General features: G+C 36.3%; 1 protein-coding gene and 1 pseudogene across 1 annotated transcript; one reads left to right on the top strand and one right to left on the bottom strand.

The window, feature by feature from the left end:
• The first annotated feature begins 14,530 nt into the window (after positions 1 to 14,530).
• On the top strand, positions 14,531 to 15,886 carry LOC116129696 (annotated as a pseudogene).
• A 5,038-nt stretch (positions 15,887 to 20,924) lies between these two features.
• Positions 20,925 to 26,092, bottom strand: LOC116129695 (pentatricopeptide repeat-containing protein At1g62914, mitochondrial-like). The gene is made up of 6 exons (XM_031415422.1): positions 26,020 to 26,092; positions 24,898 to 25,043; positions 22,721 to 22,897; positions 22,311 to 22,570; positions 21,334 to 21,457; positions 20,925 to 21,011 (listed from the first exon to the last, which is right to left on the bottom strand). Exons 1-6 carry the CDS (start codon positions 26,090 to 26,092, stop codon positions 20,925 to 20,927), a joined length of 867 nt encoding a protein of 288 aa, XP_031271282.1.
• Positions 26,093 to 71,305: the final 45,213 nt, after the last annotated feature.

Below are 71,305 nucleotides of genomic sequence, written 5' to 3'. Positions count from 1 at the left end.
TTAAGCAATCCCTTGGTATCGCTTAAGCGATATTTTGCTTTTACTCTTGGTCGCTTAAGCAATCCATGGTCGATGTGGCCGTAAAAGGCAATATCAACACCCTACCCACTAGATTCGACCAATCTGCATTGTAATGCCCTATTCCGGCCAGATTCCGGTAACCATCGTCGGAATAGGGCGTTACAATGCAGACCGGTCGGATCTAGCGGGTAGGGTGTTGATATTGCCTTTTACGGCCACATCGACCATGGATCTAGCCGAAAAAGGCCAAATCTACGGCCATATCTGGCTGTCAACAACCGCAAAAGTCCAGATCGATGGCCAAATATTTGGCCATCGTTTTCGGTCAACGATGGCCAAGAAATGGCCATCGTTGACCGTCAATGGCGGCCATTTCTTTGGCAGTCCATGACGGCCACATCTGGCCTTTTCCGGCCAGATCCACTGTGGATGTGGCTGAAAAAGGCTACATCGGTGAATTACTGGCCTGTTCTGGTCGTTTGTAGGCCGTTTTGACAGATTCTGACGACCATCGACTGTGGTTGCTGGAATCTGGCAAGTATGGGTGGGTTGGGGTGTTTATGTTAATTTTTAAACTTTTTTTTGGGGGTATTTAATGAAATTAATAAACTTAAGGGATCTAAATAATTAAAAAACAATATACTGACATTTCCTAAATAATTAAACAAACAAACAACAGCTCGCTCCTCTTATCCCAATAAGTTTTTTAGCACAACTACTGTAACCTTCTTAAGTGACTAAAGCTAAATAGACGGGATCGCCTAAGTGATTACGGGTAATTTACTTCAATATTTATCTCCCAAGTTTATGGACATATGTTTAATATACACGTAAACATTCTACACCATATATGTTTAATATAGACGTAAAAGAACTATATGTTTAATTAAAATATAATAATGGTCATGTTCCACTGAACGAATCGTACACCCTATAAATTTAATATAGACGTAAACATTCTACACCATATATGTTTGATACAGACGTACAAGAACTATATGTTTAATAAAAATATAATAACGGTCATGGTCCACTAAACGAATCGTAAACCCTATATATTTAACATAGACGTAAACATTCTACACCATATATGTTTTATATAGATGTACAAGAACTATATGTGTAATAAAAATAAAATAACGGTCATGGTCCACTGAACGAATCGTAAACCCTATATGTTTAACATAGACGTAAACATTCTACACCATATATGTTTGATATAGATGTATAAGAGCTATATGTCTAATATAAATATAATAACGGTCATGGTCCACTGAACGAATCGTAAACCCTATATGTTTAACATAGACGTAAACATTCTACACCTTATATGTTTGATATAGACGTACAAGAACTATATGTTTAATAAAAATATAATAACGGTCAGGGTCCACTGAATGAATCGTAAATCCTATATGTTTAACATAGACGTAAACATTCTATACCTTATATGTTTGATATAGACGTAAAAGAACTATATGTTTAATATAAATATAATAACGGTCACGGTCCACTGAACGAATCGTAAACCCTATATGTTTAACATAGACGTAAACATTCTACGCCTTATATGTTTGTTATAGACGTAAAAGAACTATATGTTTAATATAAATATAATAACGGTCATGGTCCACTAAACGAATCGTAAACCCTATATGTTTAGCATAGACGTAAACATTATACACCTTAAATGTTTCATATAGACGTAAAAGAACTATATGTTTAATTAAAATATAATAACGGTCATGTTCTACTGAGAACGAATCATACACCTTATATGTTTAAGATAGTGTTAATCACTTAACCAATCTTATAGAGGCAGATGTTGATTTTGCCTCGGACAAGATCGCTTAACCTTATATGTCCGAGGCAGAATCATCTCCCCAGATCTATGATCGCTTAAGCGATTCCTGGATTTTACTCTTGGTCGCTTAAGCGATCTTGTTCGAGGCAGAATCAACATCTTCTTGGTCACTTAAGCAATCTTATCTGAGGCAGTATCAACATCTGCCCAGATCTATGATCGCTTAAGCGATGCTTCGCTTTTACTCTTGGTCGCTTAAGCGATCATTTCTGGAAAACTCTTGGTTGTTTAAGAGATATATGTGGTCGCTCATATATGCAAATATTTGGTACCATGCCTATCTTTACAGAGGTAATTTTGAAATTACTGTGATTGGGTTGCATTTGTACCTCACTCATTTCCCTCCCAAATCCGAAAAGAATTTGTATCGCAAAATTAAGTAATTTATATATATCTAATTCATCACAAATCAAAATATAAGAGACATCAATGTAATTGAAAGTTTAAACTTAAAATCATCCATAATAGTGCCAAAACAGAATAATTCCTAAGACATTTAACTCTAGTTTGGATTGTAATAAAATTTCCTTCACCCAGACAATTGCATAGATGAACCCAATTCCAAGTACCATTTTTCATCTCATTTCCCTTCCATACATTCTTATTTCCTTTAAGAAGTTTTCGAATTGTGTATGATCACTGTCTGAGATCATTGTTTGGTACCATGCCTTGCCAGCAGCCTTGATTGCAGATGCCTCCTCCTGCCAACCAGCCTTTGAGAAGTTTTCAAATTCTGTTTATGAGGAACCTTTCTGAGATCATTGTTTGGTACCATGCCTTGCCAGCAGCCTTGATTGCAAATGCCTCCTCCTGCCAACCAGCCTTTGAGAAGTTTCCTCTCATTGTTTGCCAGGAACCTGCAAAATTATCCGGCACACACCTACAGCCACGTCAGCTTTTGTAAATTAAAAAAAAAATATATATCAAAAAGTTATGGAGTGCAAGATTGAGAAGTTCACTGAGCTTGTCTCTTTCGGTAAAGCTCTGTATAAGCTTGACACTAGCAGCATCAGCACCACAACCCAAGTATCAACATCAACATCACATAAACTAAAAAATTCAAAGTCCAACTTCCATACCTTTTGATTGGGTTCTGGTCACTCAAAATGGATCTATATGCCCATGGAAGCACTCCACAGCCCTGCGCTCCCAACAGTTGCTCATTGTTTCATCATTCAAGCCATCCATCGGGGTGTTGGTCATGTCGAACTGAATAAATTTAATGGCATATGCCCCGCAATCAGCACTACAATAGGAAAAAGAAATTAGCCTTAGAATCGGCTTATAAAACAATTGTATTACGTAAGTTAGTTTTATACAAAATTTACCTTGAATCATTTGTTGGGATGGGACAGCACTGTAGTGGCCATTTTCTGGTCAATACTTGATCACCGAAGCGCTCAAACATCCCACTATCACACAACAGCCACGAGAACAACTTGGACAGTGGCTCCAACTCGGCTTCCAACTGCTTATCTCGACAAATAGTTGGGTTATAGTCAAAGATCTTCAGCAATCCCTCCTCTAGATGCGCGATGACTGCTATCCAGTGCATATCTCTGATGTTGATGATGCAGTAGACTCTTTTAACCTTTGCCCAACTGTGGCCATATTTGGGCTTTTCCCCCCTTACATACTGCATAACCCTGTCATCAAACTTAAAATCATCAGGGATGTAGTCCAAGTCTTCTGGGCCCAATCTTTTTTGCTTGGCTCCTTTTGCTGCACCTCTACCAACGGCATTTTTAATTAAATTACGAAATGTCGAAACAAGTGTTTGGCCAAATGCCACATCGTTGATGGCACAGTCGGGATACAATAGATCACCATTACTGGTCTATCGTAGCCTTATCAATGCCAATACCTCATCGATGTGCTGTATCAAATAAAAACAGCATGATAAGAATGGAAAACATAAGCGAAAATTAAGCAAAAATAACTCACCGAGTCCTCAAGCCACCTGCCCATCCTCAACAACTATTCAAACCATTCTCGATGATAATCCTCTGTCTTACACTCTCCATGGACATCACTTCCTGATTCATTGTAATAGGCATAGAAAAGTTTTTTCTTTTCCTCCTCTATTGGCCTATACAAATTGACATTTAAGTCCATTTTTGCTTGCCCACTTCCTCCATTTGTACATCCCCGCCTCCTTCGCCTCCCACCTCACCCTTCTCCATTATCACTGCCCCACTTCCTCCACCAACCTTCTTAACCTCCTCCATTTTTGCTTCTTCCTCTATTTGTTTCTTAATTTTCTTCTTCTTTCCATGTGTTACTACCGTGTAAGGCGATTTGAAAAACTTGTTCATTCAGCTCTCTCTTTTCAACCCAAGTTACACTTCAACCACCTTTAATACTCCACCAACTTCCTCCTCCACCGTACCAACTTTCTCTGCCACCTTATCCACTTTCTCCTCCACCCTTTTCATCTGCTCTTCCATCTTGCCAAACCTGTCATAAACGGCTGTTGTAAAACTCTCAAACAGGCCGTTTATAAGGTCAACCACCTCATTCTCCTGAAGTCAACGTCTTAGCAAAGCGGTACTTGTTGTACTGGTTTGCTGAGGCATACGAACCTCTTCCTCCCTCTTCTCCTCTTTCTCCTCCCTCCCGCCGATTGCAGCTTCATCATCCTCGGTGTCAACCACGTTCTCAAGCAATAGCCCTGTAACTGCCATCACATGCGTGACCCCTGCTAGGTCCCGCATCAGGCGATCTATCCATTCATCCCTTTCATCCTCCAGTGCTTCGAAAGATGTGACATACTCCTATTCTACTTCACCCCCGTAGTGGTGAGAAAGGGACGGACAACTCCCTGCAATAAGAAACAAAATCAATCAGATTGAAACAACATTTTAAAGCAACTGCATATTGAAAAGCTTAATCCTTTAATCTTACCCCAGTCACTTCAATTTCAATGTCTATTTGGTCGTAATCCCAATGGGTGCACTTCTCACATGCCACCGCAACATCCTAGGAAATTGCTGTCGCACATCCAAACTCTTCCCCTCCCCCCCGCCTTAGCGAAGACAGGGACGGCTTCATACATCTAAGCCTACATTGTAAAAAAACAGTTTATATCATAATTCAAACACATATATTACAAAAAATATAAAAAAAAGCTATTAATATTTACCTGCATTGCCCATGGGAAGCCAAACAAATTGTACATGCTCGGTTTATCCTTCCCGACCCATTGGGACTGCTTTACCACCATGTTTTTCCATTGCAGGGAAAAAATGGTTCGCTCAAATGATACCCGTCCCCACGGATAAGAATTAAAGAAGTCTAAGTTGCTTGCAAACCTCACCCAATCCATATCAACGGCTTTTGTTGAGTCACCAGCCATTAGGATCGAATGTAAGAACAATATCAAGCACAGTTTGAACTTCTCTGGATCGGTAAACCGAACTCTTCCTATCATCTACTCTAAATCAGGTCCTATAATAGACACTTTCCCCAGCAAAACCTTGTCAGCCAACCTTACAGCTGCCCCACTCTCTTTTATTGCCTTTGCCTCATCCTTATCTGGCATTTTCCCACATCCTAAGCCGGTCACCAAGGCATATTCCAACATTCCAAAACGTAGTGGCTTTCCATCCACCACAAACCACATTTCTTGCTTTTTTGCGCATTTTACTAAGTGCAGCAACATATAATGCACTCTCTGCCCCCAGAACTCCTTTTTCCTATTTGTTCCGATTTTCAAAAACTAACCAAAACAAGTCTCTTTGAATCGTCGTTCACCATTCCTCAATCCATCTAAAATCCCCTTTATTCTCTCAAAAACATCCAACTCGACCTGACCGTCACCCTTGCAGGGAAGTACGATACATTCTCGCTTACAATGTCCAACCCGTAGTCTTTACAGTTTACGATCCGCACAATCTGCACAATCGATATAAACAAAATATCAGCAACAAAAATAAACCAAAAAACTAATAAATAATATATCAGCAACAAAAAATTACCTCTGTGGTCACTTAAACGATTTCGGATCGCTTAAAAGATCTTGATTCTGCCTCGTGCAAGATCTCTTAAGCGATCTGAAATCGCTTAAGTGACCAAGAGTAAACTGATTGAATCTCTTCAGCGATACGAAAAATCGCTTAAGCAATCTTAGATATGCACAGATGATTCTGCCTCGGACAAGATCGCTTAAGCGATCTGGAATCGCTTAAGCGACCAACAGTCGCTTAAGCAATAAAAAAGATCGCTTAAGCGATCTTAGATCTGCGCAGATAATCTGCGTCAGACAAGATCGCTTAAGAGACCAAGAGTAAAGATGAATCGCTTCAACAATACAAAAGATCGCTTAAGCGATCTTAGATCTGGGCAGATGATTCTGCCTCAGACAAAATCGCTTAAGCGATCATGAGGAAAAGAGATGAATCATTTAAGCGATACAAATGATCGCTTAAGCTATCTTAGAACTGCGCAGATAATCTGCCTCAGACAAGATCGCTTAAGCGATCTGGAATCGCTTAAGAGACCAAGAGTAAAGATGAATCGCTTCAACGATACAAAAGATTGCTTAAGCGATCTTAGATCTGGGCAGATGATTCTGCCTCGGACAAAATCGCTTAAGCGATCATGAGGAAAAGAGATGAATCGCTTAAGCAATACAAATGATTGCTTAAGCGATCTTAGATCTTGACAGATGTTGATTCTACCTCGGACAAGATTGCTTAAGCGATCTGGAATTGCTTAAGCGACCATAAGCGACAGTACAGAGCAATACTCCCAAAACAAATACGTACCCTTTCTTCGCCGGCCTCCTCGTCGCCTACATTCTCACCGACCTCCTCCTCCTCGCCTAAATTCTCATTGGCCTCCTCCCCTTCAAAACCGTTTTGCGATTCTTCTTCTGTTTTTGTGTCGCCATCATCTCCTCTGCCTATGGACCACCTTCACTGATCGGATGATCCACCGAAGTAGCCATTGAACTGTTCGTGCCACCGGACTCTAGGATTCCAAGTGGCATTGGGTTTTCCTCCTCATTGTGAATGTCAGCCATGGTTTAGGATTGAATTTGGTGTGAAATTTTACAGTTTAAATTGTGAGTGTGGACTGTATCACCAAAAATCGTAGGGATTTCGTTTAGGGTTCAAGAAATCGATTTTAGGATTGAATTTGGTGTGAAAATTTACANATTACAAAGAGTCAATTCTACAATAATTGATTGGCTCTAGGGCATCTACTCTAACAATTATATCCCGCGCTATCTCCGGCTTCAACCCATGTACAAACTTATCTCTTCTCAATGCCGGAGTACTAACTATTCCGGGTGCAAATCTTGCAAGGGAGTTGAATTTCACTGAGTACTCCTTCACGGTACTGGACCCCTGCTGTAAACTGATAAATTCTTGGACCTTCTCATGAACTCGGTCCTTTGTCCTATACTCGGCCTCAAACTCTTGCCTGAACTCTTCCCAAGTCATCGTTGCCATATCATGGGTTTCTTCCATTAGTTCCTACCAAATTCGGGCATCACCTTAAAACAAGAAACTCGTATACCGGATCTTCTCCCTGTCCGTCATTGGGAATAAACATGTGGTTCGCTCTACGAACCTAAACCATTCTTCTGCTATTCCTAGGTCCGTAGTACCCCTAAACTCTAAGGGTTGTTGTTGACTAGGAAGACCATAAATTGATTCAACTCTATTCTGTATTGGGGGAGGTACCGGTTGTTCTCTTCCTACATTTGTAGCTGATGGTACCTGCACGGGGGTTACAACTCTCCCTTGGGTTTTTACCATAACTTGCTGTACAATTCCCCGAACTCTAGCTTTATCCAAGGGAGGGGGCGTAGCTTCTGGTGGGTTAGAAGATTCTCCCTCATTCATTACACCCTTACCACGTTTTCGATTACTACGCCTCATCTACAAAACAGTCACTTTTACTCAATTTGAGAAACACGTATAGTAAGGAAAAAATTAACTCACACAGCGGTTATCGAACGTCAGAGCGATGAGAATAGTACACTGTCAAATCCCAAAATCTTTGCTCTGATACCAAAAATGTAATGACTGCTTTATACTAGGGTACTCATAGAAGTATATCAAGTAGAATACATGTATATTAGCAAAAGTAAATGGGCCCAAAATTTTCTTTTATTACATATAAACATTCTTTATACAAAATAGAACATCATTTACAAAATGCCATTAAAACAGCGGACAGTGTAGCTATTGCTCCTCGCTTGCCGACACCCGTCCAACCGCGTTCTCACCTAGATCCTGCATTCATAAAGAAAAAAACGGGGTGAGCACAAAATAATGCTTAGTAAGTAAATCCTTTAAGACTGTCCTCGTAACTTCTTTCTTTTAATTCTTTCTTTACACTTTTCTCATCTCATTTATTTTCTCTTTCACACAGTTCTCTTATTTAATTTCTGCTATATGTCACGACCTCATCTTACCGGAGGCACGGTCTGGTGGAGTTCACATAGCACCAACCCACTTTTCGTGATGTTCGGGTGGAGATCACAAAGCACCAACCTGTTTTCGTAACTATTGGGTGGAGATCACAAAGCACCAACCCATTTCTCATCACTATCGGGTGGAGATCACAAAGCACCAACCCGTTTTTTCATATTTTCTCACTCTCTCTACTCTTAGAGTAGTTCATACACATAGTTCTCTACTCTTTCTCAAGCCACTTCTCAATGCACAATTAATCTTCTCCACTAATGCACTCATGAAATGCCAATATCCAATGTTGCAAGAATTAAGGTTACTACTCATCATTTGCTTAGGCATTTCATCAAACAACTAATGTGCATACATAAACTCTACTATATCTATGGTTCTATTCCTTCCTTGAACCATCCAAAATGGGAGAAAACTCCTTCACAAAATTATAATCATTGTCATAAAATATCACTTCCAAATAGATTTATCAATCCCCTCCAATTTCATCAATGAAGTGTAATCAACAACCATAAAACAAATACTCATCTCAACCCCAATTTCTCAATAGCATAACATACACATGCGTATATAAATCTCTACTTATCTCTACTCAAAAGATTTCTCAAATCTCAACTTGGGATGGATTTACTTACCTTGTAATGGAGAGATCTCACTAGCACTTTCCTTTCCTTTAAATGCTTGTCCCTTCTCTACAACTTTGCACAATCAAACCATAAGCCTTCAATGTACAAATATATGCAAAACTTCACATCTAAGCAAGAATCCTTACCTTAGGATGCCTTAGATTGATTTTCTACCAAGATCCAACTAAAAACCCTAAAAAATCCTTAAAAGATGGAGGGAAGAATTGAGAGGAAATGGTGAAAGAGTATGGTGGTGGAAGAAGATTGAATGAAGGGTTTACTAAGCTTCAACCCTTTTTAGCTCAAAATATATTCATTCCTTCCCATATTGCCCTTGCTCTTCCTTGGAAATTCTATCTTTGTCTTTTCAATCATTACAATCACACCCCCACTCTAACATATTCTCCATAAAATTCTCTTACATTTTACTCCCCACTTTTCTCGCTAACTAAGGGTAGAAAGGTCATCTTGCCCCTATGGAAGAATTCTCTAGAAACCTCAATACACATTTTATTCGGCTCTTTACCGTGGCGAAGACTCTTTCTTTGCCCCGGCGAAAAATTACAGAACCTACCTCTTTGGTTGCAGAACCTGGTCACCGCGGTGAAGATTATTCTTTGCCCCGGCGAAGTCTGTAACACTAAAATTTTGCTAAGTCTTTACAATTTTAGGGCAACCACTCAACCAAACACATACATCCATTCAACCAAGGGCCAACCAAATAATATGAAAAATAGACCCATGCAAATAAGAGCAAAACAATAAACATTAGCTACATACTTCAAGTGGGGTGTTACAATTGTATTATATGAGTTTTATACAAAATTTATCTCGAGTCATTTATCAGGACAATAAGGTGCTTGAGTGGCCACTTTCTTGTCAGTAGTTCATCACTTAAGTGCTGAAACATCCCGTTGTCGAGCAACAGCCGTGGGAACAATGTGCACAACTAATGTAACCTTGTCTCCAACTGCCTCTCTCAACAAATACTTGGGTTGCAATCAAGGATCTACAGCAAGCTCTCCTCTAGCATCCAAACGACGGTTATCCAATACATATCCTTGATGTTCACGATGCAGTATACTCTTTTAACATCTACGTTGCCATATTTGGGCCTTTCCCCCTGTGCATACTGCATCATCCTCTCATTAAACCAAAAATCATCAAGGACATTGTCGAAGTACTCTGTGGCCATTCTTTTCTGCTTGCCTCCCCTTGTTGCACCTCCACCATTGGCCTTTTTCATTAATGTGTATATGTAGTTACTAGGCTTTGGCCAAAGGCTACATCGGTGATGGCACAATGCGGATATAAAATATCACCATTACTGCTCTGTCGCAACCTTATAAGTGCCAATACCTCATCAATGTGCTGCATCAAATAAAAAAAACATGATAAGTGTCTATTCAAATACCTCATCAATTGTTTTTCCTTAGGCGATCTATTTTGTTTTAAGAGATCGCTTTAGGCAATCTATTTTGTTTTAAGTGATCGCTAAACAAAACATATCGCTTAAGTGACCTCCTCAAAAAAAAAAAAAAAAAAAAAAAAAAAAACAAAAAAAAAAAAAAAAAAAAAAACAAAAACAAAAACAAAAACAAAAACAGATTGCTTAAGCGATTCAGTATACAATACCTCATGAAAAACATAAGCAAAAATATGGGAAAATAACTCACCGAGTCATTGAGCCACCTACCTATTGTCAACATCTTTTCAAATCACTCCGGGGGATAATCCCCAATCTTGTACTTCACACGCCCATCACTTCCAGAATCGTTGTAATAGGCATAGAATAGTTTTTTCTTTTCCTCATCTATTGGCCTATACAAATTGACCTTTAACTCCTTCATTTTCACTTGCCCACTTCCTCTGCCTTCCTCCATTTTCACTTGCCCACTTCCTCTGCCTTCCTCCATTTTCACTTCCCCACTTCCTCTGCATCCTTCCTCACCGTCCTCCATTTTTGCTTCTCCATTTTCATAGACTTCCTCATTTTTTTCTTTGTTTTCCTCTTCTTTCCATATGTTACTACCGTGTAAGGAGATTTTACGTGCTTACTCTTTTGGCTCTCTCTTTTATACTCAGGTTGCACTTCAACCACTTTCAATACCCCACCAACTTCCTTCTCCACCCTATCCACTTTCTCCTCCACCCTATCAACTTTTTCCTCCACCCTTTTCATCCGCTCTTCCATATTCTCAAACCTCTCATAAACGGTTGTTGTAAAACTGTTAAAGAGACCGTTTATGAGGTCAACCACCTCATTCTCCCAACCCCGACACCTCGACAAATCGGTACTTGTTGTACCAGCTTGCCAATTAGGTAGAGGTGCATGAACCTCTTCCTCCCTCCCGTCGACTGGAGCTTCATCCTTCTTGACCTCAAACACATTCTCAGGTAGTGGCCCTGCAGCTGCAATCACATGCGTAACCCCTTCTAGGTCCTGCATTAGGTGGTCTATCCCTTCATTTGCTACATCGTCCAGTGCTGTGAATGATGTAACATATTCCTCTCCCACTTCACCCCTAGTAGGGGTGAGGAAGGGATGGACGACTCCCTACAATAAGAAGAAAAATCAATCAAATTTAAGCCATATTTAAAAGCAAGTGCATATTCAAAAGATTAATCCTTTAATCTTACCCGAGCCGCTTGAATTTCCATTTCTCTTTTGTTGTAGCCCCAATGGGCACACTTCTCGGTGTGCCACCACAACATCCTAGGGAATTACGATCACTCATCTAAAGTCTTCTTCCCCCCGCCCCCTGCCTTGGCTAAGATAGAGACGACCTCATACATCCAATCCTACATTGTAAAAAAACAGTCCATATCATAATTAAAACACATATAATACAAAAAAAATTTAACAAAAAACTATTAGTATTTACCTGCATTGCCCATGGGAAGTCAAATAAATTGTACGTGCTCGGTCTCTATAATTCTCAACAGCTTAGCGATGCTTTATTGCCATGTCTTTTCCACTCAATGACTCAATGGTTAGCTGAAATGATAACCATCCCCACAAATAAGTATTAAAGAACTCCATGTTGCTTGTAAACTTCACCCAATCCATATTAATGGCTTTTGTTGAGTCATAAGCCATTAGGATCGAATGCATGAACCATACTAGGCACATCTTGAACTTCTCCGAAGAGGTATACTCATCTTCTCCTAACCTCTCCTCTAAATCACATCCTGTAATAGATGCCTTCCCCCACAAAACCTTTTTAGCCAAGTTATCGGCTGCCCTACTCTTCGTTATTCTTTCTTGCTCTTCTACATCTGGAAATGCCCTACATCTTGAGCCTATCATTAGGACAAATTCCATCATCCCAAAACGTAGTGGCTTCCCATTCACCACGAACCACATTTCAATTTTTTTTTTTTTTTGGCATTTCATTGAGTGCAACAACATATAATGTACTCCCGGCCCCCAGAATGCCTTTGTCCAATTTTCTCTTATGTCTTCAAAATGACCAAAACAACTATCTTTGAATCGGTCCATACCTTTCCTTTGTTCCTCTAAAATATCCTTTATTCTCATAAAAACTTGCCAACTCGATCTAACTGTCATCCTTACAGGCAAGTATGGTATCTTATCACTTATAACCTCCAACTCATAGTCTTTATAATTTATGCTTCGGAAAATTTGCGCAATTGATATAAACTAAATATCAGCAACAAAAAACAAAAAAAAAAAAAGGAAACCACCAATAGTTTGCCAATTTGGGGATATAGGCTTTGAGGGCATCGGGGAGTGGTGGTGTTTTTTTGCTTCGAGAGATGTAGGAAGGGTGGAATTGGGGGGGAAGGAGGGGGGGGGGGGGGGGAGGGGGTGGCGCCTAGGGGCTGCCCTATATATTGTAGGGTTGGCCATGCATAGCTGCATGCGCACGACTCCAACCCCCCTATTCGCCCCTCCCACCATCCCCAGCCCTCCCCCTCCCTTTCGTTCCCCCATTCTCTGGAACCCAACAAAGCCACTCCCCCGATGCCTGCCAACTACTCAAAAAAATGCCACAACCATCGTAACAATCAAAACCAACTACATATCCATCAAATTCACAGAAACCAATCAATTTTTTCATCAAATTCAAAACCACTAGTAAAAAATGTACCTTTTCTTCACCAGCATCATCCTCCTCGCTTGAATCTCATCGGCATCCCCTCTTCAGAACCATTTCTGATTCTCCTCTTGTTCTTGTGTCATTTGTTGTCTCCTTTGCCACTGGACCACCTTCATTCATCGGATGATCCACTGGAGAATCTTTTTCGACAACCTTTGAACAACCGCCGCAGTTGGACTCTAGGATTTGGAGTGGGGTTGGGTTTTCCCCCTCTTTGTGAATATCATCCATGATTTTTGTGTAACAAAGCTTTAAGTCGAATATTGGTCAGAAATAGAGAACTTTTATCCCTGAAAATCGCAGAGAAATGAAGGTATTTCGTCGGTTGTTTTTTGGGTATACTGCTCGATTAAGCGATTTGAAGGGAGGGGTCATTTTTTAATTTTCAAAATTTAACAAATTTCCATTAATTAACTATTATCTTTTACCCATAACATTTCAATCTTTTCACTCCAGCCCCGTTTTGCATGTTTATTTCAATTAAGTGTGTCATGTCATATTTTTAAATTAAAAGTAAAAGCTTCCGGTTTTGAGAGTTTTTTTTTTTTTTTTTTTTTTTTTTTTTTTTTTTTTTTTTAAAATCCAAACTTTGGGATGTTTGAGGAGTTAAGGCTCCGTTTGTTACATATATTGGGAAAACTATTCTAGTTTTCCCAAAAAAGTTAGACAAAAATTTGTGTTTGTTTCACTTATTCTCAAATTATTATTCTAAATTATTCAATTTCTTTTAAACCCCCTAAATTTGTTAATTTAACTAAACAACCCCAATTTTTTTTTAAAAAATTGACAAAAACACCCCAGCAACCCACATTTACCAAATTTCGGCCACCACTGCCGGAAGTTGGCCGGAATCTGGTGTAATGGCACACTATCGGCTGAATCTGGCTGGTTGTGCATTGATCTAGCTTTTTCGGCCAGATCCACGGTGGATCTGGCCAAAAAAGGCCAGATCTACGGCCAGATCTTTCGCCGTAGACAGTTGTTAACGACAGCTGTAACTTTGGTCGTCGTTGATGACCAAATGCGGCCAGATCTAACTGTAGATCTGGCTTTTTTTGGCTAGATCCACCATGGATTTGGCTGAAAAAGGCCATATCGACGCATAACCGGCAAGATGCAGCTGGTCATATGCCGATACGGCGACTCTGACCACCCTCCGGCAGTGGTGGCCAGCTGTCCATATTTAATGAGTGGGTTGGGGGTGTTTTTGTTAACTTTGAATATTTTGTTATAGGGGTGTTTAATAAACAAATAAATATAACATGTATTTTTGTTAATTTTCAAAATTCTACATGGTGATACTCACCAAATTTAACCTTTTTCAAAATATTACCCTAAAAACTATCCAATAATGAACCAAACGGAGTTTCCTCCACTTTGAGGTCTGGTTTTGTTCTAAGTTTCAATTATAATCAACAAAAGGAAAAGAAAATCCCGGTTTTTTAATAGGGAAAGGCCATGAAAGCCATTTCAAAGATAAAATGCACAAGAACTTCACTTTCTAGATGTTATACTTCCACACCGAATGATTCTTCTAGTAAAATGCTCAACCCATCAGCTTTGATTGATGATTTCACTAGATTCTGCTACCAAAGAGACCTCTCAAGAGCCATCAAAGCTATGCACGCCATGCAAATCCACGGCCTTTATGCTGATTCCATCACATACTCTGAGCCCATCAAGTGTTGCTTGGCCCGTGGCGTTGTTCGAGAAGGCAAACTCGTTCACAACCATTTCTTCTCAAATGGTTATCAGCTCGAAACGTTTTTAATCAACATTTTGATTAATATGTACGTGAAGTTTAATCTCTTAGAGGAAGCTAAAACTTTGTTCAATAAAATGCCTGAGAGAACCATTGTTTCCTGGACAACCATGATACGGTCTTATTGTAATGCTAAGATGAATTACAAGGTGTTCGAGTTCTTTATTTTGATGCTCAGAGAAGGTGTTAGACCAAATATGTACACCTACTCTTCCATTTTGAGAGCTTGTGTTTGTTTATTCAATCTTAGGCAGCTTCATTGTGGAATAGTTAAAGTTGGTTTGGATTCTGATGAGTTTGGTAGGAGTGCTTTGATTGATGTTTATGCCAAATAGGGTGAGTTGAAGAATGCACTATGTGTTTTTAATGAGATGGTGACCGGAGATTTGGTTGTTTGGAACTCAATCATTGGAGGGTTTGCTCAGAATAGTGATGGTGATGAGGCTTTGAATCTTTTCAAGAGAATGAAGAGGGCTGGTTTTGTGGCGGATCAGGCCACACTAATGAGTGTTTTGAGGGCCTATACTGGATTAGAGCTGTTAGAATTGGGGACACAAGTCCATGTTCATGTATTGAAGTATGACCAAGATTTGATACTTAACAATGCAATTTTGGATATGTATTGCAAGTGTGGTAGCTTGGAAGATGCAAAGTCTGTTTTTGATAGGATGGTAGAGAGGGATGTGATTTCTTAGAGCACCATGATTGCAGGGTTGGCACAGAACGAATACAGTCGAAAGACGCTAAAATTGTTTGAGTTGATGAAAGCCTCAGGGTTATAACCAAATTATATTACAATTCTTGGTGTTCTATTTGCTTGTAGCCATACAAGGCTTGTAGAAAATGGGTTGTATTATTTCCAATCTATGAAGAAGCTTTATGGGATTGAACCAGAAAAAGAGCATTATGGCTGCGTAATTGATCTTCTTGGAAAGGTTGGGAAGCTCGATCAAGCTGTCAAGTTAATACATGAGATGGAATATGCACCAGATGCTGTGACATGGAGAGCTTTGCTGGGTGCATGCAGGCAAAACCTTATGTTATTTTTATAAGAAAGAGAAGTTTGTCAATTACTATGTTATTCTAGTTAACATGTAACATGGAACCTCAGGAACAAACCTCACTTCTTAAGGAACATTTCTCAGAACTCATTATTTGACTTCGGCTTCTCATCTTCCATTTCCCTAGTTTTGGATTGTTGAGGGGACACAAAGTGGTCTGACGTTCCTTGGCATTGTAAATATGTTCCTCTGCTTTAGCTGAATGCTATCACTACGTTTATTAGCAGCACAGTGTGGCGCTCTAGACCCCCTGAAAATCTGATTACTACTTTGCGTTGCCATTTAACCCAAAGGAGTAAAAAAATAAAAGGTAGAAGTGGGAAACACAAACATGCAAACGTCTATAGACTACACTACACACAAACAAACACACACAAGTAATAACAAAGATAAAACATAATTCCACTTAGCCTACCATGTTCTCCAGAGGCCCCATGACCAGTAGAATCCTTTCTCTTTTGCTTCGGATTTGATCTTGCATTGCTTATCTTCTTCCCAAGAAACATTTTTTGTTCTTTCCTCCAACTGCAGCAAGGTGTGCATCATTAGCAAAATCCACATATGCGAGGCCCTTCAAAAATCGATCAGAGGATATTATAAATTAGTATGCAATGGTCCCATACAGATGCTCTACAATTTAAAGGCAAGCTAGAATATGGGTAAGTCTGTATGGGACTATGGTTGAGTCTCCTAAGCATATCACTTGCTAGCAAAATGAAAAAATATGCTCTTAGACAATTAGACTCTTTATACTTAAAAAATTAAGCAATTTTACCATAATTATAGAATTCAACACTTCTGCAGGTTTATTTGAGACTGCATAATCGTCTCTGGAAAGGACATTCATCTTAAAACCAAAAGCGTAAGAACTAAATGATTTATTGACTGCATGAAAGGAAGAAATCAAATTGAAGTTTCAGTGAGCACCCTTGAGAAATTTGATCAAAGACAATGGATTGCAATTAGCAGTTTCTATCTCCCTGAAGCATCAACCATGCTGATTTCCCTTAAGCATTAAAATTAGTTTCTTAGGGCTAATTTTTGTACAGTCCACATTATGCATACATATGTTGAAGTTTAAAGGTCAGCCAATGTTAAATAAGGATTTGACTGTAAGACTGATGTGTACATGGAAGGTCTAGTGGATAGCTTCCCCCTTTTCACTTGAAGCATAAAGCACACAGAACATTGACAAATAACGAGTGAGAGAAAGAGAGTCATACCCTTGACTTTTTGGTGAACTTGTCCTATAGAATTCGAACAGATTCAACCCTACCAACATCGCAAAAGAATTTTTTCAGATCTTTAGAAGTTGCCTAGAAAAAATTTAAAACCATCAGAATTATCTCTCTGTATTTGCCTGTCCAACGTTAAAAAAGAATAAAAAGCAATCTCTGTAATGCCCACATGGAGGTACGTAATTTAATTTATGTTCTTATGCCTTTAGTTGATTTTTGCTAAGGTTATTTTAAGGAAAATGTGAAGAAAATGCCTTAAACTTGCATTAAGGGTAAAATGGTCTTTTCACTTAAAATTAGTTGAAATTGTGGAGATTGAAAAGAGATAGAATTTCATGGAGAATGCAATAAAAATGAGGGCATTATGGTAATTGACTAAGGGATATAGATGGAATTTTAAAGAAAGCACAAGGGAAAAATGGGAAACTATATATAATTTTTATGTTATATCGATTTGAAGAGTGAAACCCTAGCCACTCTTACCCATTTGCACGCCACTTTCACCTTCGTATTCTCTCAAATTCTTCAATTCTTCTTCAAAGGAAATTCAAAGGTTTTTGGTGTTTTTGAGTGGATTTTCAATCTTAAGCTTCTATAGGTAAGATCCCTGCACTAAGAAGTGAATTTTAGTTTTTAAAGTGTTGATTTTGATGGTTTATGCTCATAGGATTTAAAAGGAAGAGAGTTTGATCAAAGGAGATTCTTAAGGGGTTGAGTTTGCTCATATCAAAGGTAAGTAAATCCTACCCTAAGTATGATTTAAGTTATGTTCTGTAGAGAACTTTTTTTATGCATATATATGTGTTATATGTAGAATTGTTGATGGATTTGGTGTTGAATAATGATTAGAACCTATCCATGAGAAGTTGTGTTGGTGAAGTTATTATTTGACGAATGTTTGGATGAGATTTGGAGGAATTGAAGTGAAAATTTTGAAGTGTGTATTTTGGGCAGATTTGGTGTTAATTATGGAGGAGTTTATTCCAAATTTTTGGTGGCCTAAAATAGAGATAAAAGTGTAGCGAAATTAGTGTTGATTTGTGCACATAAATTGTTTGATGAAATGCCAAGGAGAAGTGCATGTATGAGTATGATTATTTGTTACCTTGGGATGTGTTTGTAGATGGTAGAGAAGGACATGTCTACATTCCATAATGCATAATCGCATTTAAATATGTTAATTTAGAAAGAATTATAAGCATGAAACCATCTACATGCATACATATTTATAAGAGCATGAAAATGCCCTAAAATATGTTAAAGAGAAAATAGAAAGAAAGAATAGAAAAGAAAGAAAGAAAGAATAGAAAGAAAGAATAGAAAAGAAAGAAAAAAAAAAAAATAGAAAGAAAGAATAGAAAAAATAGAAAGAAAGACTAGAAAAGAAAGAAAGAAATAAAGAAAAAGAAAATAGAAAACAGAACAAGAAAAATAGAAAAGAAAATGCATAATTTATGCATTTGTGCATTTGCATCATGAATATGCATAATACCATGCTCATTATCATGGGTAGTGAAAAATTTAGAAAACAGAGAGAAAAACAGAGAGCAAAACAAAGAAAGAATAGAGAAAGAACAGAGAGAAGAATAGAGAAAGAATAGAGAATAATTAGGAAATGTGACGTAAGGAAAGAAAATTTGGAATTTTAAGCAACGGAGAGAGAGAAGGGTAGCATAGTGGGTTTACTTACTGAGCCATTAGTGCTCACTCCGTTGTTTTTAATGTTTTGCAGGTAATAGGTGAGTTGCGGTCGCTCGGAATGTCACGCAGTGGAAGGGTTGGGCTACACTGTCAAGTTGCTATTTTTGAGAACATTTTGTAAATATTTGTATATAAAGAAAAATTAAATATGGGCCCATAATTTATTACTCGTATATATATGTGTATTTTCTTATATATATTTTTAATGAGTTTTAGTGATTATTTTACGAGTATACTAGCTAGAAAGAAAGCATTACAATCTCTCTCTGAAGTGCGAGAGAATCTCTACTTGTCCTGAAGTTAAGGTTTGATAAAAATGCAGTACACTCGTTAGTGTATACTTTGGCTTTTCCAGTGGTGGAGTCTTTGATGTGCTGGTCATTTGGATGCTCTTCAAACTTGGGTTTTGCTTCTTCTACTTCTTTTTCTTCAGCTAAGTTCTATGCTCGTCCCTTTTCTTTCCCATGCACTTTGTTTGGGTTTTGGGCAGCATTTTTCTGCTGCTTAGCTAGAGACTGGTCGTCAGTCATGTTTGAATCTGTTTTACTCTTTCCACTAACACTTTTCTGATGCGACTTCTCTTCTGATCTATTAGCTTAGGAACAGATTTGGCTTCCTGCTATAACCTAAATATTTTCAACTCTTCCAAGCGGGGTGTAATCTGAGAAAGGGAACAAAGACAAGCATCTTTACGCATTGAGTTAAAATAGCAAGGATTGCATACATTCAATAAATACCAAGCAAATGTATCATAATTCAGTAACATCTTTAACAATGTTACGTGACAACTTGACTTAAAAGCTTAAATTGATAGTTAAGCGTTCAACAACCATACTTAAAATTTAACACAATCTCGTGAGTTGACTAGCCACAATCACAACCATAAATATAACATAAATACATATAAAAGTTTATAATCTAAATATGAGCCTATTTGTTATAAATTTTAAATAGTGTTTTATTTTCGAAAACAAGGAATATAAGGAATTTTATGAAAATAGTTTTTATTAAAATAAGTTGAAATGTTTTAAAAAACAATGTTTTTGCATATAATCCTAAAAATTAGTGTAAAATTAGAAAACAAGAAAGATATAATTTCTCAGTCTTTATATAGTTTTTAATTTCAAAAACAATTTTTAATACCAGATATATTTTCAAATATTTAAAATATTGAGATAAAGCTTTTAAAATTTTTAATTGTAACTTAGTTTTTTAAAATTATTTTTGAATCACAAACCAAACTGGCCCAAATCTCATAAAGAGACTTAAAATACAAAATATATTTTCAAATATTTAAAATTTAGAGATTAAATTTTTTAATGGTAACTTAGTTTTTCAAAATTATTTTTGAATTACAAACCAAACTGGCCCAAATCTCATATAAAGAGATTTAAACATGAAATCAGGAGAAAACAAATCCTGATAATCTTTTTATTTCAATCTCTTAAACTAGATAAGACTTAGATAACGCTTAAATTGATCATATTCTAATCTAGAAATCCTACCACTCCCCCTCAAGTCGGTGAATAGATATTTATCATTCCGAGCTTGGAAACTAAATTAACAAACAATTGTCTAGGCAGTCCTTTGAACAATTGACCTGCTTCAAACTTGTTTTTCATCAAGTATACCCAACATATTCTAGTGTGACCATCAATAAACGTAATGAACCACTTAGACCCTACAATATTTGTAACTCTAGATTACCCCCAAATATCACTATGAATTATTAAAAAAGCCTAGAACTCTTATATTTATGAGCTAGATAAATAGACTTGGTGTATTTTGCAAGTTGACAAGTTTCACACTTAAAAGAAAATAAACTTTTATTTCTGAATAACAATGGGTACAATTTTCGTAAATAAGGAAAGCTAGGGTGTCCTAGTCTACCCTTATATCAGGCTATTGGGTTTCACAAAATACTCCACTACTTATGGTTTAAATGTGATTGCTTCATATATGCCATAATTTCATTAGAGTATCAATAACTCCAAAGTTGAAAGTTAAAAAAATAAACGCCATGGATTTTCGATCAACATGACCCCTACAGATACTGTCATATATCATTTACGTATGATTTGGAAAATTATTCAAAATGACATATTAAACCATTGTGATTCTGGTGCCCGAGTAACAGGTTGACCTATTGCAAGGCTACTCTCTAAAAATATTCTCAGCTGCAGAGCATGATTCTATATTAAGAGTTCAAAAGATCTCCACAAATTGCCCTACTTGATAAACAACATTTAACAACCTTGACTTAAGCCATTTGTCTGGTTTCAACTTCCATAAGAAACAAAAAGAGAATAAAGAAAGAAATGTTTGCATTGCAGATGACAAATATCAATTGATTAAATAAAGCTGCATCGTATACTACTAAAAGCAACAATTTTCAAAAAGAAAAATTAGGAAAAAACCAGTTTAGAAACTTTCAAATTCAAATTATGTCCATAAATCAATCTAGTATAATAGAAAGCAAGTAGTGTAAAAGAATTATACCTCTGAAGTTGTCCCACTAAATCTTTTACTGTAGCATCTCTTATAGATGGACCTAGCTTCATTTAAATGTCTCAATTCAATTTCCATAGCTATATAACCTTGCCAGACTTCCAACATTGACCTGCTGCATAGACAAAAAGCAAGTTATACGGAAAAAATACAAAGATGAATCATAAATCAGTCATATTGAACTGTACAAGATAAGAAAGAGAAAAGGATGAATAGGCCAAACCAGATCTTAACTAGGCTTTCCCAAACACCCAGAGCTGTAACCAAATTTAGCTCCAAACGAGCCCAATAAGCATACAAATGCAGCTAACCATTAGTATTCTTCATCTGCTGAGACAAGTAATCTGATGTGCGCTGAAAGGAAGAAACTACACAGTTAAGTATTCAAGTATATATAATACCTCCAATCATACAGAGCCTGCAATTTCGATGGTACACTAAAGAGACATCAAGCTAATTGTTTATAAACACAAATATTGAAGACAGCCATTACACAACAACGATATACCAGTTGAAAATGACATGCCTATTTTATAAATTCACAGATCCATAAAGATATCTTCCATGCATGCAACTCCAATGCTGACTAAGAAATTTTTTTAGCAAAGGACAATATTCCATGAGAAAACAATTAACAAAGGTAACAATCTAGCAATTAGCAAAAGCCATCTTGGAGTACCGAGAGTTATGTACTGTAATTTCTACATAAAGTGGTCATAATTGTACTATAACAACACACTAAATGAAGTAAATTAATAGACTTTTCTTCAGAGTCTAAGGGTAGAAGCACTTGATACACATTCGTAAGAGATCTATGCCTGGACCCCGAAAGAGTAGACTAGCTACAAGGCCCACATTTTCTTCATCCAAAATTCACCATGAATAGAGCATCTACAAATGTCTTAAGAAGCTTCAAGTTCTTGACAGCGAGTAAAAACAATTTTAACAAGAAAAAATGAACAGTATACATATGCGAACCTTTAAGGTTTCCTTTATCAATGGAAAATTCAGTTCCTAATCTCTCTGTTTTACATAATCCATTAATGAGGGAATTCAAACCTTCAATGCTAACTGCAATCTCATTATTTACTAGAGCATTAAACATTTCTAATGCTTCCAAAACACGTCCATTCTTGCAAAGCCCATCAATGAAAATGTTATATGTCCAAGAATTAGGAAAAGCATCATTAAGTCGCATCTCACCAACTAAGTTCCGTGCATCTTTCACCTTAGCTATAAGAAAAAAACTAGTTAACAAGGTCTTATATGTAATCACATTAGGCCTAATTCCTTCTGAAATCATCTCTCGATAAAGACTAAGAGCTTCATTGACTTCTTTATTCTTGCAATACGAGTTGATTAAAGTAGTGTAACAAACAACATTAGGCCTATACCCTTTTCGAGTTATAGAATCAAACAACTCCCTTGCATCACCAATTCTATCTGCCAAGCAATAACCGTTTATCAAAATGTTGTAAGTATAAATGTCAAGAACCATACCTCTCTTAATCATATGTTCCAACAATAGTTGTCTAGCCTTCTCAACCAATCCAGCCTTACAAAGACCATCAATTATAGTGTTATAAGTAACAATATTTGGCGTACAAATAACACCAAATTCTTTATTCCTTTTAACATCTCTTCATGAAACTTAATGGCAACACTTATTTTCTCTGTTTTACACAATCCACCAATCAAAGTGTTACAAGTGATCACATTAGGCCTACAACCTACAACAATCATTTTCTTAAACAATTCCATTGATTCCATAATCTTTCTATCTACACACAGACCATTAATCAAACAAGTAAATGTCATGGTATTTGGGCTAAAACCCAACTTCATAATCGCCCCAAAATCGCATAACCATCTGAAAACCTTTCAATATTACAGAAGCAATTCATCAAAATATTCAAAGATATAAAATCCAAAGACAACCCAGTTGAATTCAACAGCTTGTAAAGCGAATCACTTCATAATAGTGCTTCTTCTTAGCTAGTGCACTAAACAAAGTAGTGAATGATGAAATTGGAGAAATGGGTTTCATGTTAATCATGTAATAAAAAAATTACAATGCCTCATTCAGAGTAAAGCTACCTGATCGACAATTTTCTTTGAGGAATTTAGCAAGTGAGGATCGTTCAAGGGGTTTTTTGAAAGAATACAAAACTTCATTTTTGGAGCTTGAAGATGTGAGGTTGTGTAAGTGAGCTAACAAAAATAAAACATGTACTTTTAAAGATGGGTTTTGAGAGATTGACAACGAACGAAATAGGGATCTCAAAACCATGTATGAAGAGTGTTTTTTGAGGATCCGTTTTGAGGTTGTGTAACTGCATTTTTGTTGCAAAATGCAAATGCATTAAACTGATTAAAGAGAAATGTTTTGACAATGTTAGGGGTGAGAGGTTCAATCTAAACCAATGTCCTACATTTGAGATTGAAAAGGAACAAATGAAAACTATTCCTTATGCTTCAGTTGTTGGAAGCCTAATGTATGCTCAAGTCTATACTAGACTTGACATTGCTTTTGCAGTTGGCATGTTAGGAAGATATCAAAGTAATCTAGGTTTGGATCATTGGAGAGCTGCAAAGAAGGTCATGAGGTATCTTCAAGGAGCTAAAGGTTTCATGCTTACTTATAGACGGTCCAACATTTTAGAAGTCATCAGATATTCAGGCTTAGACTTCATTGGCTGTGTTGATTCCCGAAAATCAACATCCGGATATGTTTTTATGCTAGCCCGAGGTGTTATATCTTGGAGAAGTGCCAAACAATCTTTGGTTGCCACTTCTACCATGGGAGCTAAGTTTGTTTCCTGTTTTGAGGCCACTACACAGGGTATTTGGTTGAGAAGTTTCATTTCTCGGCTTGGAGTTGTTGAGTCTATCTCTAGGCCAATAAGGTTGTATTGTGACAATTCAACTACTATATTCTTTGCTAAGAATAATAAGTGTGGAAGTCAAAGTAAACACATCGACATTAAGTACTTAGCAATAAGGGAGCACATTAAAGCCAAAGAAGTGCTTATTGAACACATACGTACCAAGCAAATGATTGCTGATCTTCTAACAAAAGGCATGCCACCAAAGACGTTCAAGGATCATGTAGTTCAAATGGGACTACGTCTCGCTTTGTCACTATGAGAGGTAATACTTTCATTATTTGAAACTTTGTAATTTAGTTTGTTTTCTCTTTTAAGTTGTATACATTTTGGTTGGAGATAAACAAACATTCTGGAGGACCTGGATCAAACATTTGAGGTTTGTTCATAAAGTAAAATTCCACATTTAAGCATTTATTTAGAAAGAGAAAAATTGCATATTAATACATGGAAGGTAATACTTGTTTAAAAGGGACTTACCGCTATGATTCATGTAATTTTTATTTTTTTGATTAAACATACAGAATATACAACTCCTATGTTGTGGATTATATAATAAAAGTTTGGACCAAGTGGGAGAATGTTAGAATTTTAATTATATTAGAATTCTTTAATTGGATTGGTCTTACACTTTTAATATAAAGTAAATGGGTAATTGCTGAGCAGTTACATGTGGTTGTTTCTCCTGGGCAGTTGTCTTTGATGGAAAGACAACTGCATTTATAATGGGAGGGTTTACAGGTCCCCATTTTGATGCAATTAATTCATTTGATTCCCAAAAACCATCGCTCTGGAAAATTGCAGTAAGTGAAGACTCTGTATTATGAAGTGACAGAAGCAAGAAGACTAAAACAACAATTGCTATGGTTGGAGGTTTGTAAATTACTTCTGCAATATTTTATGAGTATTTAACATGTTTATAATTGATTATATTATGAACTTTTATATGAATGTTGGAATATGAATGTTGTACATTTGGTATTAGAGCGTTTATTTGAATCTCTACCTAGCATGAAATTGTTTGTTGCAAATTTGAAGAATATTGCATAAAATTGGGATTTTTCCAATTAAAACCGGCACTGTAAATCAAGCATAAATTTTATTATAAATAGAATCTGTTTTCGATTTTGGTGTCATTGGAATCCTTGTTGAAAAAGCTTTCCAAGGATATATTATTTGTCAAAAATGGAGTTACAGTTACAAAACTATGCCAGTTTAAATTTTCGGTTAAAATTATCGTTTAGGTGTTTTCAGTAGCCATTTACGACACCGATTTGGGACGAAAATGTCATATGGGGTGCCACTGACATAGGTCATACATCCACATTCAAGTTTCCCTTCTAAAAAATCGAAAAAATGGCTAGAATCAGGCTGTTCAAAACTATAGAAAACAGGTTTAAAAGTTGTAGAAACCGAGGAAAGAAGACCCGGTCAAACCGAATCGATAGGTCAAATCGACCCAATCAAGGATAAAACGCATCAAACTGACCCGATCAAAGTCATAGGTCAACATGGGTCATAATTGTGTTTACAAAAACATATTAAGGCAAAACCTTATGTTTTTTTTTATAAGAAAGAGAAGTTTGTCAATTACAGTGCTATTCTATTCAACATGTAACATGTAACCCCAAGAACAAACCTCACTTCTTAAGGAACATTTCTCTGAACTCATTATTTGACTTTAGCTTCGCATCTTCCACTCCCTCGGATTTTGGGTTTGTCGAGGGCACACCAAGTGGTATGACATTCCTTGGCATTGTAAATTTGTTCCTCCCCTTCAGCTAAATGTTACCACTACGTTTATTAGCAGCACAGCATGGCGCTCTAGACACCCTGAAAATCTGATTACTACTTTGCACTGCCATTTAACCCCAAGGAGTAAGAAAATAAAACGTAGAAGTGGGAAACACAAACATGCAAACGTCTATAGACTGCATTGCACACAAACACACACATGCACAAGTAATAACAAAGCTAAAACCTAATTCCACTAACCTAACATGTTCTCTAGAGGCCTCGTGACCAGCATAATCCTTTCTCTTTTGCTTCGGATTTGATCTTGCAATGCTTATCTTCTTCCCAAGAAACATTTGTTTGTTCTTTCTGACAGCTGCAGTAAGGTGTGCATCATCTACAAAATCCACATATGTCAGGCCCTTCAAAAATCGATCAGAGGATATTATAAATTAGCATGCAACGATTCCAGACATAGGGCAAGCTGGAATATGGGTAAATCTGTATGGGACTATGGTTGAGTCTGTAACGCCTAGTATGGAGGTACATGATTTAATTTATGTTTTTACAGCCCTTAGTTTACTTTAAGAGAATATGAAGAAAATGCCTTAAACTTGCATTAAGGGTAAAATGGTCTTTTCACTCAAAATTAGTTGAAAAAGTTGGGAGTTAAAAGAGACAGAATTTCATAGAGAATGCATTAAAAATGAGGGCATTATGGTAATTGACTAAGGGACATAGATGGAATTTCCAAGAAAGAGTAAGGGCAAAATGGGAAAGTGTGTTTATAAACTAAAGTGTTAAGGGTTTGAAACCCTTATTTTCTTCATTCCACCGCCACACTCCTCCCCCATTTTCTCTCAAATTTTCATTCAATCCTCCAAGGATTTTGAGGGCTTTTGAGTGGTTTTTCATAGGGTTTTGATTTTAGGCTTCAAGAGGTAAGGATTCTTGCTCTTTATCTATGTTTTATTTGTGTAAAAGTTGAGTTCTTATGGAGTTTATGCTTAGGGTTAAGAGAAGATTTGAATCCAACAAGAGTAGNCTCATTCCCATAATCATCCATTATTGCTATAACATTGTAAGCTAATGCAAACAACACATCAACACTTCTAATAGCAACCATTCAACACCATGTGGCCTCCAATACTACAATTTTTGCCACAATCAGTATCCACACTTCATTTTCTTCAATCAAACATCACAACTCATAAAACATAAATAGCAATAACTTCATGTATAATGAATTCAAGGCAATAAGTAGAATAAATGAGTTCAACTACACTTGCCATCAACTAATTCTATGCCTTAAAGCTTTAATTTAAGGTTTCATAAAAATCTACAAACCCTAGCATAAACCCTAAAGTCATGGGAGGTTCTTCCTTACCTTTTTAAAGACTTCCTCCAACAAATCCTTTGCCTTTGACTTCTTTTACACCTTAATCCTACATATATAACATTATACCTCAACATCTACTTCAAATCTTCAAATCACATCAAAACTAAAGTTTTTAATCCTTACCTTAAACCCTTCAAATTGAAGATCCAAGGCTCCTATCTTGTTCTCCTTGAAAAATTATGCAAAACTCCTTGAAAACCTAGAGAAAGAAAGCTTGTTTCATGGAAGATTTGAGAGAAAATGGAAGAAATGTTGAAGAAAGGCTCTCTCCTTTGGCTTGAACGAATTTCATCTCATTTATAGGAAAATATTTCATTTATTTTCCAAAATTATGCAATTGGCCCAATTATTTTAATTGTATAACTCATAAGTCCTTAATTCTTCATATAAGGGCATTTTGGTCATTTCACACTAGACATAATTATTACTTAATTAATGCCATTAAATGCAATGAAGCCTACTCATCCTTGACTTTTTCAATGCTTATCCATAGGCAAAATAACCATTTTGCCCCTAAGCCTCTCTATGGATAATTGATTCATACCGTTCCACATGAATTGACTATTTTGCCCTTAGTTAGATTTTATGCTTTTTAACATAAAATTAACATCTAAAGGACTATTTTGAGTTAGGAACATACCTTTGATATCTTGGGTATTACAAAAGCAATACAAATGCATCATAGACATTAGACTAAAAAAAGAAATACGTGATTAGTTGGCACCTAAAACAAATCAATTAAAACTGCAGCAGGAACGTGAACCTTCTGTCCAGCATGGTCAAAATCTTCCAGTGTCTCGTATTCCCTCTCAAAACGAAACCAGTTGTGGCATATGCCTTGAATAACTCTGTTTTTTAGGAAAAGAATATCTCAACAAATCCAAAAGGCAGTACATAACAATTGAAGAAAGTCACCCAAATCAATATTTTCAATATCATAAAATCAAGAAGCAAGAATTGTCAGTAGCTTTAGATGATGTAGTGAGATCATCAATGCGATCATATAATATGAATGGGAGTGGGAGTGGGAGTGGGAGTGGGAGCAAGAGCATAGAGTTGGGAAACAATCCGATTAACTATAATAAGGCCAATCAAGATAAGATGAAAATAACAAGGTTAACTTTATCAAACTAAACCCTAAACTGATCATAGAAAAGAGACAACTTAGATGACGTTATGATAGGTCATATAAATTATTTACATCAACAAGTTTTATTTAACCTATAGCATATTTTGACATGAAACTCAGAAAGTAAAGCTTGAACTAAGAAGCTTTTCTTCAAGCATATTGGAAAAAATAAGCCAAGTGGAAAAAGATATAAGCCTATTGTGTTTCAAAAACTACTCTGCTACCTATGGTTTAAATGTGATTGCTTCATATATGCCACAATTTCATCAGAGTATCAGTAACTCTAAAATTTGAAGTTAAAAAAATAAACGTCATGGATTTTCAACTAGCATGATCCCCAGAGATACCGTCATATATCATTTACGTATGATTTGGAAAAATTATTCAAAATGACATATTAAACCATTGTGATTCTAATGCCCGAGTAACAGGTTGACCTATTACAAGGCAACTCTCAAAAAAAATTCTCAGCAGCAGAGCATGATTCTATGTTAAGAGTTCAAAAGATCTCCATAAATTGCCCTCCTTGATAAACAACATTTTAACAACCTTGACTTAAGCCATTTGTCTGGTTTCAACTTCCATCAGCAACAAAACGAGAATAAAGAAAGAAATGTTTGCATTACAGAAGACAAATATCAATTGATTAAATAAAGTTGCATCATATACTACTAAAAGCGACAATTTTCCAAAAAAAACAAAAAAATGAGAAGGAAGGAGGAAAAAACCAGTTTAAAAACTTTCAAATTCAAATCCTATCCATAAATAAATCTAGAATAATTGAAAGCAAGTAATGTAAAAGAATTATACCTCTGAACCTACCCCACTAAATCTTTTACTGTTTGGACCTAGCTTCATTTAAATGTCCCAATTCAATTTCGATAGCTATATAACCTTGCCAAGTTTCCAACATTGAACCGCCACAGACAAAAAGCAAGTTATATGGAAAAAAAATACAAAGATGAATCATAAATCAATCATATTGAACTATACAGGATAAGAAAGAGAAAAAGATGAATGGGCGAAAACCATATCTTAACCAGGCTCTTCCAAAAGCCCCGAGTTGTAGCTTGATCTTTTCCCAAATTTAGCTCCAAATGAGCCCAATAAGCGTACAATGCAACAAACCATCTGTATTCTTCATCTGTTGAGATAAGTAATCAGACGCCCGCTGAAAGGAAGAAACTTCATAGTTAAGTATTCCAATATATATAATACATCCAATCATACAGGGCTTGCAATTTCGATGGTATACTAAAGAGACACCAGGCTAATTTTTTATAAACACAAATATTGAAAACAACCATTATATAACAACAATTTGGGAAAATGAAAACACACATTTGTAAGAGATCTATGCCTGGACCCTGAAAGAAAGGACTAGCTACAAGGTCCACATTTTCTTCATCTAAAATTCACCATGAACAGAGCATCTACAAATGTCTTTGAGAAGCTTCAAGTTCTTGACATCAAGTAAAAACAATTTTAACAAGGAAAAATGAACAGTACACATATGCGAACTTGAAACGTTTCCCTTATCAATGAAAAATTCAATGCATCCTCTTCTGCTCTAGGCAAAAGGATTCTTTGTTTCAAACCATCCACTCGAGTGAGGAATAAGTTTAGGTATTAAAGCAAAGAGGATGCAATTAACAAAGATCTTTAATGCATAAAACATAGATGAAACAATAACAAGTTACAAAGAGTTCGACAAAATGCTTGAACCAAATCCCTCACTCCCAAATAACAGCATACCGCATCCAAACCAAGCCAACACTTTAAATACTACCTCCACCACCTCCCAGTAGCTGCAAACTTCTAGAAATTTGGGGAAATCCTCATGGATTGGAGATTTGGAGCCATGGATGGATGACAAGTATTTGCTATCCACTTTCTCAAATGTGGCAATTCAAGGAGCCAAGGTTTTTTATCACAAAAACTCTTCCTTTGGTTTTCTTGAGTTTGAATCTAATGATAATGTAGGTGCGTCATTGCTATCTTTTAATGGCTTAAAAATGGCGAAGTCTAAGAAGCTTTTCAAGCTCAATTGGTCGTCTTCAAAGCCCTGGGAAAAAAAGTCAGTTTCAAAGCCAATTTTAGAAAAGAAAAGTGTGGGTAAGAGCACATCAGAAGTTTCCTCCTCTTGGGCGGATAAGGTTAGAGTGACAGAGGTCGGGTCCCTTTTCACCCTTGAAGTTATGGACCTTGATATTAAGGATGACATCTTACATATCCCAGATGATGTTATTGATGATAATGATGTTGAGTGGCTTCACTGTATTGTGGGTTATTTCCCGGGGTATTCTATGCCATTTCATGCTACCCGCTCAATTGTTTTCCGTGCATGGGAAGTTACGGGTTTGGAGGATGTTATGTCCACTAGTACTAGTTTCTTTATCTTCAGATTTAGGGATGAGGATGCGGTGCATTTAATCCTAGAGAAAGGGCCGTGGATATTTGGGGGCAAGTCGATTGTTTTGCAACAATGGCATGCTCAGTTTTCCTTTGATAAAAGTCGCATCTCTAAGGTTCTAGTATGGGCTCGTTTGCATGGGTTGCCTTATCCTTTATGGTCTCACAAAGGACTTTGCATGGTTTCTTCTATGTTGGGTCAGTCGTTGTCGAGTGATAAGACTACTTCTGAACGGACCCATTTAGATTATGCATGGGTATGTGTTAAGATAGATGCAGCCAAGCCTCTCAAGTGTCAATTTGAATTTCAATGCCGGTTATCTATTGAACCCATTCAGATTACAGTGGAATATGAGTGGCCTCTAAGAGATGCCCCAAATGCTGTGTTTTTTGCCATTTTTGTCACAAACCAGAGGTACCTACTGCACCTATGGCTCAGGATAAGGGTAAGACAGTTATTAGCTTCTAAAAGGCATCGAGGAGTGGTATTACAGTGCGATCTAAGGACCAAGAGCCTTTGAGACAGTCAACTACTACTGATCCCATTAGGGAGAGCGAGCGGCAGAGGGATGTTTTAGCACCAGCTGGGGTTTAGGTTTCGAATGGGGCTGCTACCATGCATTCTAGTGCAGCTACAATTGGGGATTTTTCTTTTGATCCCATATCAGCAGACTGTTCATGCCAGTAGAGGTGAATTCTCCAACTCTAATTCTGGGTCGGATCGTGATACGCCTTTTCCTATCGAAGTTGAGCAAGACCGCATTATAGGCTTCACAAACTGCACAAAAAACACAAACACTCAGGCTTCCTTTATGAGTTTTGGGAGCAGGCAATCTACTTCCTCTAACAGGTTTGCCTCACTTGTTCTGCATAGTGATGATCTCCAGACGCTAGATGCCACCTTATTTGGATCAGTTTCCCTACCACCCTTGAAAAAGGGGAAGGGCTGGGGAAAGCGGGAGCCTAGGCCCAAGTGATTGTATAGCTTGTTTCTATCCCAGTTCCAATGATAGGGAGTTGGAATATTAGAGGCCTTAACAGCTTCTCGAAACAACGTGCGATAAGGAATTGGATTTCTGATTCGTCTTTGGGTTTGATTGGTTTGTTGGAGACTAAGGTTCAACAGTCTCATCTACAGTCGATGGTCTCAGCAATTTGTCCTTCGTCGGAGTTTTTGTCAAATATGATGGACTCTATTGCCTGCCGAATTTTGGTATGTTGGGATCCTTCTCTTTACTCTATAGATAACCTTCATTCCTCTCTTTAGAAGGCCACTTGTAGGGTTACTCATGTTTCAAGGGGGTTCTCCTTTGGGATTACCTTTGTGTATGGTTCTAATGACCTTGGGAATCACCGCAACCTGTGGGATTTCCTTAGGGATCAGGCGGCGGAGTTTGTTTCGAAGGGGTTACCATAGCTTGTGTTAGGTGATTTTAATGCCATTTTGGGAGCCTCTAATAGAGTGGGTGGTGATCCTTTGTGGTATGGTTATATGGATGATTTTGGCTACTGTAATCATGATGCTGAGTTGATTGGAGTTATTTCACTAGGATTTGGTATACTTGGCATAACAGTCAGCAGGGTGATGGGATTATTCTACGGAAGCTTGATTGGGTCTTTGCATCTCTTTCTTAGTTCATTGATCGGCCAGCCACAGTTTCAGAGTTTCGACCTCAGGATGCTTAGATCATAGCTTTATGGTTGTCCGGTTTGGCTCTCGTCGTGGCAAGGTACCATCCCCTTTTAAATTTCTGAATTTTTGGGCTGATCGTACAGATTTTATGGATATTGTTTAGATAGTTTGGGACGAGCCTACTGTAGGCAATCCTATGTTCCGTCTTACAAAGAAATTAGGGCTATTGAAACAGAAGCTCAAATCTCTACATGTTAGGGATTCCAGCCATATCTCTAGTAGGGTGATTGAGGCTCGTGCTTAGTGGGTGACAGCCCAAGCAAATTCAGACCGAGACCCTTTTTCTACTGAGTGTATCTCTCAGGAGAGGAACCTTGCCAATCGGCATTTCAATCTTTGTCAAGATGAGGAGGTTTTTTTTTAAGCAACGATCTCATGTTTAGTGGCTGAATTTAAGGGATTAGAATACTAAGTTCTTTCATAAGTTGTTGATCCATAGGCAGGTTTAGAAACGCATCCATGGTTTGACTAATGGGAATGGTACTCATATTGCTGACAGTCAGGGTTTAGGGCGCCTGGCAGTGGGTTTTTTTCAGGATCTTCTTGCTGCCCCTACTCAACCTTGGATCGTAGAGGCTTCCAGGTATTTTTCTGGGTGCATTTCTTCTGATATGATTTCTCCCTTGACTTCTCCTATAACTGATAATGAGATTATGACTGTTTTATTCTCTATCCTGGATGATAAAGCTCCTGGTCCAGATGGATACACTTCTTTTTTTTTTAAGCAAGCATGGGAGATTATTAGTACAGATTTCAGAGACGCAGTGAGATATTTCTTTGTTACTAATGAAATGCCAAGATGTGTTAATGCTACCAGGATTGCTCTAGTCCCTAAGGTGGAAAACCCGAGTCGTATGACTGACTTTAGACCGATATCTTGTTGTAATGTATTGTACAAGTGCATTACAAAGGTGATACTGAATTAGTTTAAAGTAGTACTTCCAGATGTTATTGGGAGTTCTCAGTCGGCTTTTGTCCCAGATTGAAGGATTTCTGAAAATATTCTGTTGACTCAAGAGCTTTTGTGGAATTATCATCTTGGGGGTACTTCACCTCGATGTGCCCTTAAAGTTGATATTTGGAAAGCTTTTGATACTATGAGTTGGGATTTCATCCTCTTGGGGCTGCGTACTGTTGGGATTCCTAAGCGTATGGTGAGGTGGATCATGACGTGCATCTCTACACTGTATTTCTCTATTGCCTTGAACGGAGAGCTTCATGGTTTTTTTAGGTCCTCCCGGGGTGTTCGGTAGGGGGACCATCTTTCTCCTTACTTATTTGTGTTGGCTATGGAGGGATTAGCTAGTATCCTTCGGGAAACCTCTCAAAGCCTTGGGTTTCAATATCATTGGAGGTGTAGGCAGGCAACTATGACTCATTTATGTTTTGCGGATGATCTAATGGTGTTTTGTCGAGCGAATGCTTCCTCTGTTATCCTGATAAAATCGGCTTTGGATTCTTTTGCCAAGGTTTTTGGGTTGGTGACTAACATAGAGAAGAGCCAGTTGTTTCTTTCTAGAGTTACAGATGAGGAGCAAGTTGGTTTGTAGTCTATTTTGGGTTTCCAGTTGGGGGTGTTACCGATTAGATATCTAGAGGTTCCTCTGATCTTTACCCGGCTTTTGCATTCTGATTGTAGACCTCTATTAGAGCGAATTCTGTCTTAGATTAGGCTATGGATATCGGCATCTTTGACCTATTCAAGCTTACTTTAGCTGATTAAGTCAGTACTTTTCTCCATACAGGTCTATTGGTCATCCATGTTTCTTTTGCCAACAGCTACAGTTAGATGGACTGAGAGTCTTTTGGCCTCATTTCTCTAGAAGGGTACTTCTCTGTCCCCTTCAGGTACCAAGGTTGCATAGTCTTTTGTTTGCTATCCATTGAGAGAGGGTGGTATAGGGATTAAGAGGATCCAAGATTGGAATAGAGCGACTATTCTTAAGCACGTATGGAGACTGTTTAATGATAGGTCTTCTATATGGTCCTCTTGGGCCCGTTTGGTTCTCTTCCGTGGTCGGTCTTTTTGGCATATTCGAGTTACATCTGGGGCTTCATGGGCTTGGAGGAAGATCTTACTCAATAGGGATTGGTGTTGGGGTCAGATTGTGACTTGTATCGGTGATGGTAAGGACACCTTGTTATGGTAGGATCACTGGCTACCGTAAGGACCTTTGTGTGACTTGCTCCCTTTTAGGATTTTGACTTCTACTAGTTTTCCATGGGATGCTCGGGTTCCAGATATTATTCGAGATGTTCGTGGGATTTTCCTTTGAGTAGTGCAGATATTCAGCATAACTCTATTACAGTGCAGCCTTCAGTGGGTCGTCCTGATCATCTTGTGTGGAAGGGTCATTCGTCTGGACGATTCTCTATTGATTCAGCCTGGAACAAATGGGGCGTGAACTCGATTCATCATCTCTTATGGTTTCCAAGGCATATTCCATGCCACTCTTTCATTATGTGGCTTGCTTCACTTGGTCGGCTTTACACCATGGATCGGCTTAGCTCTCATGGTGTCATTACATCCTCCTTGTGTGTTTTGTACAGGTTGGCTACAGAGACCCATGACCATTTGTTTTTCAGCTGTGACTTCTCTAGCTATGTTTGGTGGGAGGTCATTACCAGGACGCTCTCTACATGGCCTACTCTCTCTTGTCTCCCTTTGCTCCAGTGGGCTAGCTTGCATCTTAGACGTAAAGGAGGCTTCAGGCACCTTCTTTCACAGTTAGTCCTTTCAGCTACAGTTTATTTCCTATGGTTTGAACATAATAACCATGTGTTTCGTCAGCATTGTAGCTCTCGCAGAGATACGGTCTTAGCTATTTGTGATTTAGTCCAGGCCAAGATGTTAGGTTTAGCACCCAAGTATGAGATCTCTGCCTAGCTTCGTGCAATTTGGCATCTTCCTGATTAGGTTTGTGGGGCGCCTGCGTGCTCTTTTATGCCAGTTTGTGGCTTTGTGGTTTATGGCATCTTCATGATTTTTTGTGGGGAGCCTGTGTGCTCTTTTATGCCAATTTGTGGCTTTGTGGTTTTCTTCCATGTGTTTTCCTGACTGAGTTTTATCAATCTTTCTCTTGGGGTATGCCCCTCATATTTGTACATTTTTTTGTCTCTTTTATAAAATTCTTACCATTCCAAAAAAAAAAAAAAAGAAGTTACAAACAGTAGTAAGTCAAGCCTGCAAATTAAAGAAAAGATATCTTTACCTCCTCAATGGTCGAAAAAGTGCATAGAAGGTACTTCTCAAAGACTTGAATATGATATAAAAATCTTTTAAACAAGAGTAAACCTCTATATTTGTGAAAGGAGCAGAATGAAATTCCAACACTAAAGTTTGTGAAACTTCATTGCTCTTAAGCTACTTATAACAATCTCTTATAATTCTCAGCAGATGAAGGGTAACAACTGAAACTTACAGTAGATATCTCTTTCTCAGGTGCATGGCAACGTTCCAAAGCAAGCAAAGATTGAACCCAAAGATCACCAACCCAAGGACAATTTTTCCTAGCCCTGGAATGAACATCCTGCACAATATTTCCTACCTAAAGGAAAAAGAGATGATTAATTGCTAAAATTACAAATACCTAGAGCATAAAGAATTGAAAAGAGAAAATGTGAGTGAAACCTTCAAGGTTTCATCCAAACAGCAAGTATAACCAAGCCAAGATTACTTGATACAAGAAACTCGGTAATAGCACGTTCATAGAAAAGTTTGTAACGCCCCACTTGAGGTACGTAGCTAATGTTTCTTCTTTTGCTCTTATTTGAGTTGGTTTATTAGTATTATTGTTTGGTTGACCTTTGATTGAGTGATATGTTGAATGCTTGCCCTGAAATTGGTTGAAATAGAAGAAGTTCAGTGTTCCAGGCTTCGCCAGGGCGAAGAGGTGTTGAAGCCACGGGAAGCTGCTAGACAGTTTCGCCGTGGCGACAGAAGCTTCCTCGCCGCGGCGACGTGCCAACCAAAATGTTTGTTAAGTTTTAGATATTTTCTTCCCTAAGGGCAATTTGACCATTCTACCCCTAATTAGTAGGAAAAGTGGGGAGTAAATTGAAAGGATTTTTCATGGAGAATATGTTGATATGGGGGTGGTTTGTAATGAATCAAAGATATAGATGGAATTCCTAAGGAAAGTAAGGCAAAATGGAATGCTTGTGCATATTTCATTAAAAGGAATTGTCATTGCAAACCCTCATTCTTCTTCTCCATCGCCACTCTCTTTCTTACTTCCTCTCAAATTCTCTTTCTTTTTGTTCAAGGATTTTTAGAGGGCTTTTGGAGTGATTTGGGGTAGAAAATCAATCTAAGCATCCTAAGGTAAGGATTCTTGCTTTGGATGTGAAGTTTTGTGAGATTTTGAGTATATTTGAATATTGAGGGTTTTTGTTCATTTGTTTAAAGAGGTAGAGAAGTCAAGCAAACCAGAGAAGGAAGAGCTAGTGAGATCTCTCCAAAACAAGGTAAAATCCCAACCCAAGTTGAGATTTGAGAATTTTCTTGATTAGGTGTTTTAATAGCATTATGTATGTATGTTATATACATGTTTTTATGCTATGTTATTGAGTTTTAAATGGAGATTATTATTGCTTTGTGATTGTTCATACATTTCAAGTATAAGAAGTGAGATGTGGTTGGAAAGGTAGTTTGAGATGGAATTGAAGATATTGAGAAATCCTCTTTGGAAGTGTCATTCTTTGGCAGGAATTATGGCTATGTGAGGGAGTTTTCTCCCATTTTGGATGGTTAGAAAAGACATAGAATTATGTTTATAGTAGAGTTTATTATGCACTTGAGTTGTTTAATGAAATGCCTAATAGAGTTTGAGTATGAGTAGTGAACCTTAATTCTTCCAACATTGCATGTTGGCATTTCATAAGTGCATTAGTGGAGATGAACCATCCATAGGCATTAATTGTGCATTGAGAAGTGACCTAAGAAAGAGTAGGAAACTTTGTGTATGCACTTGCTCTATGATTAGAGAACTTTGCAGATGCAACTACTCTAAGGGTAAGAGAATGAGAAGTGCTAAGTAGAGTGAATCAGAAGAGTATTAGAAATGGGTTGATGCTTTGTGATCATCACCCGACTGTTATGAGAATCGGGTTGATGCTTCGGGATCATCACCGAATAGTTATTAGAATCTGGTTGATGCTTTGTGATCACACCCGATTAATTATTAGAACGGTTGATGCTTTGTGATCGTCACCCGAAAGTCATGAGGAATGGGTAGGTGTTTTTGTGGTCTCCACCCGATAGTTACAAAACCAGGTAGGTGCTTCGTGATCCCCACTCGGTAGTCACTAAGAACGGGTTGGTGCTGTGTGAACTCCACTCGACAGTCATGAAGAGTGAGATTGCTGTATGAATGCCCCGCTGCACCTCCTGCGAGATGAGACATGACGTTTAGTAGAAACAACAAAAGTGTGAGGAAGAATTAAGAGAAATACATACGGGATAAACAGATAGAGGGTTTACTTATTGAGCATTTTTTGTGCTCACCCCGTTATTTTCCTTTGTGGATGCAGGATCTAGGTGATGATGCAGTCAGGGGTGTCGGCAAGCGAGGACAGTAGCTACACTATTTCCCCTGTTTTTGTCTTTTTAAATGGCTTTTTGTAAATAATCCTCTTTGTGTATAAAGACTTATTACATATAATAAAAGAAACGTTTTGGGCCCATTTTCTATTGTAATTATGCATGCATTGTACTAGTTTACAGCATTGTTACAAAGTTGAACATAGGTTGGATCTCCAGAAGACTGTTCAAACTTGTAACAAGTATTACGAATGAATATTTTACTTGTCTTATTCATAGAGAAAAAGAATACATATATATATATATATATATATATATATATATATATTATGAAGATAATTATAACTCTTCATATGAAGATTTTCATAATATGAAAGGTTGAATGAGTGTAGACAGTTTGTTGTAATAATTTTCTTGTTTTTCTTGTTTATTCCTTTTGAGAAAAGAGTATCTAGAGAGATTAAAAAATACCTTCGAAAAACTAACAGAAAAATAGAAACCCATAAGGCTTATAATTTCAAAATATTATTGACAAATTCAAAAAACAAGAAAAACGGAAATTAACACTCGAAGATTTAACAAAAGAAATACAACAACTAAAAATTGAAGTTAAAGATTTAAAAGAACAACAAACACATTCGAAATTACTTGTTGCCAAAGAAAAGAAAAATCTGAGATATGAAGTGATGGATCATAATGAAGATTTCATAAATATGCTAACCCAAATACTTATCAAAAATGGCATATTAAGAAAAACTCTTAATCAATGATGAATTATCCTAGAAACAATTGCTCTATTTGATACTGGAGCAACTTCAACTGTATCCAAGAAGGTTTAGTTCCTACAAAATACTATGAAAAACACTAGAATCTGCTAAATCAGCCAATGGCTCAACACTTTTTATCAATTACAAATTATCAGATGTTAAGTTTGTAATCAAAATATTTGTTTAAACACCTCATTCTTATTAGTAAAATTTGAGAAGAAGCATGATACTAGGAACACCCTTCATTAGTTTTAATACAACCATTTGTTGTTGATGATTCGGGATACCACACAATAATGGGGGAAGTTCTTATCTTCAACTTTATACACAAACCATCCAAAGAAACCTTATATCCTCCAAAATACTCAACGTCAAAGAACAAATTAATCACCTTATCCTACATAAACAAAACATATATACTTCCTCCAAGAAGAAGTTAAACTAAAAGAATCGAATCCCAACTTCAACATAATGATATCCGCACAAAGATAAAACAAATACAAAAAACTATTGAAACTCAAATTTGCTCTGACCTACCTAATGCATTTTAGGATAGAAAAAAAATATGGCCAGTCTGCCTTATGAAAAAGATTTTGATGAAAAGAAATACCTACAAAAGCCAGACCAATACAAATGCATAAGAATTAGAGGAACATTGTAAAAAGGAAATCAATGATCTTCTACGAAAAAATTAATTAGGAAACAAGTCTCCTTGGAGTTGCTCAGCCTTCTATGTTCAGAAAAATGTTGAACTTGAAAGAGGAGTTCCAAGACTTGTCATAAATTTAAACCTCTTAATACTGCCTTAAGATGGATAAATATCCAATCCCAAACAAAATGATTTATTACAAAAACTATCCAATTCAAGAATCTTTTCCAATTCGACATGAATCTGGGTTTTGGCAAATCCAATAAGCCAGAAGTAGGTATAAAACCGCATTTACTGTACCATTTGGTCAATATGAATGGAATGTAATGCCCATTGGGTTAAAATGCCCCATCCGAATTCCAAAGAATAATGAATGAAATTTTCAATCCATACTCCCAATTCCTTATTGTCTATATCGATGATGTTCTTATATTTCATCTAATAGATCAACACTTTAAAGGAATAACTTTAAATATGCAGAGATTAAACAAAACTTAAATAAACATAACCTTAATAAACTTAAAATAAACTTAAATAAACATTAATTTAAATAATCTTACAACTTAATAAGACAACGGCAGCAAGCCGAACAGAAATCATATTAAGAAGTGGATTAACACTTAACCAGGTAACGGCGGCAGTGCCGCACTGGAACCAGATTAATGATGAGCAAAAATTTAAAGAAACAAAGAACACAATAAAACTTAAATAAACATTAATAAAACTTAAATAAACATTAAAATCAAACATGATGAATGATTTTAAAAGAACTAGAACTTGAAAGATTAAAAGAGAATAATCAAGAACTTGAAAGATTAAACATTGAATGATTATTGAAAGAAATTTAACTTACAATGAAAGCTTTCTTTTTGGAGACTTTTGGGAAGTTTACATCAAAAGAAAGTGAAAGAGAAAGTTTAGAATTGGCTTGGCAAAAGCTTGGTTCACAATACACGAAGCCTTCTAATTATAGAGAACCTTATCTCACTATAGCATCACATGAATACTATTGATTGAATATTTTAATTTTTTTTTAAAAGAGCATTAAATGTCTCTTTTGTAGGGAATCTCTGACGCTTCAATATTATGCCAGATATTCTCTGAAGCTGATGTCGGTTTTTTTTTTGCCAGTCTTCTTTTTAGAGAAGCGGTAATTTCGAACTGTTTAGATGATTCCATAACAGTCATCTTCATTGCTCTTGGCGAGGTTGACCGAGGCACAAGAGCTCTGGTAAGATTCGTCTCCGTCTTCCTCTTCTGCTTCCTTTTCCTCATCTTGGAGTTTGAAAGAATAGTCTTGAGGTGTTCTTTGAGTTCTTGTTTTGTCTTGGCTCCTGCTAAGGATACTGATCCCACAGTCTTTTTCGTAAAAAATTGGCAATTTCAGGGGTAATTGCCTGAGTTTGATGAGTGAACTTGAGAGACAAAGTCAATTTTTTCTTTGGACACTTGGGATGCATCAAATTATCCCACCACTTGACTTTAAATTTCCGGATCAAATTAGGGAGATTGCCAATATTTTGGACGATTTCATATTCCCATTGTAAAATCCACGAGAGTGGAACTTTGCTGAGAAATGAAGTGATGGAGGGAAGTTTGAATCTGCTTCCGAAACTTTGAACTTGAGTTTGAACTCATTGAATCCTTCATGGACAGTTGGGGTTAGAATTTCGGGAATTAATCCAAATGATCCTACCATTGGGAAAACCAATTGGAAATTTGAATAAAGTGTTTCTTTTGAAGTAAATCATCCAGGAGTGCCTGTGATGACTATTTTGGAGAAAGAGTGATCTGTTCCAGGCTCTTTGATAGTCCCAGTAATTATATCTAGGGGTTCAAAATTTTGGGAAAATTTTCTGAATTGGTTTGGGTTGGTCCCAATCAAAGGACTAAGATTTTCTAATATGAAAGGTTGAATGAGTGATAAATCCCGTTGTTTTTTATCCTCATATGTTTTAAACTCACAAGAGTCATAATCAACAAGAAGAAATTCATAAAATTTTTGAGTTTTCCTTAAATCTTCAGGGATGAAATGAATTTTTTGGAAAAATTTGTTGAACTAATTGTTTAGGGTTTTCAAAATCATAACCTTCTTCGAAAACCAAAAGATTAGTTGCAATTCCTTTTTGAATATATTTATGTCCTGGTTTAAGGGCTTTTAAAGTTGCAGCCGCAGGACACGTTCTTTGTTTTTTGAAAGAGCAATTTGAGCTGCCTTTTGCAATGTGCTTAGTGAAATTTTTTCACATTGGGAAAATTCTTGGGTATTTTTTGGAAGAGTTTGAAGTTCTTTAAATTTCAAAATCTCATTTTTGGTAAATTTGGTGTTAACCCAATCAAAGCAAGGGCTGCTTCTGACTTTGCTGAAAAAGCTGATCCAATTCTGGATTTGTTCTGTATTTGTTGGCTCTGAGAAGAGCTTGTTGAGGCTATGCCTTTGCCTTTTGATTGTTGGGCCTTTTCTGGGCTTCTTCTTCACATACATTTCATACCATGATTTGGTGTTTTGTGGCTTTTGGGCATAGAAGCCTTTGATTGTTTTGAGTGATTGGAGGGTTGGTCTTTTGGGAGGCATGGTGGTTACTCCCCTGAAGAATTCCCTGGTGGGGAAGTCAGGCAGGAAATTAGCTTCTCCTTTGATGTATTCAATGTCAAAATCAAACACACATAAAATTGCTTGCCACCGTGCAAAAATTTCTTTTGATGCAATATTTTGAACATCCTTTTGTAAACATGTTTAGCAGTTTAACAATGAAGTAATTTTTGATTTAGTAAATCACTTTGAAATTTGGAAATGCATAGGAACAATGGATAAAATCTCTTTTTTGATAGTGGAGTATTTTTGTTGATTTTCATTCCAAAATTTGGAAGTAAATTGGACACCTTGTTCTTTGTTATCATGTACTTGTTTGAGAATACCTCCATCACCCTAAATCTGAGGCATCGGTTTCAACTATTTTGAAGGCTAATGGGTCTGCTAAATGCAAACATGGTAAATGGGTGATTTGGGCTTTAATCTGTCGGATTGTATTAGTGGTTGGTTTGCCCACGGTGCTGGATTCTTCTTCAACCTTTCATATAAAGGTTTGCAAATTTGACTAAGTTTAGGATAAAAGTCCATTACTAATTAAGACTTCCTAAGAATCTTTGTAACTGAGTTTTATCAGTGATGACATCAGGGAATTTTTTACCAAATTCAATGGATCTTTTAATAGGTATGATTGTACCATTGTAATTATTTGTCCTAAAAATCGGACCCTTGTTTGGAAAAGGTTTATTTTTGTTTTGAAACAACTAAACAATTTGTTTTGACAATATGAATAAATGTCTTTAAATGTTTAAAGTGTTGATCTATATTAGATGAAAATATAAGAACATCATCGATATAGACAATAAGGAATTGGGAGTATGGATTGAAATTTCATTCATTATTCTTTGGAATTCGGATGGGGCATTTTTAACCCAAAGGGCATTACATTCCATTCATATTGACCAATGGTATAGTAAATGCGGTTTTATACCTATCTTCTGGCTTAATTTGGATTTGCCAAAACCCAGATTTCATGTCGAATTTGGAAAAGATTCTTGAATTGGATAGTTTTTGTAATAATCTTTTTTGTTTGGGATTGGTATCTTATCCATCTTAAGGCAGTATTAAGAGGTTTATAATTTATGACAGTCTTGGAACTCCTCTTTCAAGTTCAGCATTTTCTGAACATAGAAGGCTAGCAACTCCAAGGAGACTTGCTTTTCCTAATTAATTTTTTCTATAGAAGATCATTGATTTCCTTTTTACAATGTTCCTCTAATTCTTTATGCATTGTATTGGTCTGGCTTTTGTAGGTATTTCTTTTTCATCAAATAACTTTACCAGAGGATTGGGGATTAACTAAAGCAGTTATTCCTTTGAAATGAGAATTCCTAAACCTTTAACCCACCAATCCAAAATACAGAAATCGAAAACATAACTGAAAATTCTGATGGAGTGTTCGGATTAGGTTTAGTAGGCCTCACTAATAAGTTTTGATGACTTACACTTATCCTCATCCAGATTAATCCCAAAGAACCTCTGAACAAAGAAGATCTTCTTGTTCAGTAAGATACCCCCCTAGACCTATCCATTAAAACAAATATTCAAGGAATTGAAACTCCTCAACCATACCACAACCTTATTTCAGTTCAAACACCCCCAACAAGATGGAGAAGAACCACAAAGAATGTCTCCAACCTATTCCCAAATGACAGATTTGCCAGAATTAAACATTATTGAAAAATTTGATATTGATAAAACCTTCTTAAAAATGATTTTTATTCAAAGATATCAAGAATTAAGAGAAACATTCTTCAAAAACTTTAATAAAAGAAAGAGACTTAATTCAACAAAATTTATTACAACTTTATGAAAACACCACCAAATTCTTTTACCTTTCTTCAATGTTTGATAGTGAAAAAACATCAATGTCCAAACAAAAACAAAACCGTGGAAAATAGCAAGAGGAAAAGATAGTGAAGAAATAGAGTCAATTCATTCACCTTTACGAAGTAATGATTCCCTATAAAGGAGTAGAAATTAAGGCTTCACCTTTTAAAGTCAAGAAATTTAAATGAAATTTCAGGAAATATATAAAAATATTTATCAACAAATAATTATGCAAACCAATGTTTGAATACTATTAGCGAACAGTTAAATAGAATTGAAGATGTTGTTGCAAAACCCATCCTCAAACCTATTGACGAAAGGTCAAAACCACTAAAAATTGTTGATAACAACCTTTATTTATTCCACATGAAATCCCCTCAAAACACACTAAAACTTTAACCAACAAAGAGAGTTTATGCAAGAATAAATAGAAAACTCAACCAGATAAAAGAAGATTCTCTAGTGTTGTTGCACCAGACACCCCCCAAACTTCTAAACATATAAATTTTATTGGTAAAACAGATTCATCAGAATCATCAAAACTGATGATCAAATACTTCAAGTGATCATTCTATTCAAATCAACATATGAATGGAAAAAACCTTCGAAAATGTATTATCCAAGAGCTTCAGCCCATTTAGTTTTGGAGGAATCCTCTCAAATACAGCAAAGAAAATACAATGCCAATTCTATCTATGAATGGAACATAGATGGCATGTCTGATTATAACATTATTATGGTCTTACAACAAATGACTATGGTCGTAATGCCTATAGACTAAACTAGTTCAACAGACCAGCCATAGCCCACTTATTGGTAGCTGGCTTCATGGGCTCTCTCAAATCCTGGTGGGATAGCCACCTACAAGAACAAAAACAAGTGAAATTCTTACCGCAATCAAACTTAATGATAATGGAATGCCAATTTTGGATGAAGATGGTAATGAAATTCAAGATGCTGTGAATACCTTAATTTTTGCAATACCTCTCCACTTTGTAGGAGACCCCGAAAACGAAAAGATAAAAGTCAAGCTGCACTAATGAACTTAAAATGCAAAACCTTTTTGTTAGGTTATGCAAATGCCTGATAGTAACAAAGCCTATTGGAAGGTTAAATTTTTGGTCGGTTTACCCAACATCCTAGCTGAAAAGGTTAGAGAAAAAATTAGGAAACAATATGATGGTACTATACCATCGACAATCTAACTTATGGACAATTACATGTTTTGTCCAGAAAGTTGGAATGAAAATTTGCAAGAGAAAAACTCGCTACCAAGGCAAAAAGAGAAAACAGTTAGGAAAAGAATTAGGAAATTTTTGTCAACAATTTGACAATCATCACAAAAATTCTTTTAAAGAAAGAATCCAAGAAAACAATAACCTGTAACGGTCAATGTGACAAAACCATGAATAATCGTCATAGAACCATGGAAAATCATAAGAACCATACATACAAACTCACATTTAGGAAAAACCTTTTCAACAAAGCAAATTTTCTAAAACAACAAACCCACAAAACAATTCACATGCTTTAGATGCGGTAAACAGGGTCATATTGCTAGATATTGTAAAATTAGTAGAGGAATTAGAGAATTCAGCCTTGATGATGAGCTCATACATAAAATTGAATGATCATGATACAGTCCTCTGATTCTGATTCAGTGAAAAAGAAATGTCTGATGACAACCAAATTGATGAAATTGAAACCTCTAGTGAAAATGAAATAAATGTCTTAACCAAAGACCAAGAATTCCTCTTAGAAGCCGTTAATAAAATTGATGATCCTCTTTTTAGAAAAGAGTATCTAGAGAGATATTAAAAATACCTTCGAAAAAACTGATAGGAAAATAGAAACCCATAAGGCTTATAGCTTTCAAAAATTATTGACAAATTCGAAAAACAGAAAAGCGGAAATTAACACTCGAAGATTTAACAAAGAATACAACAACTAAAAATTGAAGTTAAAGATTTAAAAGAACAACAAAAACAACATTCGAAATTACTTGTTGCCACAGAAAAAGAAAAATCTGAAGATGATGAAGATGATGAAGATCATAATGAAGATTCATAAATATGCTACCCCAATAACTTATCAAAAATGGCATATTAAGATAAAACTCTTAATCAATGATGAATTTATCCTGAAACAATTGCTCTATTTGATACTGGAGCAGACTTCAACTGTATCCAAGAAGGTTTAGTTCCTACAAAATACTATGAAAAAACACTAGAATCTCTAAATCAGCCAATGGCTCAACACTTTTTATCAATTACAAATTATCAGATGTTAAAGTTTGTAATCAAAATATTTGTTTAAACACCTCATTCTTATTAGTAAAAAAATTTGAGAAGAAGCATGATACTAGAACACCCTCATTAGTTTATCAACCATTTTGTTGATGATTCGGGGATATCCACACAAAATATGGGGGAAGTTCTTATCTTCAACTTTATCACAAACCCATCCAAAGAAACCTTAATATCCTCCAAAATACTCAACGTCAAGAACGAAATTATCACCTTATCCTACATAAACAAAACATATATACTTCCTCCAAAGAAGTTAAACTAAAGAATCGATCCCAACTTCAACATAATGATATCCGCACAAAGATACAACATACAAAAAACTATTGAAACTCAATTTGCTCTGACCTACCTAATGCATTTTAGGATAGAAAAAAAACATATGGCCAGTCTGCCTTATGAAAAAGATTTTGATGAAAAAAATACCTACAAAGCCAGACCAATACAAATGCATAAAGAATTAGAGGAACATTGTAAAAAGGAAATCAATGATCTTCTACAGAAAAATTTATTGGAAAAGCAAGTCTCCTTGGAGTTGCTCAGCCTTCTATGTTCAGAAAAATGTTGAACTTGAAAGAGGAGTTCCAAGACTTGTCATAAATTAAAACCTCTTAATATTGCCTTAAGATGGTAAGATTCCATCCCAAACAAAAAAGATTTATTACAAAAACTATCCAATTCAAGAATCTTTTCCAAATTCGACATGAAATTTGGGTTTTGGCAAATCCAATTAGCCAGAAGATAGGTTAAAACCGCATTTACTGTACCATTTGGTCAATATGATGGAATGTAATGCCCATTGGTTAAAAAATGCCCCATCCGAATTCCAAAGAATAATGAATGAAATTTTCAATCCATACTCCTAATTCCTTATTGTCTATATCGATGATGTTCTTATATTTTCATCTAATATAGATCAACACTTTAAACATTTAAAGACTTTATTCATATTGTCAAAAACAAATGGTTGTTGTTTCAAAAACAAAAATAAACCTTTTCCAAACAAGGGTCCGTTTTTAGGACAATAATCTGCAATGGTACAATCATACCTATTCAAAGATCCATGAATTTGGTAAAAAATTCCCTGATGTCATCACTTATAAAACTCAGTTCAAAGATTCTTAGGAAGGAATCTTAATTATGTAATGGACTTTTATCCAACTTAGTCAAATTTGCAAACCTTTATATAAAGGTTGAAGAAGAATCCAGCCCCATGGGCAAACCAACACACTAATACAATCCGACAGATTAAGCCCAAATCACCCATTTACCATGTTTGCATTTAGCAGACCCTTACCTTCAAAATATTTGAAACCGATGCCTCAATTTAGGGTATGGAGGTATTCTCAAACAAGTACTGATAACAAAGAACAAGTTGTCCATTTACTTCCAAATTTTGGAATGAAACTCAACAAAAATACTCCACTATCAAAAAGAATTTTATCCATTGTCCTATGCATTTCCAATTTCAAAGTGATTTACTAAATCAAAAATTTTTACTTCGTATTGATTGTCAAACTGCTAACATGTTTTACAAAAGGATGTTCAAATATTGCATCAAACAAATTTTTGCATGGTGGCAAGCAATTTTATTGTTGTTTTGATTTTGACATTGAATACATCAAAGGAGAAGCTAATTTCCTGCCTGACTTCCTCACCAGGGAATTCCTTCAGGGGAGATAACCATCATGCCTCCCAAAAGACCAACCCTCCAATCACTCAAAAACAATCAAAGGCTTCTTATGCCCAAAACCCACAAACACCAAATCATGGTATGAACTCGTATGTAAGAAGAAGCCCAAAAAAGGCCCACAAATCAAAAGGCAAAGGCATAGCCTCAACAAGCTCTTCTCAGAGCCCAACAAATACAGAACAAATCCAGAATTGATCATCTCTTTTCAGCAAAGTCCAGAAGCAGCCCTTGCTTTGATTGGGTTACACGCAAATTTACCAAAAAATGAGATTTTGAAATTTAAAGAACTTCAACTCTTCCAAAAAATTCCCAAGAATTTTCCCAATGTAAAAAATTCACTAAGCACATTACAAAACCAGCTCATTGCTCTTTCAAAAACAAAGAACTTGTTCCTGCGGCTGCACCTTTAAAAGCCCTTAAACTAGGACAAAAATATATTCAAAAAGGAATTGCAACTAATCTTTTGTTTTCGAAAGGTTATGATTTTGAAAACCCTAACGTTAGTTCAATAAATTTTTCCAAAAACTTTCATTTCATCCCTGAGATTTAAGGAAAACTCAAAAATTTTATGAATTTCTCTTGTTGATTCTACTCTTGTGGTTTAAACCCTATGAGGATTCAAACCACCGGATTTATCACTCATCAACCTTTCATATTATGAAAATCCTAGTCCTTCTGATTGGGGATCCAACCCAAACCAATTCAGAAAATTTTCCCAAATTTTGACCCCCCTGGATATATTAATAGGACTATCAAAGAGCCTGGAACAGATCACTCTTTCTCCAAAATAGTCATCACAGGCACTCCTGGATGATTTACTTCAAAAGAAACACTTTATTCAAATTTCCAGTTGGTTTTCCCAATGGTGGGATCATTTTGGATTAATTCCCGAAATCCTCCCCCAACTGTCCATGAAGGATTCAGTGAGTTCAAACTCAAGTTCAAAGTTTCCGAAGCAATTCAAACTTCCCCTCCATCACTTCATTTCTCAGCAAAGTTCCACCTCTCGTGGATTTTACATGGAATATGAAATCATCCAAATATTGGCAATCTCCCTAATTTGATCCGGAAATTTAAAGGTCAGTGGTGGGATAAATTTGATGCATCCCACTGTCCAAAGAAAAAATTTGACTTTGTCTCTCAAGTTCCCCCTCATCAACTCAGGCAATTACCCCTGAAATTGCCAATTTTTTACAGAAAAAGACTGTGGCATCAGTATCCTTAGCAGGAGCCAAGACAAAACAAAGACTCAAAGACCACCTCAAGACTATTCTTTCACAACTCCAAGATGAAAAAAGGAAGCAGAAAGGAAGACGGAGACGAATCTTACCAGAGCTCTTGTGCCTCAGTCAACCTCGCCAGAGCAATGAAGATGACTGCTATGGAATCATCTAAATAGTTCAAAATTACCGCTTCTCTCAAAAAGAAGACTGGCAAAAAAAAACCGACATCAGCTTCAGAGAATATCTGGCATAATATTGAAGCGTCAGAGATTCCCTGCAAAAGAGACATTATGTCTTTAAAAAAAAAAAATTAATATTCACTCAATAGTATTCATGTGATGCTATGTGAGATAAGTTTTTCTATAAATTAGAAGCTTCGTGTATTGTGAACCAGCTTTTGCCAAGCCATCTAAACTTTCTCTTTCACTTTCTTTTGATGTAAACTTCCCAAAAGCTCTCCAAAAAGAAAGCTTTCATTGTAAGTTAAATTTCTTTCAATAATCATTCAATGTTTAATCTTTCAAGTTCTTTGATTATTCTCTTTTAATCTTTCAAGTTCTAGTTCTTTTAATAATCATTCATCATGTTTGATTTTAATGTTTATTTAAGTTTTATTAATGTTTATTAAGTTTTTTATTTGTTTCTTTGTTTCTTTAAATTTTTGTTCATCACTTAATCTGGTTCCAGTGCGCACACTGCCGCCGTTACCTAGTTAAGTGTTAATCTCACTTCTTAATATATTTATGTGCGGCTCTGCCGCCGTTGTCTATTAAGTGTAAATTATTTAAATTAATGTTTATTTAAGTTTATTTTAAGTTTATTTAAGTTTATGTTTATTTAAGTTTTGTATAGAAGGGACACAGGATCTTTGCACACAAAGAGGAGATATGCAGAGATTAAACAAAACTTAAATAAACATAAAACTTAAATAACTTAAAATAAACTTAAATACCATTAATTTAAATAATCTTACAACTTAATAAACAACGGCGGTAGAGCCGCACAGAAATCATATTAAGATAGAATTAACACTTAACTAGGTAACGGCGACAGTGCCGCACTGGAACCAATTAAGTGATGAACAAAAATTTAAAAAACAAAGAACACAATAAAAACTTAAATAAACATTAAATAAAACTTAAATAAACATTAAAATCAAACATGATGAATGATTATTAAAAGAACTAGAACTTGAAAGATTAAAAGAGATAATCAAAGAACTTGAAAGATTAAACATTGAATGATTATTGAAAAAATTTACTTACAATGAAAGCTTTCTTTTTGAGAGCTTTTGGGAAGTTTACATCAAAAGAGTGAAAGAAAACGTTTAGAATTGGCTTGGCAAAAGCTTGGTTCACAATACATGAAGCCTTCTAATTTATAGAAAACCTTATCTCACTATAGCATCACATGAATACTATTGAGTGATATTTTATTTTAATTTTTTTTTTTTAAAGAGCATTAAATGTCTCTTTTGCAGGAATCTCTGACGCTTCAATATTATGCCAGATATTCTCTGAAGCTGATGTCGGTTTTTTTGGCCAGTCTTCTTTTGAGGGAAGCGGTAATTTCGAACTGTTTAGATGTTCCATAACAGTCATCTTCACTGCTCTGGGTGAGGTTACCGAGGCACAAGAGCTCTGGTAAGATCGTCTCCGTCTTCCTCTTCTGCTTCCTTTTCTTCATCTTGGAGTTGTGAAAGAATAGTCTTGAGGTGGTCTTTGAGTTCTTGTTTTGTCTTGGCTCCTGCTAAGGTACTGATGCCCACAGTCTTTTTCTGTAAAAAATTGGCAATTTCAGGGGTAATTGCCTGAGTTTGATGAGGTGAACTTGAGAGATAAAGTCGAATTTTTTCTTTGGACACGTGGGATGCATCAAATTTATCCCACCACTTGACTTTAAATTTCTGGATCAAATTAGGGAGATTGCCAATATTTTGGACGATTTCATATTCCCATTGTAAAATCCACGAGAGGTGAACTTTGCTGAGAAATGAAGTGATGGAGGGAAGTTTGAATCTGCTTCGGAAACTTTGAACTTGAGTTTGAACTCATTGAATCATTCATGGACAGTTGGGGGTAGGATTTCGGGAATTAATCCAAAATGATCCCACCATTGGGAAAACCAATTGGAAAATTGAATAAAGTGTTTCTTTGAAGTAAATCATCCAGGAGTGCCTGTGTGACTATTTTGGAGAAAGAGTGATCTGTTCCAGGCTCTTTGATAGTCCCAGTAATTATATCCAGGGGGTCAAAATTTTGGGAAAATTTTTTGAATTGGTTTGGGTTGGATCCCCAATCAAAAGGACTAGGATTTTCATAATATGAAAGGTTGAATGAGTGATAAATCCTTTGTTGGTTTTTTCCTCATAGTGTTTAAACTCACAAGGTCAGAATCAACAAGAAGAATTCATAAAATTTTTGAGTTTTCCTTAAATCTTCGGATGAAATGAAAGTTTTTTGGAAAAATTTGTTGAACTAATTGTTTAGGGTTTTCAAAATCATAACCTTCTTCGAAAACCAAAAGATTAGTTGCAATTCCTTTTTGAATATATTTTTGTCCTAGTTTAAGGGCTTTTAAAGGTGCAGCCGCAGGAACAAGTTCTTTGTTTTTTGAAAGAGCAATTTGAGCTGCCTTTTGCAATGTGCTTAGTGAAATTTTTTCACATTGGGAAAATTCTTGGGAATTTTTTGGAAGAGTTTGAAGTTCTTTAAATTTTAAAATCTCATTTTTTGGTAAATTTGCTGTTAACCCAATCAAAGCAAGGGTTGCTTCTGGACTTTGCTAAAAAGAGATGATCCAATTTTGGATTTGTTCTGTATTTGTTAGGCTCTGAGAAGAGCTTGTTGAGGCTATGCCTTTGCCTTTTGATTGTTGGGCCTTTTCTTGGGCTTCTTCTTCACATACGAGTTCATACCATGATTTGGTGTTTGTGGGCTTTTGGGCATAAGAAGCCTTTGATTGTTTTTGAGTGATTGGAGGGTTGGTATTTTTGGGAGGCATGATGGTTTTCTCCCCTGAAGGAATTCCCCGGTGAGGAAGTCAGGCAGGTGATGCTATAGTGAGATAACTGCGTTAGTTATCTCATTTTCTTATTCAAACTTGTAACATATATACTTGCAATGTTCTAAACTAGCTACGTGATCAATCTATCTTAGGATACAATATCAATGTGATTCATATAATCCTTGAAATTAACTTCTAAATATATGCAACCTATAACTACCAAATATACATCTGTAACACTCCCCCTCAAGCTGGAGTATAGATATTAATCATACCCAGCTTGTTGCAAAAATAATCAACTCGAATCCTAGTCAAAGCCTTCGTGAAGATATCTCCCAATTGTTCTCTAGACTTCACGTACCCAGTGGAAATCAGACCTTGCTGTAGTTTCTTACAGACGAAATGGCAATCGATCTCAATGCATTTCGTTCATTCGTGGAACATTGGATTAGATGCAATATGAAGAGCTGTTTGGTTATCACACCATAATTTTTCTGGTACTAAAGTTTCAAGGCCTATTTCAGTCAGGAGTTGATATATCCACATTAATTCACAAACAACCTGTGCCATACCCTATATTCCGACTCAACACTTGATCGTGACACGACATTCTACTTCTTGATCTTCCATGATATTAAATTTCCTTCAACAAAGACACAATAGCCTGATGTGGATCTTCTATCTACTTTGGAACCTGCCCAATCTGCATCTAAGAAACATTCAATATGAGAGTGACTATGATTGGCATATAATATACCACGTCTAGGGGCTATTTTCAAATAACACAAGATCTGCTCCAAAGCTGCCCAATGATGAACTGTTGGGGAAGCCATAAACTGACTGACAACACTTACTAAATATGCAATATCTAGACAAGTCACTGTAAGATAGTTCAACTTCCCAAACAATCTTCTATATTTCTCAAGATCTCCAAATAGTTCACCATCTTTCGTAAGCTGCACATTAGGAACCATCGGAGCACTACATGGCTTTGCCCCCAATTTCCCTATCTCGGTTAATAAGTCGAGCACATATTTCCTCTGAGAGAGGAATGTACCTCGTTTGCTCCTTGTAACTTCAACCTCTAAGAAATACTTCAACATCCCTAAGTCTTTTGTGTGGAACTGGGTATAGAGAAAAGACTTAAGAGATGTGATGCCCACACTATCACTCCCAGTAATAACAATATCATCCACATACACAACTAGAAGAATGATGCCAGTTTCAGACCGTTTGTAGAAAATAGAATGGTCAATTTTACATTTCAGCATACCAAATCTCTCAACAGCCTAACTAAACTTTCCAAACCAAGCACGAGGACTCTGTTTTAAACCATACAGAGATTTGCAAAGATAACATACTTTCCCATACTCCCCCTAAGCAACAAACCTAGGAGGTTGCTCCATATATACCTCTCTTGAAGATCTCCGTGAAGAAAAGCATTCTTGATGTCTAGCTGATGCAAAGGCCAATCATAAGTATCTGCCATAGAGATAAACAACTGAATAGACGTTAACTTAGCAACAGGGGAAAAAGTATCAAAATAATCAACTGCGTAGGTCTGAGCGTATCCTTTAGTAACCAGACGAGCTTTTAGCCGAGCAACTGACCCATCTGGATTAACTTTAACTGTAAACACCCATTTGCATCCAATAGCCTGTTTCCCTAAAGGTAAATCTACCAATTCCCAAGTACCATTGTCATCTAAGGCATTCATCTCCTCTATCATCGCATTACGCCAACCAGGATGAGAAAGGGCTTCATGAATAGTTTTAGGGATAGTAATAGAATCAAGGGAAGCAATAAAGGAGCATGATGAAGGTGACAAATGATCATAAGAAACAAAAGAAGAAATAGGATAAGTACACTGCCGTTTACCTTTTTGTAATGCAATAGGAAGATCATCACTTGCTACTGGATCTAATGACGAAGAAGTTGGGGGTGGACATGTAGCAGGAGGAGGTGGATGATAAGAGTAGACTTAGACAAGAGTAGGATCAGGCTCATTTAGGGTGAAAGTCAACTTGACTTGGCTCATTTACAGTCCTAAGCTCGACTATATATTTTTAATATCCAAGCTTAGCCTGGGAAAAAGCCCGAGTTTTACAAAGTCGAGCTAAGCTTACCTAGGCCCGACCCAAGATTGGTTGATATAATAAGTGGGTTTTTATAAATTTTACTTGATAAGTAGAGGTTGGATGTAATTAATTAAGGGATTATTTAGAATTTTACAATACATAAGGAAGTCGGATTACTTTTAGGGGCAATCTAAACTTTCCACGAGTTGACAAAATTTTTAAGGGCTATATAATTTTCAGGGGTTTATTTGAAATCTTACAAAACCTCGTGTATGTATGTGGACCTAATTTTCTAAGCCCGAGCTCGGCTGAACTTGGGTTAGGCCACCCCCGGGCCTAAATCAAGGATTTTTTTTTTAACATAAGAAGTGATTTTTAGCTCCCACCTAATTGATCTTCACCCTCACTTTTAAATTTATTTTTTGTTTTGACTAGTTTAACCTTAATTTAAATTACTAGAAATAACATTATAATTTCTAAATACACTCATACTCTATTTTATATTTATGTTTTAATTTTTAACATCTAATCTTACATATGCTCTAACCCTAAATTTTCATAACTATTCCTATATTTTCATAATCATTGAAACCGTTTGTTTTATTAATAAATGAGGTGTCTTTAGCCATGGGGGTGAAGATCAATTAGATGGGGTCTAAAAATTACTTCACTTTTTCCATCCTTACTCTATGGTGCCAAAAAGGGCCAAATCAGGTCTTGGTTGATGCCAAGAGGCCAAATAATGGCTTTTATTGACATTGATGTGAAGCCTCTCAGGCTTCACATGGCTATCATGAGGCTTTAGGCCATTATCATTTGCCACAAGGAATTTGGTGGCATTCAAAGGTTGTTAGGAGGCCCTCAAGGTCTCTAGCGGATGCCACAAGGTCGTTGGGAGGCATCGACGACAGCGTCACCATTGGTTGTGATGGAGCTTGAGATTTGGGATGAATAGAGGCCTAAGTGTCATTTTTATGAGTAATGGGAGTTGGTGTTTGGGTGGAAAAAGGGAAAAATGGCCAATATACTAATCAATGGCTAGTCACTAACATATATGGACAAAATGGGGGTTAAGGTTATATTTTTGAAACCAATGGGTGCCTAGATAATAGCTGAAACACGTGGGTGTTAAGGAAAGTTTTCCACTTTTGTATATGTCTTCTAATATTTATTTATTGTTTTAATTTTCCCTTAAGTCACACTTATTTAATATTAATCATATCTTGTGCAAATAGTAGAATAGGCAATTTTGATTCCTATCTTCGGTTTCAAATACTAAACATCTCGATGATGTTACTACCTGACTATGTAATAGTAATCGTGCAAGTGTCAAGAAGATGCAGTATTCCTTCATCATCCTTTTCAAGATGGGCAACTAAGTTCATTAATCTCTATCTTTATTTCAGCCAGGTTCAATTTAAATTTTATATATATAGCTACTAGGGCTATTGCCACTTAAACCTTTGAAACTTGGAAGGAGATAATTGCATTACCCACTTGGGGTTTAGGTCTATTATCTTTGGATCCTGCAGTTTAAATTATTGGGATAGGCACTTTTAATCCTAATCGACATTAAACTGCATATAAGGACATATTTGTCTGTAGAAAAAATATTGTTTCAAAATTAGGATTTAATTAGCGACTATTAGTTTGAGGGAGTATTTCTTACTATTTGAAAGGTCAAGATCTTGACTTATTACACCAAAAGCTCAGGGTTGATTAAAAAGTCTTTCTCATTCCAAAAACTAACAAGGGCTCCTTGCAAGTTTAGAAATTACTCTCAAGTTAGTTTTGTCGCANTAATTATTACTTAATTAATGCCATTAAATGCAATGAAGCCTACTCATCCTTGACTTTTTCAATGCTTATCCATAGGCAAAATAACCATTTTGCCCCTAAGCCTCTTTATGGATAATTGATTCATATCGTTCCAAATGAATTGACTATTTTGCCCTTAGTTAGATTTTATGCTTTTTAACATAAAATAAACATTTAAAGGACTCTTTTGAGTTAGGAACATACCTTTGACATCTTGGGTATTACAATTTCCATTGAAGCTTCTTTTACTGAGGAAACAGCATCTTTGTAACTAACCTCCCTTATAATAGTTTCTTTTGTTTTTCCCTTTAATTTTAGTTCTTAAAATGTCTTTTATGTTATATTGTATAGTTTGTTCGATAGGCATTGCATTTTGGGAGTGTGGATTAAGTATGTGCTTGGGCTTTTATCGTTTTGAAAGATTGATTGCAGGTTTTCATAATTAGTAGCTAATACAAGTTATGTTTTTGGTTTTGATTGAAATTATACATATCTAAGTTTTTTAGTTTTTAACCTCTTAATAAGTTGTTTTTTGTTTTGTTTTTTTTTTTTTTTAATGTTGATAGCATGGAAAACACAAATCAATCCTTGAAGAAAGCGAAGCACATTGTTAACATTAATGTTAGACGTTTTGTTCGTTTCCAATAGTCAGATATGCAAATGCAGAAACATGATATTCAACATCTGATTGATTCTATTGTTCTTCATGAAAGTGATAAAGTGATAAATGTGAATTTTGAATTATCAATGGTATACTAATTTGACCATAAACAGATAAAAATTAGTAACATGTTATGTAACGTCCACATCGAGTTACGTAGCTTAACTTATGCCCTTATACCCTTAGTTGAATTTTGTTTAAAGTTATTTTGGGAAAAATGTGAAGAAAATCCATTAAACTTGCATTAAGGGTAAAATAGTCTTTCCACTCAAAATTAGTTGAAAAAGTGGGGAGTGAAAAGAAGTAGATTTTTATGGAGAATGCAATAAAAATGAGGGCATTAGTGTAAATGACCAAAGGACAAAGATGGAAGTTTCAAGAAAGTGCAACGGCAAAATGGGAAAGAAGGCATATTAATATGACATATTAAGGGTTCAAGCACACAAACCCTCTCATTCTCTACACCCCACATGCCACTTCTCTTCTCAAATTCTCTCATCTTTCATNATATCTCCAAATGGAGGTTTTTAGTTTTTAGGGTTTTGGTTCTTTTGGAATTTTTTTTTTTAAAAAAAAAAAGAAAAAAAAAATTGTAGTACTTTTAATAGTGGTTTTTAGTTTGAAAATTTTACTCTTAGAAATATTGTAGGTGTAATGTATTTTTTTTTTTCATAAATTGTGTATGAGAATACCTAATTCAACAATACTATCAAAGTTAATACCTCAAACTAACGAAGGGGGTGTCAAGTGTAGTTTCTTAACCTAGTAGGGGCAACTATAGTTTTTGAAGTTTTAGGGATATATTGAAATAACCTTAAATGCAATGGTTTTGATCAAATAATTTAGGGGTAAGCATGGGTAGTGGGTTGAACCAGAACCAGAACCAACGGGGAGAACCAGAACTGGCAGGTAGAACCTAAACCGAAACCAAAACCTACTAGGAATCGACACTGTGCATGTAGATTTCGATTCCAATTTTTTTGGAACTGACATTGTGTAGATCTGGTTCTGATTCTTGTGTGTGTAGGAACCATAATCGAACTTGAAACCTGTAATGGGAATCGAGGTCGAGTACTCGGGATGGAACTTGTCTTGGAACCAGGACTGAAATCAAATATCAGTAAATGTTGGGGGTTTATGAATTTTGCATGTAAAAATTTAAAAAAATTGAAAATGGGATGAAGAGTTGAAGATACACGTGGGTGAGTCAGTTGACGTGGCAAAGAAGTGGGTGGAGGCCCTACTTGGTTGGTAAATTATATTAAACTAGGTAAGAGGCCCACGCGTTGTGTGAGTTGTTTATAAAATTGTATACAATGTACGAAGTATCATAAGATTGAGTAAAATAATAGATTAGAAAATATTTTTATAGTATTTAATTTAATGTTCAATTAATAATTAAAAGTAGTAAAGAATAAAGAAATTACAAATTGTAATTTGATATAAATAGTACATGTCAATGTATACCTATTCAATTCAAATAAGTAATTTTGAATTGTAACTTTTTTTTTTTTAAAATTATACAATCTAGAAAGTATCATAAGATTAAAATAATAGATTAGAAAAGATTTGTTATAGTATTTAATTTAATGATCAATTAATAATTAAAAGTAATAAATAATAAAGAAATTACGAATTGTAATTTGATATAAATGTTTCGTGTCTATGTATATCTATTTAATCCAATTAAGTAATATCAAATTATAATGTTTTTTGAATTGGATAATAAAGAAATTTAGAATAGTATTTAAACTAGAGTAAATGACATGTTCCTACCCAAGGGATGGAGAAATGGCTAGTTGCCACCCTTGGTTTCATAAATTCCAGACCAACACTGTTAAGGATTTTTAGGTTCTGACATATGCTATTACCATATTACCCTTGAAAAATAAATTAATAAATTATTTTTTAACCTCAAATTAATGGAATTACAAAATAACCATCCACACTTTTAAATTTTCAACAAGACCCTCTGCTTGAACCTTGAACCTTCACCCTCTTCGTCAAGATGATCAAACCTAAAACTTTTCAAATCGTCATCCAAATTACCATAGCCTATTCCAAACCACCACCATAGCCCATTCCAAATCTATCCCATTCTAAACCACCACCATCACAGTTGGTCCTTGCCCACCATGAATCAGATCAACCCAAATCACACCATCAATTATTTTTAAAAAACAAGAGAGAAAAGAAAAATGGGGAATAAAGGAAAATGGAAAGGGGGATCAAATATCTGTTGTCTTGTTCTGCCCATTGAAAATCCTCCATCGTTTTGTTTGATGTTAGCATATGTGCAACCAAAGAGCCCACTCTTCCGCTCTGCTCCAAACTATAGCTACATCATCCCCAACATCCTTGCATAACCAACAGAGTTGCTCTATGAATTTTTCTTAACAATGATCTAACACCTTGACAACCAAGGTCTATTGGATCTTCAAAGAATAATCCATGGATTTGTATTAGAACTTTGAGAACGTTTGCAATTACTCGTTAGTTTCACTCTAATCACTCATCTTCTCCAACAAAGAGTTGTAAGCAAGGAAGTAGCTTGCGGTGCGCATAAGCGAGGGTGAGGTGGCGAGGTGGAGCAGATCTTGGCCTAGACCACAATCTGGCATAACATCGGCATGGCGCTAGTGCAATGTTGATGTCCGGTGGATAAAGGAGTTCGTAGTCGCGCATTCTAGGTAGCGACAATCGTAGTGCATAACCTGCTGGTGCATAGATCGACCTTCAGGCAGCAAGTTCTAGGAAGAGAGGCGTCAAAAATGGGTCAGGGTTGTCACACGTTTGATAAGCCATCAGAGGTAGAGGTGGAGGCCAAGAAGTGTAGATAAATTTGAGATTTTTCAATTCAGATTTAATGTAAATCAAATTACCCTTTTACTATTTCATTAAACATATTTATGTTAATTTAAGGGTGGGAATTTGTAATGCCCACTTTGAGGTACGTAGTTTGGTATGCTTATTTTTGTCTTGGTGTTGTTTGTTGGCCCTAAGGTAAATTGCTATGTTGTTAATGTTGATTGGTTGCCCTTGGGTAAGTTTGTAAGGGGTTAAAGTTGCTTGGATGCCTTGAATTTGGTGAAGCCTTGGAGAATTATGGAAGTGCAGACTTTGTCAGGGCGAAGAAGAGGCTTCGCCACGGTGACGTATGCTCTGTATTTTTTCGTCAGGGTGAAGAGTCGGCTGATTTTTCTAGTGAAGTTTCTAGAGAATTTTCCATAAGGGTGAAGCGACCATTCTACCCCTAATTAGCAGGAAAAGTGGGGAGTGAAATGCAAGGAAATTTCAAGGAGAATACATTAGAGTGGGGGTGGATGTGTAAAGAATTAAAGGGTAAAGATGGAATTTCCACGACAGTGCAAGGGCAAAATGGGAAAGAGTGCTTATGTATTGAGCTAACAAGGGTTTAGCCTTAGAAACCCTCCCATTCTCTACACCCCATACACTTCTACTACTTTCCATTTCTCTCAATTCTTCATCCATTTTGCTAAGGAAATTGAGGGCTTTTGGTTGGATTTTGACAAGGATTTGATCCTAAGCATCAAGAGGTAAGAATTCTTGCTCTAGCCTTGAGATTAATTTATGTTAGTATAGACTTCTTATAGAGTTTATGCTTAGGGTTTGAGAAAGAGAACAAGTCCAACAAAGATAGTGAGCTTTTGTGAAACTACTCAAGAAAAGGTAAGTAAATCCAACCCTAACCCTTGTTTGAGCAAGTAAAGCATAGAGATTGTTTTATGTGAATTTATATGAGGTTCATATGCTTGAGATTTGTGTATGAAACTTGTTATTGAGTTTGATGATGATCCATGAATGAGTTTTCTACATGAGAAGGGTTGATTGAGTTGTTCGAATTTGATAGAAGTTGGGTTGAATTTAGAAAGAGTTTAAGAGCATTTATGAAGTGTATTTTCTTGGCTAGGATTTGTGATGGTTCAAGGGAGTTTTACTCTAATTATGGATGGTTTAAGAAAGAAGGAGAAGCATAGTTAAAGTAGAATTTAAGTATGTATGCTTGTTGTTGATGAAATGTCTAAGAGAAGCATATGCATGAATAGAGAAACTTAATTTTGTGCAACATTGCATATTTGGATTACATACTTGCACCTAAGAAAGAAGCATACATACATTTGCATATGCATAAGAACTTAAAGAAAGAATAAAGAACTATAAGAGTAAAGAGAAAGAAAGAAAAGCACTAAAGAAGTAAAGAAAGAAAAGTGCTAAAGAAGAGAAAAGAATAGGTTGTTGCGATGGGGAACTCGTGAGTGCTAAGAAGAAGAAATTCCCACATACATACCACCTTAATTGAGTGGCATAAGAAGAAGAAGAATTTGTGCGGCCCTTAAGAGTGTATGTGGCTGTACCAAGAAGAATTTCCTACATGCAAATTGAGTGGCCTAAGAAGAAGACAGAATTTGTACAGTCCGCAAGAGTGCATGTAGATGAGGACTGTACTCACTCACACGACCAGGTATCCTCTGAATATCCCTCAATAAGAATCCCGAGGATACATGTCTAGAGAACGAGTTGTATTTAGAAAAAATCTGTATAAGGGCTAATAATAATATCCAAAAATGCATATAAAATATCACACAGGATCAAACTTATAATTTACAAACTTTAAGAAATTACACAATCAAAACATATTTATAGGTGGAAGCTTCCAAAGGATTTCAAATATTTATCATTTACATATTTACATCAAGATAAAAACATCGAGATGATAATAAATCATCTCCCCTCACGTGTAGTCCCGCTGTCTCTAGCATCCCTCGCTTCTAGTCTACCTGCAAAGCAATCAACAATGAAAGGGTGAGCGCTAACGGCAGTAAGGAATGATCCGTTTCATTCTAAATGTACTATTGATCTTTATTTAAACATATCTGTAACACATCACTTATCTTTAATCTAGGGATAATTCCCTTTTATTACTAATTCATATGCTTTCATCATTTTATCCCATGGCTATATAAACACATGGGTACACACACATCACATATCATGACATAACATCTAAAATATCTAACATGAGTATAAATCATTCATGATGTAAATAACATCATAACTCATGTAATGCAACTAAATGCATATGAAACATTTAACGTCAGCCGATCAGACCTTTCTTAGCATCTTAAGCACTTCATATCATCTAGCCTCAAATTTCATCTAGAGCATATCATCGGGAGGCGTGCTTACGCGTTATTTAGCACTCAAAGCATATATTCATCTTTCCCCAACCGGTATACGAGGATATGCTTAGTGTTTTCCATCATGTCTATATGCATATCTATCATGTCTATTTGCATCTGTAACATCTATGGCATGTAAATACATATTTTGGTGAGCGTAATACTTTTAATTCATCTATGGATTATCAATCCATTTACATTACTCTCTTGCTCACATACATCATCTAAAACATGTATTATATTGCATCTTCATGCCATTTATAACATTAATCATGTATTGACATAATGCCATGTATTCTTTCAAAGATCATCTAACTAATGGGTAAACATTAGTACATGGCATAATTACAATAATACATTAATAATCAATTCTAATCATAGAATTGATATGTTAAATCTTAAACTTTAATAACCAGTTTATACTTCAGGCCATTTTCCATCCTTTTCGCAAACGAATTGGCTCTTGGCTTAAACATAAAAGTTATAGGTCTGTGTCTTAGCTTTCATGCTTCAAGAATCATCTCATTTTGATTTTTATAACTCAAGTTATGGTCGAAATACAGAGCAGGGTTAACAAAACCTCCAAACTCACTAAATCCGAATTTTCATATTAACTATGCCACATCAATTCCTATTAACATAACCCATAGGTTAACTTATGGATCAAATAAACCTCCCTTAATAGTCTTTAACATCTTAAAGGAAGTGTAAAATCCATTCCCTAATCATCCATATTGCTATAACATTGTAAGCTAATGCAAACAACACCATAACACTTAATAGCAACCATCAACACCATGTGGCCTCCATACTACAATTTGCCACAATAGTATCCACACTTCATTTTCTTCAATCAAACATCACAACTCATAAAACATAAATAGCAATAACTTCATGTATAATGAATTCAAGGCAATAAGTAGAATAAATGAGTTCAACTACACTTGCCATCAACTAATATATGCCTTAAAGCTTTAATTTAAGGTTCATAAAAATCTACAACCCTAGCATAAACCCTAAAGTCATGGGAGGTTCTTCCTTACCCTTTTAAAGACTTCCTCCAACAAATCCTTTGCCTTGACTTCTTTACACCTTAATCTTAAACCCTTCTAATTGAAGATCCAAGGCTCCTATCTTGTTCTCCTTGAAAAATTATGCAAAACTCCTTGAAACCTAGAGAAAGAAAGCTTGTTTCATGGAAGATTTGAGAGAAAATGGAAGAAATGTTGAAGAAAGGCTCTCTCTTTGGCTTGAACGAATTTCATCCTTTATAGGAAAATTATTTCATTTATTTTCCAAATATGCAATTGGCCCAATTATTTTAATTGTATAACTCCTAAGTCCTTAATTCTTCATATAAGGGCATTTTGGTCATTTCACACTAGACATAATTATTACTTAATTAATGCCATTAAATGCAAGAAGCCTACTCATCCTTGACTTTTTCAATGCTTATCCATAGGCAAAATAAACATTTTGCCCCTAAGCCTCTTTATGGATAATTGATTCATACCGTTCCAAATGAATTGACTATTTTGCCTTAGTTTGATTTTATGCTTTTTAACATAAAATAAACATTTAAAGGACTATTTTGAGTTAGGAACAACCTTTGACATCTTGGGTATTACATTTCCTCCCCCCTTACAATAATTTCGTCCTCGAAATTATAGAAACAGCTCCGGGTATCGACTTCTCATATCTGCTCCATTTCCCAAGTAGCTTCTTCTATCTGTGATTCCTCCAAAGTACTTTAACTAGTGGAATTGCTTGTTTCTGAGCTCTTTTACCTTCTGTCAAGGATTTGAACTGGGCGTTCCTCATAAGCCAAATTATCCTGTAATTCCACTTCCTCCATCTGAAGCACAGTGAAGGATCACTAACATACTTACGCAACAAAGAGACATGGAAAACATTATGGACTCTTTCCATGATATGGCAGCGCAAGTCTATAAGCTACTTTGCCTACCCTTTCCAATACTCAAAGGGTCCAATGTAACGTGGAGCGAGCTGCCTTTCTTTCCAAATCTCCAAATATGTTTATAGGGCGCAACTTTTACAAAAACTTTGTCGCCCACTTGGAATTCCACTTCTTTTCTTTTTAGGTCGGCATAGCTCTTTTGTCGATCTTGAGCTTGCTTCATTCTTTCTCTAATAACCTTAACATCTTCAATCATTTTCTGGGTCATCTCTGGTCCAACTGCTGAATCAAGGGTTTTTTCTCCATATCATCCTAATACAAAGGGATCTGCACCTTCTTCATATAATGCTTCATAGGGGCCATCTGGATAGTGGATTGGTAGCTGTTGTTATAGGCAAATTCTATTAGTGGAAGTACATCACTCATTTGCCTTGTGATCCATACAATAAGCTCTCAGCATGTCTTCAATCACCTGGTTGGTCCTTTCAGTTGACCATCAGTTTGAGGATGATAAGCGTACTGAAGGCTAACTTTGTACCCAGCTCTCTGCATTCCAACCCAAAAAGCTGATATGAACCTGGTATCTCTGTCTGATACGATCGTCTTGGGTACTCCATGTAATCTACAATCTCTTTGACAATAATTGCCCCAATCGAAATGCATCTATCTTATCCGTCATAGGTAGAAAATGAGCTGTCTTGGTCAATCTATCAACCACCACCCAGATTGCATTATATCCTTGCTGAACTTTAGGAAGTCCCACAATGAAGTCCATTGAGATATCCTCCCATTTCCATTTAGGAATCTCTAAAGGTTGGAGTAATCCTGATGGTTTCTGATGCTCTGCCTTTACTTGGACATGTTAAACATCTGGCAACATAATCTGCAAGTCGTTTTTCATACCTGACCACCAATAACTTTTCTTCACATCTTGATACATCTTCAACTCCCAGGGTGGGCTTGTAAAGTGTATTGTGTGCCTCACTAAGGATTTTTCCTTAGTTCATCATCTTGAGGTACACATATTTATCTCTAAACATCAGTGCCCCATTGACTATTTAAATTCTGTCTCTTTACCCTTATTTCCGTTGGCAGATTATCTTGCAGGTATCATCTTACCCGTTTCATCTTGATCTCCTCCACCAAAGTGGGTTTGATCTCCATTTGGGCCAATCCTCCTTTGATCACAATTTCAATTCCTTCTTGGAGGATCTCTGCTGTAATTGTCCCTATACAGTGATTTGAGATAAGAGACTTTTCTACTAAGGGCATCTGCTACTGCATTAGCTTTCCCGGATGGTATCTGATGTCATAGTCATAGTCTGCACCAATTTAACCATCTCTCTGTCTCATATTCAACTCTTTTTGAGTGAAGAAATACTTCAAACTCTTATGGTAGTGTATATGTTGCATTTCACTCCATACAAGTAGTGTCGCCATATCTTCAAAGCAAAAACCACTGCTGCTAATTCCAAGTCATGGGTAGGATATCTGCTCTCATAGTCTTTCAATTGTCTAGAGGATAAGCAAGACTTTCCCTTGCGGCATCAACACTGCTTCTAAACCATGTGGGAGGCATAACGTAATATCATAATCAATGCCTTCTTCTGGCAATGTAAGAATTGGAGCTGTAGTTAATCTTTTCTTCAACTCCTGAAAGCTTTGCCGCATGCCTCAGTCCATTCAAATGGTACTTCTTTCTTGGTGAGAGTGTAAGTGGTCTGGGATCTTTGCAAAGCCTTCCACGAACTTCCTATAGTACCTGCTAAGCCCAGAAAATGATGCGTGTTTACAAACATGCAATATGTAGCAAGTATACTAGTCGCACTAAGTATAAAGTGATGAGTGAGTATCGTTCCCACGAGGATAGTGTTCTAAGTACCGATTTTTCTAGTTAAAGTCCTAATTGAAGCAACAATATATGGATTGATGGACGATAACAAACTAAAAACAAATGCAAAACACAACAACTTAATTAATTAAACAATGCAAAAAAATGCTAGGGTGTTGATTTCACCTAGATACGCTAACTCAAATCATAGAATCTATTACCAAGTTCTAATTCCTTGATTGAAAATCGAATTCCCTAAGTTGTAAAACATACATTCTCATGCTACATTTCCCCTTATCATTTAGCTTCGCACCAACAAAATGAAGATTAATAGTTCAAAGGATTTAAGCTTTGTGGAATTTATCTAGATTTCATAGATCGAAACCATCTCTAGCGTTTGCTAATCTATGGTATTTACCAAGAGGCACAATCACAAATCACTTCTCAGTCTCATTGTGAAACACACAACATTTGAATGGTGATCAAGCATCCAAAAGACATTAAGCAAAGAGATAAACACTCAATCATGAAATTAAAACTCAAAGTAATTCAATCCATATAAATTTGAATCATTGTATCAAGATTACATCAAACCCTAGCTAACAACTCAGTTCATACTCAAAAACGAAATAAAACAACAAAAACAAACTGAATCAAGATTCATCATTGAAAAGCAAGCAAAAGATGGAGAAATCTTCTCTAATTTGAAGCCCAAATCTTCAATAATCTTCTCCTTCCATGAGCTGCCTCCCAAATCACGAACCAAGCCCCTTTTCCTTCCTTTTCGCTCTAATTTATACTCTCTCACTTAAGGACGAAGCCCTAGCAAGCCAAAACGCGTCGTTTTATTTTTGCATCTGACGCAGTTTTCGCCGCGGCGAAGTTTTTCCTGCCGCGGCGAAGAGTTACAGGCCCAATTTGAGCATGAAATAGTTAGAATCTGGAAAAGTGTAAAAAATATTAATTGTAGCCCTTTCAAGTATCTTTCTGGTCGTTCAGAATCAGCACAATCCGAGGTCTACAGCTCAAGTTATGGCAGAAATACTGAAGCACGTCCAAAGACGTTTCTTCAGTTCCCAGCGTCCTTTACGCTTCAAGCCAAGTTTTCACCTTTGTCCAGTCAGAATTAGGAAAAACCCAAAACATGAACGTTGTAGTTCTCTCTTAGCTTTCCAAAGCTTCTAAATTCAGGTTATTCCGAGTTTTCAAGCTCAAGTTACACAATTTACGCTCCAAACTGTCATTTATGCTAAAAATCATCATTTAGGCCTACAAAGACAAATTAATGAATTAGGTAGCAATTATGGCCCAAATTGTATGAAAAGTATCCCAAATCCTATCAAAATTCAATGCAAAATCATAGTATAAAATACGCTTATCAGAAAACTTCTAACCTCTTTCACTGTCTTTGGCCTCTGCCACTCGAGCACAGCTTCTACTTTACTAGGATCCACTGATACACGTCTTTAGAGATCACATGACCCAAAAAGGTAACCCGATCCAACCAAAACTACATTTTGAAAATTTGGCATACAGTTGTTTCTCTCGCAATCTTTGTAATACAAATCTAAATGCTAGGCATGTTCTTCTAAAGTCTTGGAATAAACTAGGATATCATCAATAAACACCACTATGAACTTGTCAAGGACATCATGAAAAACTCTGTCTCAAGTCCAAAAATTGCAGGTGCATTATCAATCCGAATGGCATCACAACAAATTCATAATGCCCATACCTTGTTCGGAAAGGTTTTCGGTAATCTTCCTTAGCCACCTCTACATGATGGTATCTGACCTTAGATCAATTTTTGAAAATACTGAGGCACCTTTTAATTGGTCAAACAAATCATCTATCCTGGGCAATGGGTACTTATTCTTTACGGTTACTTTATCAGTTCACGGTAATCTATACACATCCTCATAGACCCATCCTTCTTTTTCACAAATAGAATTGGAGCACCCCATGGGGATGACTCGGCTGATAAAGCCCTTGTCTAAAAACTCTTGTAACTGCTTCTCAATTCTTGGAGCAGCTGGGGCCATGGTAGGAGCCTTAGAAATGGGTGCTATACCGGGGGCCAGTTCTATACTAAACTCCACTTCCTCTCTGGAGGGTAAAACTGGCAATTCATCTGGAAACACGTCATAAATTCATTTACCACAGGTACCTCATGTACACTTGAGCTCGAACTCTCCCCCTTATTTACTACATGTGCAATGTACCCAGAACACCCCTTTTTCAACATCTTTTAGCTTTTGCTGCACTAATCATCATGCTAGTTGGGTGTCTTCTCCAAAATGAAGTTATCCCCATGTCTAGATTAAACTTGACTTTTTTCCTGCGACAGTCTATCCTGCTCATATCTACTAAGAAAGTCCATCCCAAGAATGATGTCAAAGTCTGGCATATGAAGACAATCAAATCTACCATCATATCTCGGCCTTTAATAGTCACAACTCCCCCATTAAAACTCATTGGTCACTACACCCTCACCATCAAGCAATTCAATCTTAATGGCTTGTTCTATTCTAATAGGCATTAACCCTAATCTTTTATCATACCATAGGAGATGAATGAATGAGTAGCACCAGAATCAATCAAGGCATACAGGGAGTATCATGGAATAATAACTGACCAGTGACTGCTGAAGGGCTGGCATCTGCCTGCATCTGGGCCACATTATTCCCTGGTATCGTGCCTCCAACTGCAGGTACTGAAGTTGCGAAACCAATGGGACAATCTCTAGCAATATGACCTGGCTGACGACACCTGAAACAAACATTGGTCCCTACTAGACATTCACCCCAGTGTCTTCTCCGACATTTCTTACAGTAACTGACCTCACCTTTCCTTTGTTGGCCTTTTTCTTCATGTCCTTCCTGTTGGCTTTAGGTAAGACTCCTTTCTTGCCTTTACCCTTATCGTCTTTGCAACAACTTGTTCTGCACTACTGGATTGGGCAAGCTGGAGAGGACTACTTGCCACTGTTGGGGAAAGAGCTAATTGGTCTTCTTGTAAGTACACCTCTGCTCTGATGGCTTGGCGAGTGCTCACTATATGTTTGGGAGGGTTGATGACCCGACATAACATCTCTGGCAATAGTGGGATGAAGTCCCCCCACAAATCTCCCAATAGGGTCTGTGGTGTACTGACCAGTGTGGTGCAAACTTAGACAAGGAGTTGACATTGATTGAATACTCTTTGACCGTCATATTTCCTTGTTGCAGACTAAAAACTCTTGTAGTTTTGAGGATATTATGTCTGCGTTCCGGTACTGTCCTCAAACAATTCCTTGAACCTGACCAAGTGAGAGTGGTGGTATCTTGAGTCTGCTCCATAAGCTCCCACCATGTCATAGCATCTCCTCTCAACAGGTACGTAGCATACCGGATCTTTTCTTGATCTGTCATAGGAAATAGAGCAGAAGCTTTCTCTACAACTTGATCCATTGTTCGGCTACTACTGGATCATTAGTGCCACTAAATTCTGGAGGCTGATGTTTACTTGAAAGGCCATAAATTGGTTCAATCTGCTTTGGGGCAACCATTGGTCTAGAGTACTCGTCCCTGCTGCTTGACTTGGTACCACATTGGTTGTCACTGTTGTCACCGGAGCTTGTACTTTCGGCAGGGTTTCTTAAAGCTCTATAACAGCCTCTTGGATCATACGCTCCAATGTTGCAACATCTAAACCGGAGTGCTGAAGTAGAACTGCGGGTTAGGAGCTTCAGGTGCAGTTGGAACATTTGTGCATTTGAAGCATCACTGCGACCTGGATCTGTTCTGGTTTTCCTGATATTTATTCCCTATCACAGTCACACATATAACGTTAATCATCTAATCAATCCTTACATAAATTAGGTAACATACTTATAGCGATCGGACAACTTGAGCAGCGGAACTTTACATGAGGGATACTGTATCAACTCTCTAAATGCCTGACTCCGATAGAAAACATCTTAAAAACCCCCTTTTAAAGTAAAAAAAATACTTGCTCTGATACCAAATGAAACCCCCCTCCAGTAAGGTATCCTCTGAATCCCTCAATGAGAATCCGAGGATACATGTCTGGGGAACGAGTTGTATTTAGAAAAATCTGTATAAGGATAATAAAATAATATCAAAACATGCATATAAATATCACGCAGGATCTAAACTTAATTTACAAACTTTAAGAAATTACACAATCAAAACATATTTATAGGGTGGAAGCTTCCAAGGTATTTCACAAATATTTATCATTTACATATTTACATCAAGATAAAAACATCGAGATGATAATAAATCATCTCCCCTCAGTGTAGTCCTGCTGTCTCTAGCATCCCTCGTTCAAGTCTATGCAAAGCAATCAACAATGAAAGGGTGAGCGTAATCGCTCAGTAAGGAATGATCCGTTTCATTCTAAATGTACTATTTGATCTTTATTTAAACATATGTTAACACATCACTTATCTTTTACATCAGGGATACTTCCTTTTATTACTAATATATGCTTTTCATCATTTTATCCCATGGCTATATAAACATCAATGTGCACACACACATCACATATCATGACAAACATCTAAAATCATCTACATGAGTATAATATCTCATGTGTAAATAACATAAAACATGTAATGCAACTAAATGCATATGAAACATTTAACGTCTAGCCGATCAGACCTTTCTTAGCATCTTAAGCACTTCATATCATCTAGCCTCAAATTTCATCTAGAGCTCATATCATCGGGAGGCGTGCTTACGCGTTATTTAGCATCTAAAGCAATATTCATCTTTCCCAACCGGTATACGAGGATATGCTTACGCGTTTTCCATCATGTCTATATGCATATCTATCATGTCTATTGCATCTATAACATTATGGCATGTAAATACTATTTTGGTGAGGTAATACTTTTAATTCATTCATGGATTATCAATCCATTTACATTACCTCTTGCTCACATACATCATCTTAAAACATGTATTATATTGCATCTTCATGCCATTTCATAACATTAATCATGTATTGACATAATGACCATGTATATCTTTCAAAGATCATCTAACTAATGGGTAAACATTAGTACATGGATAATTACAATATAAATTAGTAATCAATTCATAATCATAAGAATTGATTATGAAATCTAAACTTTAATAACCAGTTTATACTTCAGGCCATTTTCCATCCTTTTCTCAAACGAATGGCTCTTGGCTTAAACATAAAAGTTATAGTCTGTGTCTTAGCTTTCTAATGCTTCAAGAATCATCTCATTTGTTTTTATAACTCAAGTTATGGTCGAATACAGAATCAGGGTTAACAAAACCTCCAAACTCACTAAATCCGAATTTTCATATTAACTATGCCACATCAATTCCTATTAACATTAACCAATAGGTTAACTTATGGATCAAATAAACCTCCCCTAATAGTCTTTAACATCTTAAAGGAAGTGTAAAATCCATTCCCATAATCATCCATTATTGCATTAACATTGTAAGCTAATGCAAACAACACATCAACACTTCTAATAGCAACATTCAACACCATGTGGCCTCCAATACTACAATTTTTGCCACAAATCAGTATCCACACTTCATTTCTTCAACAACA

This window comes from Pistacia vera, unplaced genomic scaffold (assembly GCF_008641045.1).
Source record: "Pistacia vera cultivar Batoury unplaced genomic scaffold, PisVer_v2 Contig213, whole genome shotgun sequence".
NCBI classification, from domain to species: Eukaryota; Viridiplantae; Streptophyta; class Magnoliopsida; order Sapindales; family Anacardiaceae; genus Pistacia; species Pistacia vera.
Note: the sequence above shows the minus strand (reverse complement) of the source record. Positions and strands in the feature narration are given on the sequence as shown.

What these genes read in the sequence shown, in the direction of transcription:
- LOC116129695 (XM_031415422.1), bottom strand. Translation starts at nt 26,092, where the DNA reads ATGGCAGTGCAAAGTAGTAATCAGATTTTCAGGGTGTCTAGAGCGCCA. An exon ending in CCCAGGAGAAACAACCACAT is followed by an intron (nt 22,898 to 24,897) that starts GTAACTGCTCAG and finishes GGTCTTTGTAAG; the next exon opens with GCTGGATTGGTTGAGAAGGC. An exon ending in AAGGGTATAGGCCTAATGTT is followed by an intron (nt 22,571 to 22,720) that starts GTTTGTTACACT and finishes CTTATAGCTAAG; the next exon opens with GTGAAAGATGCACGGAACTT.